At 43.3% G+C, this 71936-nt stretch overlaps 1 protein-coding gene across 3 annotated transcripts; it reads left to right on the forward strand.

Moving 5' to 3' along the window:
* Positions 1 to 596: 596 nt before the first annotated feature.
* Positions 597 to 54011, forward strand: SLC14A1 (solute carrier family 14 member 1 (Kidd blood group)). Of its 3 annotated transcripts, none has more exons than XM_061130836.1 (10): positions 597 to 725; positions 34026 to 34089; positions 39283 to 39436; positions 40015 to 40204; positions 41390 to 41518; positions 43171 to 43363; positions 45065 to 45212; positions 45417 to 45551; positions 50291 to 50340; positions 51978 to 54011. In XM_061130836.1, exons 3-10 carry the CDS (start codon positions 39301 to 39303, stop codon positions 52149 to 52151), a joined length of 1155 nt encoding a protein of 384 aa, XP_060986819.1. In that variant the 5' UTR covers positions 597 to 725; positions 34026 to 34089; positions 39283 to 39300; the 3' UTR covers positions 52152 to 54011. The 3 variants fall into 3 exon arrangements, with proteins under 3 accessions (XP_060986819.1, XP_060986818.1, XP_060986817.1); XM_061130835.1 differs by lacking the exon at positions 597 to 725 and adding an exon at positions 33308 to 33377; XM_061130834.1 differs by lacking the exons at positions 597 to 725; positions 34026 to 34089 and adding an exon at positions 35362 to 36158.
* Positions 54012 to 71936: the final 17925 nt, after the last annotated feature.

Raw genomic sequence — 71936 nt, forward strand, 5'->3', positions numbered from 1 at the left:
CCCTGGGCCTCAACTCCAGGATTTTGATTTAGTACATTGGGGTAGAGCCAAGAATCTGAGCTTCTAACAAACTCTTGGATTATAGGGATGCTGCTGGATCAAGATCCAGACTTTGAAATCACTGCTAGCAGTGTTTAATTCGGGATGCCCAGCCCCACCCCCAGACCAATTAAGTCAGCAGTGGGTCTGGGAACAGGTATTTCTCAAAGCTCCGGGTGTGGTTCCAACGGGCAGCCCAAGTTGAAGACAGCTGGGTGTCCATTTCCTGGGCCCTATTTTTCTGACTCCCAGCAGAGTCACTCCAGCACACTACAGGGCCCTGTTTCCCTTGGTCCCCCAGTGGATTCTGATGAGGAGCAGTGGGCCTGATTCCGCTACAGTGAAAAGCCTGAGGCGCCTGGAGGCAGGAGGGGCACATACAGGAGGCACAGAGGATCCTTGAAAAGGTTTGCCTCATTCTCAGGGTTGTTGGGTCCCAGCCCTGCGCCCCCAAGGAGACTAGATAAAGAAAAATGAAACCACTTAACAGGAAATAGCTGGCCGACAAGCAAGGTTTTGCACTGGTCCCGGAAGCCTGCCGAGTGGGCGGCCTTGGCCCTGAGGAGGAGGCATGAAGCAGCGGATTGTGGCCAGCACCTCCGCCCCCGCTGCCCTGGGCCCAGAGCCCGTCTCCCCAGCTCTGTGGGCACAGGCAGCGCTGGTCCGGCTGGGAAGAGTGACGAGAGGTGAGGAGCTGCAGGGGTGCTGTGCCAGCAGGTACAGGATGAGGTCGCAGGCTGCCGGGTGCAGGGTGGCCAGGGCGTGGAGGGCTGGGAGGGCAGTGATGGTAGTAGCTGCTGCCGCAGGCGGACAGAAATACTGGCAGGAAGGGAAGCTCCATCAAGACCCATGTGTAGGAAATCCTGACAAGGTAGACGCCTGCGATAAGAAATAAAGAAAGGGGCTTCCCTGGTGGCTCAGATGGTAAAGCGTCTGCCTGCAGTGCAGGAGACCTGGGTTCAATCCATGGATCAGGAAGATCCCCTGGAGAAGGAAATGGCAACCTACTCCAGCATTCTTGCCTGGAAAATTCTATGGTCGTAGGAGCCTGGGAATCTACAGTCTATGGGTTCGCAAAGAGTCGGACAGGACTAAGTGACTTCACTCACTTTTTTAAAACATTTAAAATTTGAAAAAAGAAATAAAGAAGACGGGGAAAAGCCCAACACAGAGAAATACAGGGAGCATGTGCTGGAGAGAGCAAACAGCAGGTGGGTTTTGGTGCCAAAGCGAGGTTCCACCCTTCATGGCAGAGCCAGGAATGGGATGGGGAAGGGGGTGGTTCTCACTCCTGTCCCCACTGGTTGCTTCTGCACCAGGAGGACCACCAGAATGCTAGAGAGAGACTGTCCTCCATGGTGTGGCCTCGGCAGATGTGATAAGGAGAGTCATGGGGGCAGGAAGAGAGCAGAGCAGTTTTTTCTTCCAGTTTAACAAGATACAAGTGACCCGCCACTCTGTGTAAGTTTAAGGGGTGTGGCGTAATGATCTGGCATGCACACTTCATGAAATGATGATCATAAGTTTAGTGAACATCCATTATCTCATATAAATACAATGTTAAAGAAATAGGAAAAAAAATTGTTTGCTCATGATGAGAACTTGGAGAATTTGCTCCCTTAACTTTCATATATAATGTGGAGCAGTGTTAATTATATTTGTTGTGTTGTACATCTCATCCCTAGTGCTTATTTATCTTATAACTGGGAGTTTGTACCTTTTAACCACCTTCATCCAGCCACCCACCCACTCCCCATCTCTGGCAACCATGAATCTGGTCTCTTTTTCTATGAGTGTTTGTCTGTTTTTGAAGTATAATTGCTCTATAACACTATTAGTTCCTGGTACACAGCACAGTGATTTGATGTTTCCATACATTTCAAAATGATTGCAAGTCTGGTTACAAGGGAGCAGAGCATTTAAAAACCCCAGTGGCCATAGCCCACAGTCCAGAGCAGCTCCATCAGAACCTCTAGGTTGGGCCAAGGAAGGAGCAGTTTTCATAGCTCCCGGGGAAAGCTGACATGCAGCCAAGTCTGGACCCCTGCAGTAGAAAGTGTGGAGGGTGCTCAGTGCTGTGAGTGCTGGGCTGCGGGCCGGTGCCCTTGAAGATGGGTACGAGGGAGGCTGCAGGGAGAAGGTTCTCCAGACAGTTATCAGGTGGGAGCTTCCCAGGTGGCACTAGTGGTAAAGAACCTGTCTGCCAATGCAGGAGAAGTAAGAGACGCAGGATTGATCCCTTGGTCAGGAAGATTCTCTGGAGGAGGACATGGCAACACACTCCAGTATTCTTGCCCGGAGAATCCCATGGACAGAGGAGCCTGGCGGGCTACAGTCCATAGTGTTTCACAGAGTTGGGCACGACTGAAGTGACTTAGCATCATGTGGGAGGAATCAAGGCAGCATTATTTTGTCAAGGGACAGTTGTCCTGGCTCTGGGGTCCAATTCTTAACCTCTGAACCTAGACATATTTTAGCTGTGCTCCTGGCCCCACCAAAGGCTCATCTGATGGTCCTTTTGTTTTTAAACTCCCCAAGAGGCACTGGTGCTCAACCAGTCTGTGGCTACTCTGGCACAGAGCAGGCAGAGAGCAGGGGGAAAGATTGATGTGAGGAACAGGAGGGCAGGACAGAGAGCCTGGGGCGGGGGTCAGAGTGTCCACCACCATTCCTGAGCCTAAGAATCCCGTTCCCCTGGGACCCCAGCTTGGCTCCTTGGCCTTGGTCCCAGGTTCTCAATAGGAGCAGGCTCTGAGGTCCCCGTGGATAGTGACCGGGATTCATATGCCCCAGAGCACCCCACCCTCTTCCCCAGGAGCAGTGAGAGAGAGTTATACTCAAGTAAACTCAGACACAGTTCTACTCAAGTAAATCCTCTAAGCCATGTCGAGAAAAATAGGGCATTGCCTCCTCTATCTTCTTCTTCCCCCAGTTCTCTCCTACACAGACCACCTTATCCCCTGAGAGGCAAGTCATTTGCAAGTTAAAGTGGTGTACAGTCTGTCTCGTTTCCTGGGCTGAGACTGGCCTCCTGGGCATGGGCCCTGCAGTCACGTGGGCTACCAGCTTGGTTTAATGCTATTGTATCACCATCTCAAAAGTCTTAATTTTTGGCTAAGTAGACCCACGTTTACATTTTGCCCTTGACCTGTGAATTACATAGCCGGTTCTGCACTGGGCCCTTACCGGAGGCTGAGCTCTCTCCCATGGCAACACCTTCAAAGTTCCCCTCTGCTTCCCAAACTCCTTCCTCATGGTGACAGCCTGAGACAGCAATGTGACTCAAGGGACCACCAAGGGACCACACAGAGAGAAAGGCAAGTAACCCGGGAAGAGGGATATGCAGAGAGAGGCGGCACCTGCCACTCTGAAGGCCAGGAAACCTGGGAAATGTCCATGGCTCTCCCAACTAGAGTCAAGGCAAGACTCAGGCGACCCTACTCATGGTCAACAAGCAAAACCCTTCACAGTAGAAAAGAGAAAAGAGCAGCCAACCTTCCCCCTACCAGTCTCATCCCCCTGGTATAGAGAAGTTTAGCAGGATTTCACCCGAACACAAGTGTGTATGAGCAGAGAGCACCTCCATGACTTGGCTTCCTGTGCATCTATCACACCATGACTTGTTCACTAAACTGTCTTCTCCATATGCTAAAAGCTCTCTGAGGGCCAGATCATGCATCTCTCAGGCCGCCCCCCGCCCCTCCCACCCACCCACCCACCCCACCCCCCACCCCGCTTCCAACTCCAGGTCCTGGCAGTGATAAGTGTTTGGTAAATATTTACCAACAAACCAACCCCTACTTTAGCAAATAATTCTGGAAGGTGCATCCTTAAACAAGGCGGTGTTGGCTCAAAAGCAGACCCTGCGGCCCCACCATCAGAGAAGGGACTCAACAGGTGAAGAGGACCAGGAAACAGCATTTCTACAAGCATCACCAAGTGACTTGAGAAGCCCAATCCTCCAGAGTATATGAAGGACTGAGGGAGGGGCATAAGAGAGGGGGCTCTGTATGGGGTGAGAGCAGGGTTCACAGAGAGGCCCAGGACAAAGCTACAGCAGAGGGTACACATTGGGGCCTGAACCACTGCAATTTACAGGTTCCCACGTGGTACTGAAGCTGCTGGTCTTCAGGCCAGATTTGAACGGAGACAGGTTGTGGTCCCCAGACCAAGAACATTAGAATCACCTAGGAACATGTTAGGAAGACAAATTCCCAGGCACTGCCCCAGATCTATTGAGTCAGAGACTCTGAGGGTGGGAACCAGCAATCCAAGTGATTCTGGTGCAGGTGGAGTTTGAGAACTAGTAAGCTGAGCATGGAATTGTCTCTTCAATCACAGAAGTACTGATGTTAAGCCCTGTTTAGGTGCCTAAATCTGTGCTAAATAATGTGGTAGGAACAAAGACCCTGTAACATCTCCTGGCTTCAAGAAGCTTAGAATTTATAGCTACTGTATACCAAGGGTGTAGGAGGGGGTATAATAATGGCAGGGCTTATGAAAAATGTTGTTTTGTGCTTTTCTACCAGTAGCACCCAAGTGGTGTGATTCAGAAGATCTGGATTGTTAAGATAGAGCTCCAGCTTTTTCTGACCCTTATTCCATGATTCAGTACCACACTTTGACAGTGATTTTCAAGGTGAGAGACGATTAAGACCAGAAAACTCACTGAAAAGTAGCCCAGCACCAAATAGTGTGATGTTGGCCCTTGTGTGCTCTGTATGGCTTTTGGAAAGGGAAGAGGTTTCCAAAGGACTGGCAAGCTAAGCAAAATACTTCAGATTTAATGCAAGGTCAGGGAGTAGGATCAGGTGAGACAGACATGGCCATAAAGCACTTTAAGTAAAATCTCAGTTCAATCTCATGTTTCTTATAGGGTTGATCATCTTATTCCCATTTTACAGATCAAATACCCAAGAATCCAGTAAGTTAAAAGTTGTATTCACAAATACCCAGCTAATAAATCTCTTATCCAGAATTCACACCCAAGCTTTCATGGTTGCCCTTGGAGTCTCTTGAGCAAGGATGGAACTTGAGGACTGTGTGAGAATGTTTGTTAAGTCAGGCATGATTGATTGGAGACCGATAAAAGTAGCCAGCCTGGACTAGGGATTCTGGCCAAGGAAATTAAACAAAGGAGGCTTTGAGCAATTGAACACCAGTAAGTGACACGGAGATCTGCGGAGGGGACAGTCATGACAACTGAAGGAAACCACACTGGTGGAACCAAAGCATTGGACGTGGAGTCCAAAGACCTCAGCCCATGTCCCGTTTCCTTCTGTGACCTGGAACAACGCATTTCCTGTCCTTAAACCTGTTTTCTCACCAATAAAGTGGAGATGATAATCCCCACTCTGCCTTATTAAAAGTTCCAGAAAGAGTAAAGTAAGATACTGCTAATACTCTCAGCTAAGCTTCCGTGAATGTCATTTGGCACATTGTTAGACTTAGTTCAAGCAGAATGTCTTCCCAGTCTTTTCTCCAGGAACATTTTTTTTTAAGTTTTTATTACATATTCGAATATAGTTGGCTTACAATGTTGGGTTAGTTTCAAGTGTACAGCAAAATGATTCAGTTATACATATACATACATCTATTCATTTTCAAATTCTTTTCCCATTTATGTTATTATATGATATTGAGTATACTTCCCTGTGCTATATATTAGGTCCTCGTTCATTATCTGCTGTATATATGGGAAGCCCATTGTATATATATATAGGGCTTCCCAGGTAACTGAGTGGTAAAGAATCTGCCTGCCAATGCAGGAGATGCAGGTTTGATCCCTAGGTTGGGAGGATCCCCTAGAGAAGGGAACGGCAACCCACTCCAATATAGTAGTGTGTATACATCAATCCCAGACTCCTAATTTATCTGTCTCCCCCATATTTCCCCTTTGGTAACCATAAATTTCTTTTCTAAGCCTGTGAGTCTATTCCAGTTTTGTAAATAAGTTCATCTGTATCATTTAGATTCTGCATATAAGTGATTTCCTATGATATTTGTCCTTCTCTGACTTACTTCGCTTAATATGATAATCTCCAGGCCCATCAGTGTTGCTGCAAATGACTTATTTCATTCTTTTTATAGCTGAGTAATATTCCTGTGCATGTGTCTATCACATCTTCTTTATCCATTCATCTGCTGATGGACATTTAGGTTGATTTCATATCCTAGCTATTGTAAACAGAACTGCAGTGAACATTGGGTGAATGTATCCTTTCAAACTATGATTTTCCCCAGATATACACCCAGAAGTGGGATTGCTGAATCATATGGTAGTTCTCTTTTTAGTTTTTTAAGGAACCTCCATAATGTTCTCCATAGTGTCTATACCAATTTACATTCCCACCAACAGTGTAGGAGGGTTCCTTTTTCTTCACATCCTCTCCAGCATATATTGTTTGTAGATTGTTTGATGAAGGTCATTCTGACTGGTGTGACGTGATACCTCATTGTAGTTTTGATTTGCATTTCTCTAATGATCCCCTGGAGAAGGGAAATGACTACCCACTCTAGTATTCTTGCCTGGAGAATTCCATGGACAGATGAGCCTGGCAGGCTACAGTGCATGGGGTCACAAAGAGTCAGACATGACTGAGCAACTAACACTTTTCTACTTTTCAATAATTAGCAATGTTGAGCACTTTTTCCTGTGACTCTTGGCCATATGTATATCTTCATTGAATAAATGTCTAGTTAAGCCTTCTGCCCACTTTTGGATTGGGTTGTTTGTTTGTTTCTATACTGAGCCATCAGTTGTTAGCCAAATTTTGGAGATTAATCCCCTGTCAGTCACATAGTTTGAAAATATTTTCTCCCATTCTGTTGGTTGTCTTTTCGTCTCATTTATGGTTTCCTCTGCTGTGCAAAAGTTTTTGGGTTTAATTAGATCCCATTTGTTTATTTGTATTTCCATCACTCTAGGAGATGCATTGAAAAAGATATTGATGCAATTTATATCAAAGAGTGTTCCACCTATGTTTTTTAAGAGTTTTATAGTATTCAGTCTTACATATAGGTTTTTAATCCATTTTAAGCTTATTTTTGTTTGTGGTATTAAAGAATGTTATTATTTCATTCTTTTACATGTAGTTGTCCAGTTTTCCCAGCACCATTTATTGAAGAGACTGTCTTTTCTCTGTCGTGTATTCTTGTCTTCTTTATCTTAGATTAATTGATCATAGGTGTGTGGGTTTATTTCTGGGTTTTCTACCCTGTTCCATTGACCTATATTTCTCTTTTTGTACCAGTACCATAACGTTTTGATGACTGTAGCTTTGTAGTACGCTCTGAAGCCAGGGAGCCTGATTCCTCCAGCTCTGTTTTTCTTTCTCAAGATTATTTTGGCTATTTGGGGTTTTTTCTGTTTCCATACAAATTGTAAACTTTTTTGTTCTAATTCTGTAAAAAAAAAAAAAAAAAATGCCAGTAGTAATTTGATAGGGATTGCACTGAATCTGTAGATTGCTTTGGGTGATATAGTCATTTTAACAGTATTGATTCTTCCAGTCCAAAGACATGGTATGTCTTTCCATCTGCCTGTGTCATCTTCAGTTTTTTCATCAGCATCTTATAGTTTTCAGAGTAAAGGTCTCTGGCTTCCTTAGGTAGGTTTATTCCTAGGTGTTTTATTCATTTTGATGCAGTAGTAAATGGAATTAGTTTCTTCAGTTTCTCTTTCTGATCTTTCATTGTTAATGTGTAGAAATGCAAGAGATTTCTGTGTACTAATTTTATATCCTGCAACCTCACCAAATTCATTGATAAGCTCTAGTAGTTTTCTAGTAGCACCTTTAGAATTTTCTGTGTGTAGTATTATGTCATCTGCAAACAGTGACAGTTTTAGTTCTTTTTAAACTTGGATTCCCTTTATTTCTTTTATTTCTCTGATTGCCATGGCTAGGACTTCCAAAACCATGTTGAATAAAAGTGGTGAGAGTGGACATCTTTCTCTTATTCCTGATCTAAAAGGAAATGTGTTTAGTATTTCACAGTTGAGTATGATGTTAGCTGTAGCTTTGTATATATGGCCTTTATAATGTTGAAATAGTCTCCCTCTACACCCTCTTTCTGGAGAGTTTGTGTCATAAATGGGTATTGAATTTTGTCAAAAGTTTTTTCTCCATCTATTGAAATCATTATATGGCTTTTATTCTTCAATTTGTTAATGTGGTGTATCACACTGATTGATTTGCAGATATTGAAGTACCCTTGCAATCTTGGGATAAATCCCACTTGATAATGGTGTACAACCCTCTTACTGTATTGTTGGACTCAGTTTGCTAGTATCTTTTTGAGAATTTTTGCATCTATGTTCATCAGTAATATTGGCCTGTAAATTTCTTTTTTGTGTGATATATTTTTCTAGTTTTGATATCTTGGTGATGGTGGCCTCATAGCATGAGTTTTGGAGTGTTCCTTTCTCTGCAATTTTTTGGAAGCATTTCAGAAGAATAGGTATTAACTCTCCTCTAAATGTTTTTGATAGGACTCACCTGTGAAGCCATCTGGTCCTGGACTTTTGTTTGTCAGAAGTTTCTTTATCATCATTTCAGTTTCAGTATTTGTGATAGGTCTATTTACATTTTCTATATCTTTCTGGTTCAGTCTTGTACCTTTCTAAGAATTTGTCCATTTCTTCTAGGTTGTCCATTTTATTGGCATATAATTGCTTGTAGTAATCCTTTGTATTGCTGTGATGTCCATTGTAACTTCTCCTTTTTCATTTTTAATTCTATTAATGTGAGCCCTCTCCCTTTTTTTCTTGATGAGTTTGGCTAAGGTTTTGCCCACTTTATCTTTACAAACAGTGTGTGTGCGTGCTCACTCAGTCGTGTCTGACTCTTTGTGATGCTGCAGACTGTATCCCACCAGGCTCCTCTGTCCATGGGATTCTCCAGGCAAGAATACTAAAGTGGGCTGCCATGTCCTCCTCCAGGGAATCTTCTTGACCCAGGGATCAAACCTGTGTCTCTTGCATCTCCTGCATTGGCAGGTGGATTCTTTAGTCCAGAGCCACCTGGGAAGCCCCATCTTTTCAAAGAACCAGCTTTTATTTTCATTTATCTTTTCAATTTTTTCATCTCTATTTCATTTATTTCTGTCTCATCTTTTTTTACTTTCCTTCTACTAACTTTGGGTTTTGTTCTTTCTCTAGTTGCTTTAGCTGTAAGTTTAGATTGTTTATTTGAGATTTTCCTTGTTTCCTGATGTGAGATTGCATTGCTGTAAACTTCCTTCTTAGAATGCTTTTGCTGCATCTCATAGGTTTTGGATCATCCTGCTTTTGTTTTCTTTTGTCTCTAGTGTTTGGTTTTTTATTTTCTCTTTGATTTCTTCAGTGATCCATTGGTTTTTTAGCAGCATATTGTTTAGCTTCCATGTGTTTGTGTTTTTTACAATTTTTCCTTACAGTTGATTTCTAATCTCATAGCATTGTAGTTGGAAAGGATGCTTGATATGATTTCAATGTTCTTAAAGTTGCCAAGACTCACTTTGTGGCCCAGTATGTGATCAATCCTGGAGAAGATTTCATCTGCATTTGAAATTTCATCTGCTGCTTTGGGATGGGATTCTGTATGAATATCAGCTAAGTCCATTGATCTCAATGTGTCATGTAAGGCCTGTGTCTCCTAACTGATTTTCTGTTTGACCTGTCTATTGAGGAAAGCAGGGTGTTAATTTCCCCCACTATTATTATGTTCCTGTCAATTTCTCCTTTTATGACTGTTACTATTTGCCTATGTTGGGTGCATATATATCTACAATTTCTATATCTTATTCTTAGATTGATCCCTTGATCACTATCTACTGTCCTTCTTTGTCTCTTGTAACAATCTTTATTTTAAAGTTCATTTTGTACCATATGAGTATTTTTACTCCAGTTTTCTTTCAATTTCTATTTGCTTGGAATAAGCTTTTTCTATCCACTCACTTTCCATCTGTATGTATCACTAGATTGAAATAGATCTCTTACAGGCAACATATATATATGTCTTGTTTTTGTATCCATTCAATCAGTCTAAGTCTTTTGGTTGAAGCATTTAATTTGTTTATGTTTAAAGTAATTATTGATATGTATGTTCTTATTGCCATTCTGTTAATTGCTTTGGGTTTGTTTTTGCTGGCCTTTTTGTGCCTATTCTTTGTTTTCTTCTCTTGTGATTTGATGACTAACTTTAGTGTTGTGTTTGGATTCCTTTTTCTTTGTGTGCATATGTGTATCTATCGTATATTTTTCCTTGCTGGTTACTGAGAGGTTTTGATACAGCAGTCTGTACGTAAACAAGATTGCTTGAAGTTGCTGGTCTTTTGATTTCAAATACGTTTGTAGTATCCTGCATTTGTACTCTCCTCTTCTCATGATTGCTGATTTGATATCATATTTGTGTAGATGATGCCCTACCTTTATTGTATGTTTACCTTTATTGGTGGACTTTTTCATTCATGATTCTCTTGTTTCTGGTTGTGGCCTTTTCCTTTCTGCCTAGAGAAGCTCCTTTACCACTTGTTGCAAAGCTGGTCTGATGGTGCTGAATCCCCTCAGCTTTGGTTTGTCTATAAAGCTTTTGATTTCTACATCAAATCTGAATGAGAGACTTGCTAGGTAGAGTCTTCTTGGTTGCAGGTTCTTCTTTTTCATCACTTTAAACGTATTGTGCCACTCCCTTCTGCCTGTCAAGTTTCTGCTGAAAAATCAGCTGATAACCTTATGGGAATTCCCTTGTAAGTTATTTATTGATATTCCCTTATAAAAAATATTTTCTCTGTGTCTTTAATTTTTGTCAGTTTGATTATTATGTGTCCCAGAATGTTCCTCCTTGAGTTTATCCTGCTTGGGATTCTCTCTTCTTCTTGGACTTGGGTAACTGTTTTCTTTCCCATGTTAGGGAAGTTTTCAGCTATTGCCTTTTCAAATATTACCTGAGGTCCTTTCTCTCTCTCTTCTCCTTCTGAGACCTCTGTAATACAAATGTTGGTCATTTAATGACCAACAGAGGTCTCTTAAATTATCATTTCCTTTCATTCTTTATTCTGTTCCACTGCAGTGATTTCCACCATTCTGTCTTTAAGCTCTCTTATTCATTCTTCCGCCTCATTTATTCTGCCATTGATTCCTTCTAGTGCATTTTTGCATTTCAGTTATTGCATTGCTTATCTCTGTTCGTTTGTTCTATAGATCTTCTAGCTCTAGCTCTAACTTCTAGCTCTAGTTAAACATTTTGAACCGTGCCTCCGTTCTTTTTCTGAAATCTTGGATCATCCTTACTATCATTTCTCTGAATTCTTTTCCAGGTCGATTGCATATCTCCACTTCACTTAGTTGTTTTTCTGGGGTTTTATTTTGTTCCTTCTAGAACAGATTCCTCTGCCATCTCCCTTTATCTAGCTTTCTGTAATTGCAGCTTCTGTTCTGTGGGCTTCAATTGTAGTTCTTTTTCTTCTGCTGTCTGATCCTTGGTGGATGAGTCTGGTCTAGGAGAGTTTTCCAGGCTTTCTGGTGGGAGGGACTGGTCCTTCACACTGGTGGATGGAGCTGGGTCCTGTCCCTCTGGTGGGCAGGGTCATGTCAAGAGATGTGTTTAGTGGGCAGCTGTGGGGTCAGCTGATTGATGGGACTGTGTTCCTGCCTTGTTGGCTGCTTGGCCTAAGGCATCCCATACTGGAGCATAGAGGCTGTTGGGTGGGGCCAGGTCTGGGTGAGAAATTGGCAGCCTCCAGGAGGGCTCATGCCAATGAGAACTTCCTAGAACTACTGCCAACAGAGTCTTTGTCCCCAGAGTGAGCCACAGCCACCCCTGCCTCCGCAGAAGACCCTCCAGTACCAGCGGGTAGGTCCGGCCCAGGCTTCTACGGGGTCACTGATTTCTCCCCTGATTCCTGGTATGCACAAGACCTTGTGTGCACTTTCTAAGAGTGGGATTTCTGTTCCTCCAATCCTATGAAATTCCTAGGATCAAATCCCACTGGCCTTCAAAGCCAGATGCTCCGGGGCCTTGTCTTCTCAATGCCAGGCCTCCAGGCTGAGGAATCTGACGTGGGGCTCAGAAGTTTTACTCCTGTGGGAGAACCTCTGCAATATAATTATTTTCCTGTTTGTGTGTCACTCACCCAGGATTTTATTTTATTACAAATGCACCCCTCCTATCATTTCATTGTGGCTTCCTCTTTGTCTTTGGACATAGCATATGCTTTTTGGTAGATTCTAGTGGGTTTTTTTGTTTTGTTTGTCAATGGGTCTTCAGCAGTTAGTTGTGATTTTGGTGTTTTCATGAGAGGTGAGCTCACATCCTTCTACTCTACCATCTTGTCTCCACCACCCTTAGGAACATGTATTTTTTAAACTTTGTGTCCTTGTTATCATTTTAGCTCAAGCAGGCAGTAGGTCTTGTTAAAGGAGGTCAAGATAGACTAAACATTTAATTGTTAAATAAATATTCATTTTCATACATAATTCTCAAGAACTTTCCACTGCCTCTATGGAAGAAAAAACTTGTAAATTATAACACTTTTATTAAGATACAATTTACATATAATCCAATTCACCCACTGAAGCATATAATACTCACAGAATTGTATAAAAAGCATCACCATCATCAATTTTAGAACATTTTCATCACCTGCAAAAGAAACTCTGTACTCATTGGCAGTCACTCCCCATTTTCCCCCAGCCTCTCCAAAGCCCTAGGTCAACATTAATAAGCTATCTCTATAGATTTGCATATTCTGGACATTTCACATATATGGAAATGTGACTTTTACTTAGCAGAAATAAGGCTTTCAAGATCATCACACTACAGCAGGAATTAGTATTTCCTCTCTTTTATGGCTGAATAGATTCCATTGTGTTCTTATACCACTTTTTGTTTATCCATTCATCAGTTAATGAATATTTGTGTTGTTTCTACTTTTGGCTGTTATGAATTATGCCACTATGAATGGTCATGTACAAATTTTTGTGTGATTTAATTTCATTTCAGTACATACATGGGAGAGGAATTACTTAGGTATATGGTAACTATTTGTTTAAACTTTTGAGGGGCTGTCAGACTGTTTTCTAAAATGGCTGCACCATTTTACGTTTTTACCAGCAGGAACGTATTAGAGTTCCAATTTCCTCCACTTCTTCACAGTCTTATTAGCTGTCTTTAATTATAGCTTTCCTAGTGGGTATGAAGTGATATCCCATTGTGGTTTTGGTTTGCATTTTCTTGATGATTAATGATGTTGAGCATCTTTTCATGTCCTTAATGGACATTTGTGTTATCTTCTTTGGAGATATATCATTTATATCTTTTGCCCATTTTTAAAATTAGGTTGTCTTTTTATTATTGAGTTGTAAGAGTTCCTTATATATTCTGAATACAAGTCCCTTATGAGATATATAACTTGCAAATATTTTTTACCATTCTATGAGTTGTCCTTTCACTTTCTTGATGGTGTCCTTTGAAATCCAAAAGCTTTTAATCATCATGAAGTCCAATTTATTTTTTCTTTTGTAGCTTGTACTTTTGGTGTCATATCTAAGAAATCATTGCCTAAGCCAAGATCATGAAAACTCTTCTTTTAAGAGTTTAACAGTTTTAGCTCTTACATTTAGGTCTCTGATCTATTTTGAGTTAATTTTTATATGTGGTGTGAGGTAGAATTCTCAGTCTTTTACGTATGAATATTTAGTTAGCATCATTTATATAAGACTATTTTTTCCCACGTATTGGACTTTTTTCCAGAACCCAGAAAAATCTTTAATTTACATCCTTATTATTCTAGGGTAGTATTTCCCAAGCTGGTCTATTGAGAACTTTAATAAACATGTTACAAAAAACAGGAAAAAATTCACATGACCCAGCAAGTTCTAGGTATATTAAGCTAAATAAAATTAAGCATCTTTCCATACTGTGGTCTTCTCAAAGACTTTCAGTACCAGCATGTTTGATGGATCTCCTACTTTATTAGTGAAGGCTTTTTATGTGGGCACATATTAACTTCTCTAGAAGTGTGCTTCCAAGAAACTCAAGTTTGGGACCCACTCTTTTAACAGACTTACTCATTTGAATGTTCTTAAAATGTTTTAACTTTCCTCTTTGAATTAAGCCGCCGGTATGGTTGGAGGTTGTTTGTTTTTCCTCTTTAGGGATTCCCTTGTAGCTCAGCTGGTAAAGAATCCACCTGCAATGCAGGAGACCCCCGTTCGATTCCCGGGTTGGGAAGATCCTCTGGAGAAGGGAATGGCTACCCACTCCAGTATTTTGGCTTGGAGAATTCCATGAACTATAGAGTCCATGAGGTTGCAAAGAGTTAGACATGATGGAGTAACTTTCACTTCATGTCTTCATCTTTAACCATGTGACAGCAGAAATAAGACAGTAACCTGTGAGTTCCTCTGGATCACTTTGCTAACTGGTTTAGGGTGCACAGTTTTGGTTTATAATGAAGCATCATTTTTTAAGGTAAATATTAAATAGCACTTCTCTCTTTCTTTTTTTGAAAGTGTGGTCCAAGAACCATCTGCATCAGAATAACCTGGATGTGGTTTTTAAGGGCAGATTGCTGGGGCCCTTTTAGACCTAATAATCAGAAACTCTCAAGCTGGAGCCCAGATGCTGTGCTGACAGGCTCTCTGTTGATTCCTGTTCACACCAGTTTAAGAACTGCTGCTCATCCTTGGATTAAGGAAGAGAGCCAAATAGTCTGTAGCAAGATGCAGGCGAGGGCAGGGGACAGACGCTGATAGGTAAGTGGGACCAGAATGACTCCTCCCCTCCTGTACTCTTTCTTTCCCGTCCCCATCTCCACTGCCCACTTTGTGCCCTTTTTCCTGTGTATGTGCATGCATCCTAAGCACATATATGATCACTGAACTCAGGCCCGCTAAGCACTCTTTGGTTCGTGATACCTTTATATTGCCACCAGAGGGCGCCAGAGCACCTCCGAAAGCCACGCGAGTTCTCTTTCTCCTCACTCCTTTTCCACTAGACCCTCCACCCAGGATATAATCTCCCCATCTCAGGCCTGTGCCCCACCTCACTGATTCCCAAAAGGACGTCAGATCACATGAGAGTACACAACTGTTTTCTAAAAACCTCTTATGAGTTGTGAAGCCCTGGGGAACTTGTCTGATGCCTCTGAGAGCAAGTTTCTCATTTTAACAAGGAAAAAAATGAACCTATTAGTGTAGTTCTTTTAAAAGTTAAATGAGATAGTAAAGGTAGTGCTCCTGGCTATTGTTTTTCTACCATAGACAGTGATTTGCATTGCTTGAAATCCTGAAACCTTGAAAAAAAAGAAAACTTCTAAAAACTGTATTATCAACAAATTATAAGCAAATCTAAGTTCCTTCTGGGCTGTCTTTCAAGCCTATATTCAGAAGCCTCTCTGTCTCCTTGATAATTTTTGGTCTGGACCTTATCATTTTGCACAAAGCACAGCTCATGACACCAACGATGAGCAAAAGAATGCAGATTAGCAAAGGGGAGGCTCCATTCCCACCAAGGGGCTCAGCTCCAGGCTCCACACTCTCCCAGTGTCCTTCCCCAGGCCATGCTAGGTAGTTAAATATAAGTGTCATCTAAGTGTTGTTCTCTAATTAATTGTGCTATAATTAACATTGTGATAATTCACTCTGTGGAGGCAGTGATTGCAGTAGATACTTTAGTGAAGGAGGTGGTAGTGGAAGGAAAGAAAGAAAGAAGAGAAGTTGCTCAGTCGTGTCCGACTCTTTGCAACCCCATGGACTATAGCGTATCAGGCTCCTCCACCCATGGGATTTTCCAGGCAAGAGTACTGGAGTGGGTTGCCATTTCCTTCTCCAGGGAATCTTCCCGACCCAGGGATCGAACCCAGGTCTCCCACATTGCAGGCAGACGCTTAGTGGGGAAGGAAGTAGTGGAAATGGAGGTTACGGTAAAGGGGTGGGGGGGGGGAGGTAGAGGTGATGGTGAGGCTGGTGGTTGTAGAGCTGCTGAGGTTGGTGATAGAGAGGGTGATGGTGGGGAAGCCGCAGTGGGCTCTCCTACTTAGCATCCTTCAGAGAGCCTACCACTGAAGGATAAATCCCAACTCCTGAGCTCGACAAAGTGCCTCCTGATCCAACTGCTGCTTACTTCTTTAGCCTTGCTTCCCACTAATCACACACACACACTTACACACTAAGCTCTTCCACATTAGAATATTTTATGAGCCTCAGACCCAATTTTGCACCTTAATGTTACTGTCTTTGTTCATACTATTCTCGCCATCTCTTTCTTCCCACCAGACACCCTCCTCTTCAGTCTTCAATACCCAGTTCAAATGTCACTGGCATTTTTTTAATGAGGAGTTTCCTGGCCCTCAAGGCAAAGTTAGTTTCCATTCTTGACACTCTCATGGTAGTTTGTGCACACCTCAGCTCTAACATTTTTGATCTGGCTGGCAACAAGCTGATGGGGTCTCCTTGCCTACCAGAGGTAGCCTTAAAGTGACCTCTCCAAGGTCCCCTTTAGAGTCTGGTGCAGACCTCTGACCTTCAGGCTGAGCCAGCAGTCACTCCGTAAGGGTCCTGAGTGCCTACTATGAATTCAAGTGACAGAGCTCAGAAAACCTATAGCAAATCCATTTTTTTAAACATATATCCAGAAGAGTGAACACTTCATAAATAAGTTTCTGGTAAATGAACATATTCCATGTAACTGATACCTGGTCAAGAAACAATATCACTCTAGCATCCAGAAGTTGTATGTTTAAAATGCAATTAACTATTGAAACTTAAGATTTTTTAAGTGAGCTGTCAAATTCAAATGTGCAAGTAGTCACTAGCTTTTCAAAGACATTTTAGAAATTACATAAGTGACTTCACTCAGAGGATGTGGAGACACCGTGTTCCTTTCCAGAGCAACACCCCAACCCTCAGCTAACCTGGGCCATGAGGTGGGTGCTCCCAAGCCTGGGAGCTGAGCCAGAATCAGGCGAGGCAGGTACACTATCTAATTAGTGAAACCACTTGAAAAACAAGGTCCTGTTGACTATTAGGACATTCCAGGCAGAGGTTAATGGAAGTGAGATGGAGAACAACTACTGTGTGTTGTCTCTCTGCTAGGGTCTCCATGCCACCGGGGCAATGCCATTGCTAGTGCCGTTCCCATCTTACAGATGGAAAGACTGAGGAGAGCGCCCAGAACTTGCCCCACATCTTCATATTATCATGCTCAGAAGCCCAGAATCAGAAACTCCATCCCTCAGACTCTCAAGGACATCTTTCTAGGGGGACAAAAACATAACAAATGCTCTGGAGTGGAAATGAGAACCATTGGTCCTGGGACACTTCTACCCTGGGGACTGACACACCCTTCCGACATCCCACTGAGGAGGAGTGTTAGTCGGTGGTGGAGGAGGAGCACCCCACTCCAGTGGGAGGGTCCTGAAGACGGATAGAGGAGCTTCCATGCAGGACTTCTCCCACTCAGCCCAGCCAGCTACTCTGCCACTCCTGCCATTCCGCGTGTAATGCTTAAGAGCTCATGGTGGGGACGTTGGGACATGTATGTGCTTGTGAGAGAGAGAGAGAAGTATCTTGATAAGTATTTTCCTTCTGCATTTCTGCAGATGCCTCCATGTTTTATGTGGGTATGTTTGGTAGTCCCTGCTGCCCTGGTATTTTCCATTAGAGGAAATGTACTGGCTCTGTTATGGACATATCACCTTGGCCGCCAGCATCACACAGGTGTTTGCGACGGCACCCTGACCTCCTGACCCGCCGTGCTTACAGGGAAAGCACCAGCCTAGCAGCCCACACGAGGCCGTGTGACAACAAGCCTGTGTCACCGCTGTGTGTGTGCACGGATTCCAGCACATTCCTCCCGTGTCTCGAGAGGCCCCTGTATTCCAAGGAGAAGCAGGTAGCACATTGTCTACTCCCCCTCTGGTTGACCTTCCAGGCCCTTCCGTGGGGCCTGCCCTCCTGCCCAGGGGCCCATCTGCCCTGTTGGCAGCTACACGGTCAAAGGCATCACATGCCTTCCAAGTGGACGGCTGGACTGGTGCCTCAGGCCACTCTTAACCAGCCTGGACCGTTCACCTCACCAGCCCCCTGTTTCCTCAGCTTTTCGGGGAAGATGATGCCACCGAAAGGGATAAAGGAATACTTTTCCTCCACCCCACCAAAATATAAGGCCCAAAGGACAGAAATCAAGGCTAACAGAATAAAGCAGGGGGTCCTAGTGGAGGGAAGTGCTGAACGGGCTTCTGATAAATGGCTCTGCTCATTTCTCATCTGCCTTCAGCCTTCTAACAGGACCTACTACTGCCCTAACTGCTCCCCTACCGTCCCAAAGACACGCCCACCCTCCCATCTTCCTGTCTCTTCAGATTAAACAGCACCCCACCACCACCACCAAATTAAATGTCTCCAGATCTGGATTCTTGTGCAGACCAGAGTCCCCCATCTCCAAATGCATCCTGAGGATTTCCAGCTGCCTGTCCAGACATCTCAAACTCAATGTCATGGGCTTTCAATTGCCTTTACCTTACACTGTCATTAAACTTTTATTAAAGTGCGATGATGGACATTAAACGGTACATATTGTAAGCATATGATATGTACTTTTCACAGACTAACACACCCAGGTAGCCAGCGGAAGATTGTCAGCATTCCAGAAGTCCCCCTGACCCCCTTCCAGTGGTGACTGGTACCCTGACTTCTCTCAGTTTAGCCTTTTTTGAACTCCGCATAAATGGAATCACACAGTCTGTACTGTTTTGTGCCTGGCTTCTTTTTGCTCAATATTACAAGATGTATTCATAGCACTGCGGGGAGTTGTAGGTCATTCCCTCACTTTCTCTGCAAATGAATCATTATCCACTCTACCCGTGATGGGCAATTGACTTGGTTCCCATTTTTGGCTGTTAGTAGCGCTGCGTTAAACTCTGCGGCACTTGTCCTTCAGTGTGGCCGTGTGTCCACATTTATTTTGTGCACGTTCCTAAGAAGGAATTTTTGGACACACACTTTGAGTAGGCAGTTATCCACTCCTGTAGATGCTGCAGGGCAGTTTCCTTTTTCTAACATGGTTGTATCCATGTGCGTTGCCCACCCGCATCATGAGTTCTGGCTCCTCCACTCTCTAACTCGTAATGCCACTTTTGATTCAGCCATCCTCCACCCCAAGCCTATCTCTTTTTTCTTCCCCAATTATCTCACATTTGTGGCCTTTCTCCTTCGGCGCTGTTCTGCAGCAGGCACCGTGAGCTTGTGCGGAGCCTTCCCGGGATCCGTACCTGTGCGGTCTCCCTGCAAGTCTCTCTCTTCATCTCACCCTGTGGTGCACAAAAGCACAGTCACTCCTGATCTCCTTACTTTAGAGCTTATCTGGTTATTGACACCCTGCAGACCTCGCCAATGACCAAGCAGACCCCATCTTTCCTTTAGGCCACGGTGCTGCCTCCCTCGTGTCATTCTCCAATGCCTCTGTCCTTAGCTTGTTTGGCTGGAAAACTATCTTCTCTGTTAGCAGTTCTACAACAAACCCCCAAGTCGGAGAGTTACTGCCGGCAGAGACTTAGAGAGATTGTCCCAACACCCTTGTTTCCAAAGAATCCCCAAGAAACTTAAGAAAAAGAACTGAAGGCAAAAGTCCTAGTGACTCATCACAACTTTCTTGAAGTGACAAGTATCACTTCTTATTTGCTGGTAACTTTTATTTGATCTGAAAGCCGGCAGAGCTTTGGAAATTAACTGGGTGGGGAGGAGAGGGAATAACAGATAGAAATTGCAAGCTGGCTCTGATTTTAAAACTGCTTCTCAGTGAGAGAAACATTCTCATCAGCTACCGTTCTCAAACATCAGCCATGTTTAAAGAGGTTTTGACCAGTAGAAAGTTTCATTACAGAGAAGCACAGAAATACATGCATGGGAAATAGAAAGCAGGCAAATTTGGCTTAGTCCTCCCAAATTTTAAGAAAACAAATAAAACTGAGTGTTTAATGTTTGCTTACAGTTTGCTATAGTTATTACTTGAGTGTATATTTTACACAAGGGACCCCAATACAGTCTAATACTGCCCATATTTAAAGCTTTGAGCATAATTTTGCTGTTTTATATGGTTATATGTTTATATGTTTGCTGTTTATATGGTTAATAGGTTCATAATTCTATCTTTTCTTTCATAATGTAGTATTTTCTTATACTTTCTTTGATGCTGGGTCCTTCGGTAGGGACCCGTTGCCGAGTTAGTGTATTGTATCCCAAAGAAACAAATGTCGGAGTGCCTGTCAATATAGATGCCTAATGCAAACGTGAAGGAGCACTGCTTTCTCTGTGGACCCGAGTGGGGTGGACTCATGGCCTGTGATTCACAGCACACACCCTCCGGTGCAATCATGAGGCTATTCACAGCCCACAAGCAGACTGAGCCTCTCTTGACTGACACTCAAGTTTCTTCCTAAAAGGCTGTTCCCTCTTTTCCAGCCTTCACTAATGCCACTCAAACTTGTGAAGGGCCTTATGAGGCCCATATCTACAGTAAAACTCCCTCTGCCTACTCCAGACACCACTGATATTACCCAAATTTTTTTAGGCCTAAATTTTGTCCACTCAGTTTGGCACTTAATTGCACAGCATCTCACATCATGTTAGTGTTACTCGCTCAATCGTGTGCAGCTCTTTGCAACTCCATAGACTGTTAGGCCCTCCAGGCTCCTCTGTCCATGGAATTCTCCAGGCAAGAATACTGGAGTGGGTTACCATGCCCTTCTCCAGGGGATCTTCCTGACCCAGGGATCGAACCCAGGTCTCCTGCATTGCAGGCAAATTCTTTAACCATTTGAGCTACCCAGAAAACACCCATCATGTTAGAGGGCCTTAAAATCTGCCAGTTCTTGGTTAAACTTGACAGGTATTCTGACCCTCCCTGGAGGATCACAAGATAGGCTCCCTCGTAGGCCAATGATATTACAAATCCTTTCTTGCTAAGGAAAATGCTATTCTACCCATAGCATGACCAGTGATCAGACACAGCCTTGACCCTGACACTAATGTTCCCTTGTGTCTTATTGCTGCACCGGGATGCGAGAACCACACTTCACACTATGCCCGAGAGTCCCGAGGGCTGACCTTGATCCATAGTATGATGGGAAACCAGGAACAAACAAATGGTGGTTGGAGGCGGGAGGCTCAGAGCATGGCCTATAGCTTGAGAGAAGATGCTGAGTCCAGGACAGCTGGAAGGAAGTGAATTGGCCAAGACATCATGAATTTACAGCCTATGACCTGGGGTGCAGAGGAAGGAGGAGCCAGCCGTACCCCACAGCCAGTCTTTGGAGAGCCCAGGCTTCCTGGGTTTGGGTTGAACCAGGTTTTCCCAACTGGGGTTGGGACTGTCCTATCCCATCCATACTGATCTCCAAAGGAGGCGCTGAAGACACAGCTTCCTGCCTGTTTACCCACAGTCAGGATGACTCAGGTGCTCCAAGAACTGGCCAGCCTACACACCTGGAGTGCGAGCTCGTCCTCTCCCACTGTGGGAAAGTCTTAGAGGAAAAGCAAAGCCTCTAGTCACGGAGGTTGACCTGCAAGCTGGAGTGTTAGGGGTGCGGGTGCCTTAGGCTGATGGGTTTGTGGCAGGAGCCCCCGAGCAAGGGCCGCCCGCATGTGTCCAGAGGTCAGGGGCTCTGCCACATGAGCTCCGTGTCCCAGCCACAGTGCTGCACCCAGCTCTGAGGACGTAACTGGGGCAGGTCTACCCCGACTCCTTTGCCACACCAAAGACACCCACACCCATCTCAGTACAGTGCTGTGCAAGAGCTCGCCTTGGCCCTTGAAGGCCCCAGAGTCCCAGATCGTTCACCCACTCATTCATCTACACACTCAACAAAGAGCTTGTGAGGATCTCTGTGAGCCAGGCTCCGAGCCTGGAACTGGGAGCATGGCGTGAACAAGACCAGCTCAACTCTGCCCAGGAAGATTGCAGTCCAGTGGGCAAACTCGATGAAGCAAATACCCACAAAACCATGTAATTTCAAACAGTCGACACTGTAAGAGAAAACAGAAACCCTCTGGGAGGTGTATCCAGTGGTTCTAGCCTTGGCCTGACAGGCACCTTCCCTTAGACCGTGAGTCTTCACGGGGCGACAAGTGTTGTGTGAAAGGGGTATTTAACATGCCTACTGTTGGAACGTAAAAAAATATGATTCCACACAGGACTTTTGCCTTTGGGCCAAAGCAGTTGTAAACCCGAGGGGGATGAGGGGAAATCACCACAGGGGCCCTGGTGTAAAAGGCCAAGAAATCCAAGATGGAGGGTGGGGAAATGGTGGCCACCAAGGAAAATGCCAGGGGAAACCCCCGAGACCCAGGGCATTCTAGTCCTTTCCCCAGGGTGTCATAGCTGATACCACAGGCGTATCAGTCCTATGAGTGGGCAGGGGGCAGAGGTCCCCGACTAGACATAGGAGCCAGAGGAGGCCGGTCCCTGTGCATGTAGGCGTCACCCTTGCATGACCTGTGGTAATCTGTCACAGTGACTGGGGGGTGAGGCTCTCACCGAGCCCATGTGAAGCAACCAGCAGCAGACAGAGGGTGGGACCTGATGGGGTGGCTTGATGGAGTCTAATGGGATGAATAGGCTTCGCCTAGAGCCCTGCCTTCTACCGGCGTGGCCCAGCGTGTGACAGCGTGCTCCCCGCCACCAGCTGGAATGCAATCATGACTCATTTGGGCTCACCATGGCGTCTCCAACAAGACCTTGGACTCTGTAAACTGGTCTCCACTCCAGAAGCTTGAGTCCTTCCCTTTTCACTCAGTTCCAAGGACAGGGAGGCTTGAGAGTGGTGCTTCCCAAACTTTTTACAATGCATGCAGATCCTTGGGGATCTGGTTAAAATGCTGACTCTGATTCTGAAGTTCTGAGTGAGGCTGAGATTCCTTGATTCTAAACAAGTTCCCAAGGAATCACACTTTGAAGACTTGGGAACCTTAACCAGAGTGAATAAAAGTGAGCCTTCCCCTTTCCTTCATGAGAGAGTAAAATCAGATCAACCATCTATTACTCACTCTGAGAACTGGAATACTGATGGCACCATGGGCAGAAATAAGAAAGTCAGAGGTAGGACCTATTTTAGAGGGAAATAAGAAAGGTTACCTTTGGTTGAATGCCTATTGTGTACCATGATCCTATTTAATCTGTTTGTTTGGCAAGGTAGGTATTAGTAATCTCCATTAATTTAATAATAGAATTAAGGCTTGGAAAGGTGAAGTAATTTTCCCCCGGGTGTTATAGCTGGCTGGAATTTGGACCTGGTCTGTCAAACTCCAAAACCCATCTAATCCTACAGTGACATGCTTCCTTGTTTTGGTGGGTAAGGAATTAGGATTGGATTCAGTTCAGTGGTTCCCAACGTTGCCTTCATGTTAAATCATCAAGAGGACTTTTAAAACTCCCCCACCCCACACCAATGAGATCAGAGTCTCTAGCTACTATCAACACTTTTTAGAAGCCCCTCAGGTAATTCCAATGTGCAGACAAGACTGAGAATCACTGAGGAATCATCCAATTCCTCTTTGAGTAAGTGAGGCAGGTGAAAAGGGATGGATGAAGTGCCAATCTTGTCAGAAGTAGCACCTCTCGGTTCCTGCTCTAGGACTCTTTCTAATAAGGCAGCTAAACAAAAATTATGTAGTGGGATGGAGTAGGACAGGAGTGGAAGTAGGATGGAGGTTCTTGCCAAGGGAAAATACATAGAAAAGAGAGGAAAGTTTCAGTGGACAGGAGACATTTCACATTTAAGAGCTGAGGAAAAGATTCAGAAAGCTAGAAAAGCTCACCAAAAAAAAAAAAAAATCCTTGAAATTAGAACATCTAATTCATCTATGAATCCTCCCGTACTTAGCATACATTGGGCAATTGGATGGATGAGTGAATGGATGCAACAAGAAGGACAAGGTGGGTCCAATGGACAAGAAAGTCTAGAAGTCCAGTGGAGTAGAGAAATGGGAGTCTCAATGGAGTTGAGGAAAGGGAGAGCTTCGCTGGTGGCTCAATCGGTAAAGAAACTGCCTGCAGTGCAGGAGACCTGGGTTCAGATCCCTGGGTTGGGAAGATCCCTTGGAGGAGGGCATGGCAACCCATGCCAGTATTCTTGCCTGGAGAATCCCATGGACAGAGGAACCTGGTGGTTTACAGTCCATGGGGTCGCAAAGAGTCAGACACAACTGAGTGACTAAGCATATAATGATGGGAGAAAGGACTTCAGCTGGGATGAACTACCAACATCAGGGTGAATGGTCACCATCAGGAAACCTTGTTTGGGGATTTTATTTTTATAACTGGGATTATTTTTTAATGATAAGATGAAATACATCAAGTGGAAAAATAAATGAAGTAATGTGTTTGAAGCAAAAGGGGTTTGAGGGTTTCAGTGCTTCATCTCTTGCCGTACTCAAGACAAAAGGCTGAGGCTGCCCACGAGCTCCACAAATAAGAAACCTCAGATTCTACACTGAGAAAAGCTCTGGGTCCACCACCAGACCCCAGGGCTGCCTTTGGGTAACTCTTCTCCCTTCAAGATGGTAATGGATATTGATTTTTAATTTATTTATTTGGCTGTGCCAGGTCTCAATCATGGCATGTGGGATCTAGTTCCCTGACCAGGGATTGAACCCAGGGCCCCCTGCATTGGGAGAGTGTAGTCTTAGCTCCTGGATCACCAGGGAAGTCCCATGTAATGGATATCAATTTAAAACTAGTTTCTCCTTGTAAGTTATGGGGCATGAGAAACTTGAGAAATTGGTTGTCAGGTTTACATGGCAGTAGACTCTGAGATTCTGTAAACCCCAGATTCTACAAAACCATGAGCCATGAGGAGCCAAAACTCAGAATGATGTTGGGTATTAAGAGCTGGGAGGATATTGTTTTGCTCATCACTTACCCATATGTTTGATTAAATTTCTTATTGGATGTTCCCCCCTCATCATCAACGTCATATGTGGATTCAATCATGAGCCCATGGACCCTAGTCTTCAAAAATGGCATCCCTTGAGCTGTGTCCTAGGCACTCTTCTGTAACGAAGGACTATTTCTAATCCACACACTTTCCACTGGCCCACCCTGTGACCTCAGCTGATAGCTGGGTATAACTGGCCAGTGCATTTGGGGGCCAGGGAGCTTAATCCACCTACTCAGGCCTCTCTTAAACCTACTTATAAATTCTGTGACTTCACTCACATCAGCATATCCCAACCACCTAGGCCATATGACATAATTAAATATTAATAGCGCTCTATTCAAATACGTCCCTTGATCCAGGTGTTTGGAGAAAATAAACAACAACTTGGGCTGGGAGGGAAAAGGACTGTCGACAAGGGAAGTGGATAAAACAGTGGAAAATCAGTCCTTCCCTGTCTGTACCATACTTCTTCCCTCATCAGTATTTCTCCCAAACTCAGAGTTGCCCCTTACTTGGGAGAAGGTACCACCAGCTCCTAGAAGCTGAGCTCTACCCTGGTTTCTTTCATTTAGAATCAAAGTGAAACAAAGTAATTTCTCCAACTAAGTATAACAACAAGGAATTCCCTGGCAGTCCAGTGGTTGGGGGGCTTCCCAGGTGGTGCTAATGGTAAAGAACCCACTCACCAAAGCAGGTAGAACAGATGTGGGTTTGATCCTTGGGTTGGGAAGATCACCGGGAGGAGGGCACGGCAACCCACTCCACTGTTCTTGCCTGGAGAATCCCATGGACAGAGGAGCCTGGTGGACTGTGGTCCATAGTGTTGCAAAGAGTCAGACACAACTGAAGTGACTTAGCACTCACATATGCCAGTGATTAGGACTCCATGCTTTCATTGCTGAGGGCACAGATTCAATCCTGGTCAGGGAAACAAAAAAAGGAAAACCACAGTGTTGAGAATTGCCATATTTTATTTTAAAAACAAGGATTTGTGATTAATTGTGAATCCTTGTAGTTCTATCACTACTTTTGCATCTTAATGTTAAATACTCAGATAATTTTTTAATTCAAATAGCTTTCTGCAGAGGATAATGGTGCTATAAACCTAGACAGCATATTAAAAAGCAGAGACATTACTTTGCCGACAAAGGTTCATATAGTCAGAGCTATGGTTTTTCCAGTAGTCATGTATGGATGTGAGAGTTGGACTATAAAGAAAGCTGAGCACCAAAGAATTGATGCTTTTGGACTGTGGTGTTGGAGAAGACTCTTGAGAATCCCTTGAACTGCAAGGAGATCCAACCAGTCCATCCTAAAGGAAACCAGTCCTGAATATTCATTGGAAGGACTGATGCTGAGGCTGAAACTCCAATACTTTGGCCACCTGATGCAAAGAATTGAGTCATTGGAAAAGACCCTGATGCTGGGGAAGATTGAAGGCAGGAGGAGAAGGGGACTACAGAGGGTGAAATTGTTGGATGGCATCACCAACTCGACGGACATGAGTTTGAGCAAGCTCTGGGATTTGGTGATAGACAGGGAAGCCTGGCGTGCTGCAGTCCATAGGGTTGCAAAGAGTCAGCCATGACTGAGTGACTGAACTTAACTGACTGAAGGCTTAGTTGATTTTTTTAAGTTCTATAAAAGATGTGGTTCAAAAATATATAAGTATTTCTCCACCGGGTTTAATTTTGGTTTCGAATAAAACATGGACTCAAGTTTCTTCTTTAACAACAGGACAATCTCAGAGGTGCATGAAAATTCTCCCCATGTCTGTCATACTATCCCAGCACAACTGCATTTCTTATGCCAACGTTATTATAGGATTACTGAGGCTCTGATACAAATCTGTGACCAGTGGAATATGACTTATGCTATGACAGCTCAATTTACCAATTCAAGAGATTGAGGATGCAGTGTGGTCCAACTTTAAGCCAACTGATCAGCAGGTAGTTGAATAGTGTGCCCTCAAGATCCCTCTGCCTTTGGCCCCCACCCCAGCCTTGGCAGGTGCCAACAGCAGGGATAGAAGAGACAAGAGGAATGGGAGGAGGGATGAGGGCTAAGAGACTTGGAGTCCTTCTCTAAATCTTGGCAGTCAGTGGGTGAGAGGCAGTGGATAATAATAGGAAGCATTTCTGATCTTTAAATCAGGCTGAGTTGCAACACCGTGCAGCCAGCAGACACTAAGCCTCCAGTTAGGGCAACTGTGAGGAGCCTGAGCCAGCTGCCACCTCCTCGGCTCCAGAGAGCAGCCTTACTTTAGCATATCTACCCAGTCTTTGCAACTTCTTGACTACATGAGTGCCAGCTCTCTCCACAAGGCTCCCTAGGGAGTAGCCCCAATCCTGGTGCCTGGCTGGGAGTAGACCTCAGTCCATCCTACCCACCCCCAGTGGCTGATGTCTTTGCCAAGAGCCCACTAGCTCAGAGAGCCTCACTGGCAATGCTGGGGGCCAGGCCATTCCCCTTCTCTTCTTGGCCAATATCTTTAATAGTCAGGAGGCAATCTGATGATTATAAATCACTCTCAAGAGACGGTCAGGGAGAAAGGGCCATGCCAGTCCCCAACCTTCATTTTCCTCAACACTCCAGTCCCTTCTTTCAACCTGGTCTAAAGAGATTGAAAATACTGTCCTCCTACCCTTTTCCCTATTGTCCCTCTTTGGGAAAGTATTATTTTTTTAATTCTGAAGAAAAAAAAAAAAAACAACAGCAGGGTCACTACTCACCAGTAAGACCGCTACATGCAAAGGCACCCCAGCATTCCTTTCATCCGAACACTTTACTGCCATCTATAGGAGTTTTGTTGCAGAAAATACATAGAGGTCTTGAATGTTAATGGTGCCCCTTTTGAAACGGTGCCTTTGTGCAGTGCACAACCCTAGGTGCTGGCTGAGGATATCAGAGGATCTACATGATGATCCTGACACTAGCCTGAGTTTAAGAGCTGGAAAGAAAGTGATGCATGGACAGACGGGATCTGATAAAAGTCATAGGTAGATCCCCATGAGGCTTTCTCATGCTTCTGCTGCATGCAGGACAACCATATACTTGCTGGAGCTGAATAATTGCACAACAGCATTGTTTAAGAGCAAAAATGTAGGCGCCTCGGTGCCTCCTGCCATCACCCATCCCCAAGCTCCCCTGGCCAGGACAGGCAGTGCAGCGGGTAGAAACTGTGCACTTTACGCCCACTTGGCTCCACGTCTCGGGAATTCTTACCACAAAGGGTCCCCTTGAATGGTGTTCTGGGTCAGTGGGGGGTCTGGCTCTTGTCTGGAGCCTATTTGTCTGACTGTTTACCAAACCAAACACTGTGGTCCCACAACACAGTGCAGAAGAACTTTCTGTAAGCAGTCTGGGGTCTTTGCTTCTCTGTGGGGGGAGGCGGGGCAGGGGGCGGGGGTGGCGGTGTTGGTCGGGAGGATAGGAAGAGAAGTCTGTCTGCTTTTTCTTTAGCACTCTCTCTCCCATCTAGAAAGGCCCTGCTCAGGATTCAGAAGAGCCCTCTGCCAGTTCCTCTCCTGCAGAATTCCTGTGTGGACCCTGCCCCGTGATACCGGTGGTGCAAGTTATTTGTAATGTCAAATTGCTTGTAGATAAATCAACATCCAGCAGCAACCAAAATGACGTCATGCTGGGATCATTTCTAAGTCAAAAAATACTTATTTTAAAATACCTAGAAATGCAAGACATGGTAGGAAAATATCCAAATTGTGTCATTATCCATAGTTTTGTTCTTCCTTCTTCCCCGTTTCCTCATCTAGCTCTTATTTCCTCTCATGTCTATTTTTATGAATTTCCTCAAAACCCTTTCTGGAAAGAAAGAGATCTGATATCAATAAAAAAAAAAAAAGAATTACTAGTATTCTCCAGCCCAGGTGGGGCCGCCCACCATAGAATATATTTTTTTATATTATTTTTTTTTCCAGTGGGTTTTGTCATACATTGACATGAATCAGCAATAGATTTACACGTATCCCGATCCCCCCTCCCACCTCCCTCTCCACCCGATTCTTCTGGGTCTTCCCAGTGCACCAGGCTCGAGCACTTGTCTCATGCATCCTACCTGGGCTGGTGATCTGTTTCACCATGGACAACAGACATGCTATTCTTTCGCAACATCCCACCCTCACCTTCTCCCAAAGAGTTCAAAAGTCTGTTCTGTACTTCTGTGTCTCTTTTTCTGTTTTGCATATAGGGTTGTCGTTACCATCTTTCTAAATTCCATATATATGTGTTAGTATGCTGTAATGATCTTTATCTTTCTGGCTTACTTCACTCTGTATAATGGGCTCCAGTTTCCTCCATCTCATTAGAACTGGTTCAAATAAATTCTTTTTAACGGCTGAGTAATATTCCATGGTGTATATGTACCACAGCTTCCTTATCCATTCATCTGCTGATGGGCATCTAGATTGCTTCCATGTCCTGGCTATTATAAACAGTGCTGCGATGAACATTGGGGTGCACGTGTCTCTTTCAGATCTGGTTTCCTCAGTGTGAATGCCCAGAAGTGGGATTGCTGGGTCATATGGCAGTTCTATTTCCAGTTTTTTAAGAAATCTCCACACTGTTCTCCATAGTGGCTGTACTAGTTTGCATTCCCACCAACAGTGTAAGAGGGTTCCCTTTTCTCCACACCCTCTCCAACATTGATTGCTTGTAGACTTTTGGATAGCAGCCATCCTGACTGGCATGTAATGGTACCTCATTGTGGTTTTGATTTGCATTTCTCTGATAATGAGTGATGTTGAGCATCTTTTCATGTGTTTGTTAGCCATCTGTATGTCTTCTTTGGAGAAATGTCTGTTTAGTTCTTTGGCCCATTTTTTGATTGGGTCTTTTATTTTTCTGGAATTGAGCTTCAAGAGTTGCTTGTATATTTTTGAGATTAATCCTTTGTCTGTTTCTTCATTTGCTATTATTTTCTCCCAATCTGAGGGCTGTCTTTTCACTTTACTTATAGTTTCCTTTGTTGTGCAAAAGCTTTTAAGTTTCATTAGGTCCCATTTGTTTAGTTTTGCTTTTATTTCCAACATTCTGGGAGGTGGGTCATAGAGGATCTTGCTGTGGTTAGAATATATTTTTAAAATAAAAGACAATAGCAGAGCTGTCACAGGGCTGGGGGGAGGGGGTGACCACTGTGAGAGAAACATGGACTTGTTTTCAGCTCCCAGGAGCACAGTGTGGATGGGCAGAGGGAAGAAAACTGGGCGTGGACACTTGCACAAAGTGGGCGGGGAGAGAGAGAACTTTCTAGGGGCAAAAACTCAATGGAGAAAGTCAAAGAGGAGGGAAACCTCCTCTTGTGTTCAATTGTGATTGAGGCAGGCAGAGAGTTACAGAACCAGGAGAGGCCTAGGTGGGACTTGGGAAGGGAAGCAACGTCGGTGCCCAAACACTCAATAAATGATGCCAGGAGGGGCTGAGAAGAAGTCATGAAATTGTGAAATTAGGGCTGTGTGAAAGTACCTGGGGCCTCCCAAGTAGCTCAGTGGTAAAGAATCCACCTGCCAATGCAGGAGACGTGGGTTCAACCCCTAGGTCGTGAAGAGCTTCTGGAGAAGGAAATGGCAACCCACTCCAGTATTCTTGCCTGGAGAATTCCATGGACAGAGGAGCCTGGCGGGCTACAGTCCATGGAGTCACAAAGACTCAGACATGACGGAGCAAGTGAGCACACATGCAGAAGCACTGAGGAACCTTTGTTTGCACTTGTTGTTGGGCGCCCGGTTATCCCTCTAACATCCAGTTCAGGATTCTCTCCAAAGCCACAGCCACCCGGCAAGACCCTAGCATCTCGGGGGTCTTGCAGTGAGAGAACGTGGCTGCCGCCTGCCCACCTCATGGTTCTTGCTGAACAGTTGTCTCCGCGCTCATAACTACACCCTTTCGTATGTCAGAATTAAGAAGCCTTTTCTCCTGGTTCAGGTTTGGAACAGGGACCCTTTCAGGAATCCTCAGGGATAAACCAACCCAGACTGAGAAGGGCAGATCCTGGAATGGTGCCATTTCCATGTGTCAGGTACAGAGATTTACATACGCGGTTGCAAAACTTCATCACGACGCTACAAAGGAGTCAACTGACTCAATTTTACAGTGAGAAATCTGAGGGCCAGAGATGGTGACGTACCTCAGGGCACACAGGGACAAGGCCAGGATTCAAACTCAGGTCTGCCTGGCTGGGAATCCCACATGCTTTGTTCTACCCAGTCAGACCACGCGGCACGGCTAGTTTTGTAACCAGCATTTAAGGTGTGCCTTTGCAAGGACCAGGGGAGAGGGCAGGGAGGAAGGGTGGGGAGGAGTTGGTTCCACAGGAAGACTTCAGACTTAGTAAACACCCTCCACCCCTGACCAGCCCACTCAGGCCACTGAGGCAGCAGGTGACCTAGGTGCTAAGTGGAGGTGGCTTCAGGCTGAGGTCTAGAGATTCATGTTGATGCTTGAGTTCATTGAGTTAATTAGCGAACTGAAGAAAAGCAAACAATGGGCAGAAGCTGGAAATGCTGGATGATGCTAGAGTACATCAAATTATGAACCTTGATGTTATTTTTTTTAAGTCAGTCAATTTTTTTTTCATTTATTTTTATTATTTGGAGGCTAATTACTTTACAATATTGTAGTGGTTTTTGCCATGCACTGACATGAATCAGCCATGGATTTACATGTGTTCCCCATCCTGAATCCCCCTCCCACCTCTCTCCCCATCCCACAAACCTTGATGTTAAACTCAGGACAAGTGATTTAAATTCTGTGAGCCTGTGTGTGTTAGCCACTCAGTCACGTCTGACCCTTTGTGATGCCATAGACTGTGTGTGGCCCACCAGGCTCCTCTGTCCGTGGAATTCTCCAGGCAAGAATACTGGAGTGGATAAGCCATTCCCTTCTCCAGGGGACCTTCCCAACCCAGGGTTGGAACCCAGGTCTCCTGCATTGCAGGCAGATTCTGCTTGCTTCTCTGCAAAATGGGAATAATGGCATTAACCTCATAGGACTTTTGTGATGGTTAAATGACTGACACGGATCCAGGGCTCAGCGCAGTGCCCAGCACACAGGGTGAATGCCCAGCCATTCGTCCAATTCCAATAATTATCATAACTATCACTATTACTGTTATTACCACCATCAGGGATTGTAGCCCATTTGCATAAAGAGCTCACAGATACACTAGTGTGATTCCTTTCGCTCTGTACCAGGCTCTCAGTCTACCCTCTTATGATTCATTTTTCCCCTTCAGCGTAACCCGAGGAATTTTTACCAGGAAGAAAATGTTGGTGGCACATTTGCCTGAACCTCAAAACTCTGGCCATGAACCTGGGCTTGTAGTTTTCCTCCAGCCCCCAGATACACACACTGAGCCGCAGGGGACACTGGGAAGGAGGGAATCCCCGGGGAGCGAGGAGATGGTGCTGCGGTTTGGCTGGTGTCCAGTGGGTGGAGCCAGAGAGTTACTGGCGTCCTCCCTGACAAGGGCTATCAGCTCGTCCAGGCAGGCAGGAGGCCCCACTGACGTCTGCACAGCTTTCTGTGGGGTTTTCATTTTTCAAAATTGCGTGCTCCTAGAAGCACACCACAGTTCATGTCACTTCTGTTCGTGATCTCAGAAAAGGCCACAAGATTGAAATTTAAGGGAAAAAATGAAGAGAGGGATTTTTCACTTGAATTTTAGATACCTCTGCTATAGAAAGTTTGCCTCCTGAATTTTAAAGGCAGCAGAGTTTGTCCTGGGATTCTCACCTGGAAAGAGGGGCATTCCAGGCCAACATTTATATTTTTATTTCCCTCCTCAATGGGGAAAAGGGCAGGTTGGCCTCCAGAAAATTATTGTGGACCCTAGTTCTCCCCACGCTCATCCCACACTCATCCCACACTCCACGGGACTTTTCTGGTTTCCGACACCTGTGCAGAAACCACGTCAAGTCTAAGGGAACATTCCACCCAGGAGCTACCACTTAACTCCCAAGTCTGCAGCGCAGCAACCTATCTGTAGGTTTTCAGTTGAAGTGACACTCTGTTGATCCTTGTCAGTTACACGTCTTCCCCAGAACATCCCAGGGTGAGGGCAGGCTCCAGAGGAAACTGCAAGGGGAAGACAACCACGAGCTCGAGCAGGATTGTTGCTGGACAAAGACCTGGGAAGCCCCAGAAACGATGGCAAAGTTGCTGGCACCAAGTCAAGAACAGAGACAGACAGACAGACGGTCCAGGGCAGGGGGCGCGCTCCTCGGCAGTGCTTTGGCCCTGGGCCTGAAGTGGGAGGAGACAGCCAGATGCACAGATATGCAGAGTGGGTCCTGAGTATAAAAGCACTGGGTCCCTCCCCCAGCACCCTCCTCCGAAGCACCTCCCTTTTAATAGAGCCCAGCAGGCTTTATCAGCCAGTGCCTTCTGCCGGGGAAGCCAGCTGCTATGTGAGTACTCCCCATGTCTGTTCATTTGCAACTGTTCATGGTGGGAGGGCTGTCTCCTTAGACCTCTCTAATTTTTCTCTTTTTAACGGAGATCTATGTTTCAGATGATTGGAACTGAGTAAAAGCACAAAATTAGAGTTCTGGTAGACTAGCAAGCCATTTACCCAACTCACAGGCTTCTTCCTGGATGCTTGAGAGCAGTGTCTTGGTTCATGATTTCTGCAGCAGGGAGGATCGGCCCCAGAGCTCTGAGTGCAAGAGGGTTTCAGCGAGGAGTCCACTTGAGGTGCTAAAGGACCCTGAGCTCACTGAGGCTGCATAGGAGTTTGAGGCTGTGTCCTTGAAATAAGTAAAATTGGAGATCTATCAGTACGACTCAAAAAAAAAAAGTGGGTATTGGGAATGGCCCTTTCCAAGTATGGTTTTCCAGATCATCCTGCATGTACCGTCACGCTGGACGGAGGACACTGGAACACCCTTTGGGAGGACAAGTCACACTGCAAGCACAAATTTGGCAACTTCTTTTCAGCTACACTTTCTGTCGTGGAATTCAGACCTCAAGGCTTCAAAGGGAGGGTGTTCCGAGCAGAAAGTGTTTTAATCAGGAGACAGGATACCTGACAGCATTTTCTTTGTTTCCCATTACAGTTTTAGAGAAGGCTGAGCACTTCCCACAGCTTAGATTCAAAAACTGCCTAACCTAACGAGTTCTGTAAGTATCACATAAATGTCAATGCTGAAGTCTCATAATTATGATAGAGCATGAATGTTTATATGCTTTCTTCCATGTCTATGTCCTAAACTTTGTATTATTTTTAAAAGTGATACTTGAGGCATAGAAATTAAAGACTCTCCGAGCTCTCTACTTATACAAATTTCTAATATATGCTGACAATAGAATGAGTTGTATTTCCTGTAAGAAACGTTGCTGAACTGAAATCTTGATATTTCAGAATGATGAGTCCTGCTTTGTGGCGCTAAGTGATCTGGGCTACAAAAAGTACTTTCTGACTTATATTGTAAGCTCACTGGGTGTAGCTTCTAGAATATTCTCAGGATGTTAACTTCAACACACACAGGCCTTGTTGTGGATATGTCCGTGATACAAGGGAGTGAGACTTACACTTTGGGGCATGGTGAGAGGTTTGTTTGTCAGAAGAGTCACTGCTTCTGGCAAGGACATGGGGTGAAATAACCTTTGCTGTTGTTCAACACCCCCCTCCCCAGGGTTACCTCAGGGAGGCCATGAAGACAGGCTGTGTCCACTATGTCACAGCCCTAACACCCCCTTGGGGACTTCAGAGTGTATGGTTCCAGCCTGGAAGACAGAGAACCACCGGGGCTTACCTCTTCCATAAGGCTGATCTGCGGAGTGAACGTGGATGGTCCAAACTTTGGACTCCAGTTTTCTCCTCTATGAAATGAAGGCTTGAACGATATGCTCTCCCAACTTCTTCTCTCTCTTGGCTCTTAGAAAATATCAATGTTGAGCTCAAGGATGTCATTCTCCGAGACATGTTTGATATTGGTGATGGGGAAACATGACTGGGGAATGTGACAGTCCTGCCTGTCTCTTCTCTCTTTCTTTCATTCTTTCTTTCTTTTTGTCTTTTAAACTAAATATGAGAGCCCTATTATTGGGTTTCTTAATGTTGCTCTTTGTCAAGCAAAAGTATGCATAATGCAACCCACCTGTTTGGTGTTAGCCAGATTGTTTAACCATGGATAAACATACACACACACACACACACACACACACACACGCACGCACGCACAACTTTTTCCAAAGACATGTCAGTAAAGTTGTCCACAATTATGAATTTTTCTGAAACACTCTAGCAGACTGTTAAGTTTTCAGATTTCAAACCAAGACAATGGAAGAAAATAATTAAAGAGGAAGAAAAAAATAAATACCAAACATATGACTTTTCTGGAACTTCTATAGGAAAAATGCTATCCTTGGACGTAATGGAAGTTTTTTTCTATTTTTTTTTTTAAGGGAAACAAAAAGTTGCCACACCTGTTGAATATAACTATGAATTGTTTATTATTAACAAGCTGATGTCCAATTTCTAACAATTCTTATTCAGATAGAAGGAAAATAATGCCATTTAGCAATCTCTTAGACTGGGCTTTTGCTATGCAAGTGTGGCTAGCATCTTTTTACAGAAAATAGAACCTGGACCAGGTCTTCCCCTTCTCACATTTGTAAAGATCAAGGTTGAAGGAAATTGTGGCTCCATCCCCCGAGATGGAGCCCTAACAGTTCACCTGAAGTGTTTCAGAGCCTGAAGCCCACCACTCCCTCTGGAGCAGGCTTCAGACCTGTCAGCTTCCTGCCAGTGGAGAAAGACAGCAGCACAAGACCCGTACATGGGTCGCTGTGCGGGATGGTTTGCCAGTTTTTTCTTCTGTTTTAAGCAAAGTAAAATGAACGTTCAGTGTCTGCAGTCAGCTCATCGTCTCTGCTGATGGAGCCCTAACTGATGGAGAAGTCTGCCTTCTTTCTTGAGGTCTCCTATCCCCAGGAACCCCCTAGGAGAGCTCAACCCTGCATTTTACATCACAGGCAGGGCACGATTTCTGCTGATTCACGTATTTTTGCCCTTTGTCGTGTATGGAAAGAAAGGAAGGATGAATGGACGGTCTTTGATTGGCGCTGCTGATGATGCCTATCCTGGTCCTCTTTGGAGGGGCCCTTTTGGAAAAAAAACTGGTGAGGCAGCATACAGAGGCTCCCCCTGGCTAACCTTGGCCCTGGTCCAGGGGCCGGCAGAACAGGTATGCTACCTTTGTACAGCTTCTGTCTCTGTGACTCTGCTGTGTCTTTTCTGAACCGAGCCTGGGAAGTGGGATCCTCGTGCTCTGCTGAGCGGTGCAGCTTGGGCTGAGCCTGATGCACAGGGGTCTTGGTCCAGAAACTCACACGACACTCGTCTTGCTTTAGATGTTGGACCTTTGTGCTGCAGATTTTTGACAACCATAGAAAAGCTAAGAAAAAGTATTTTGGGGATTTTTATTTATCTTGCTTCTATTTTATAGAGTTCGTTCCTTACATTTTCTTGTCCTGTCTTTTCAGTTGTAATTTAATGACCCACTTAGATTCAAGAAGTTTGAACTTAGTTCCTGCTTCATCATTTTGTGTTGCCTACCCAATTAGGATACGTAGACTTTTAAAATTCCCTAAAGAAATACAAAGAGTGTAGCATGATTAAATCCTAGGGTGAACCACAACTGTTAACTTACTGGTTTCTCATGACCAGTTCTCATGCCTGAGTTCTGGAACGAGTAATCAGGCTTCCCAGAGTTCTATAGTGTTCAGTCCAGAATAAATGATTCCCGGGGGAATCAACTCATGAGAAGGTCTGTCCCTCTATTACATGGTAGCCCTACCACCCACCCCAATATATGGATGCTAGAAAGATAAAGCATAGCAAGTCTTCTGCATGCTGGGCTGAAGATTCAGATCAATGGTTCAATATTTATCCAACTTCAGGTGGCTGGGCAGGGAACTCTGGCCAGTCCGGTTCTCAGTCGTGCCTGGCCAGTTAGAATATCAGGTTTCGTATCCGTATCTCCAAAATCTCTGAGATGATGATGATGTATTGAAAACCCTCTAAAATAAATAAATAAATGCTGGGAATTTTGAGAACACGAATTTGTCCACCCTGGGATAACCCATGTACCTAATTGCTTCCGTACTTGATGGAAAATGCCCACTTTAATGTTTTCGTTCAGGGCTGCCTCTGTAGAGCTGCATCTACCCAGTTACAGAAACTCAAGGCAGTTTCTTGTCATTGCCTGGACTGGAGCCTGATGCCTCTCATAGGATGTGTGGCTTTGAGAATGTGGTCACGATAGCTAAGGAAAGGGCTTACCAAGCCATATCTTCAGTTACAATATTTAAAGAGAGATAAATGAAAATCAATGATAGCTATCAGTTAGATTATGAAATAAAACCCAAATTTTTTATAATTTCTTAATAATTCAAAAGGTTTTCATTGCTTTAACTTCAGGCCAGCTGAGCTCCACATAGATGTAGTTTTGGTTCCTGACCTCCAGCAGTTTTCATTTTAAGAATCTCTTAATGCAAAGGTTCATTGGAAGTCTCACAAATGCAGGTTTCTATCACTATTTCGCCAAACCAAAATGACCTTGGTCTAGAATGCATTGCAGAAACAGCTTCTACTTTATGGAATTACTGACCATCGTTTAAAAGCAGAATGGTTATTTGGCAGTGAAATAATACAATTGAAGTATAACTGTGACTCAATAAAAAATGAGTTACATTGACTTTTGTACTGGGATTAATAGAAGCCAAAACTGAAATCAGAAATGCAAAAAATATAAACTTTAAAAGTCATAGATTTTATTGTCTGTTAATTGGGCTTTAATAGCTTTTCATTGGGTATGGTAAACAGAAGAACAGTGGCACCCAAAATAGGCGTGAGAAACCCTTATTCACAGCCTGGTTGCAGGGAGAAGACGAGTTGGTTTAACTGCATGGGTTTTGGGTATTTCCCTGGTCATGTCTTATGTGCCTGTGGCTTCAACATTCCACACTTGTGCCTCCTGGGGTCTGATGGTTTGGGTGTTCCCCTCCTGTCACTGGCCTGGCTGGGCTCTTTGCTTTTCTTGCAGACTCAAAGTGGTTTTGCCATGGTCTCTCTCCTTTTGCCTACCTCTGGGATGACGTCGTTGGTACTCTTTTATACTACCATCAGCACCATGAAACCTTCACTTTTGTCTACAGGGTATAATATTCTGATGATGCTGATTCTTTGTTATTGCACATGCAACATGAGAAGTGAAGAGTCTTGTGAAGCACAAGTCACGGTCATGCTGTTAGTACTTCCCTGAGGCGTGCTTACCATGAGTATGCCCTGTACAGTCTTACAGTGTACCGTTCTTAACATGTAATCCTTTGGTTTTCAGCAGCTAGCCCACTTCCACTTTTCCCGTTTTCTACATCCTTGTGGAAGATTATTTTGCTAGTCTTTTTTTTCTAGTTTAGATTTAGTAAATTATATTTTTAAATGATATAGCCCAAATTCTCAATATTTTAGTGAACATACTAAATATATAATGTATATATTATGTATATAAATATATAGTCCCATATTTATGTTGATTTGCATATTTCATTTATTTAATGATTTTGCTTAAACACTTAAATAAACACTTAAGTGATATTTAAACACTTAAATAACAAATTTCAAAAATAAAAAAATATATGAGGCAGCTGCCTGATGTGAGGACGTAGTCTCTGAGCTGGAGAGTGAACACTGTGGTGGCAGGGCAGGGTGCAGTTCTTAGGCTATGTCAATACACACACAAACATTTCTTCTCTTTCAAACTTTTAAAACAAAGCCTGTTTTTGTAAAATAAAAGTTGCATCTAAAATGGCTGCTTGTCTTAGAAAGTAGCTGGTTGGTCTGTATTAGCGAGCATCATTTTGTAACCTGACATCTGGCTCCTTTCATTGGAGCAAAAAGCTTAAGTACTTGATTGTGGCTATTTCTGTATCATTTTCTGACTCATTATGTTGAAATTAACTATTTTTCATTCTTTCCCACTAGACTGAGCTCTTTGAGTGTAGGATATAGATACTCAATAAATATTCATTGAGCTAGAAACTGAACCTTATGAAATTAAAGACCAGAACCTTCTCATGGTGACATTAAAAACAGCGATGACAAAAGTAGTATGGGGCTTGGGTTTTGATAATAATCTTCCTGACAATATTTCAAGAGGAAAATGGTGCTTTCTTAGTTTCGTGGGATTGTCATGATCTAGATGAAGTGCCTTCAAACTCATCCTGTGTGGCTACTGTGGTCAGGTCCCACACTGGCCAGTCCAAAGGGTTCTACATTAAGATGTTCATGAGCTCCATCCTTTCCTCAAGGAGCCAGAAGAGACATCCATGGATGACAACCCCACTGCAGTTAAATTGGACCAGGGTGGAAATCAGGCTCCACAAGGTCGAGGCAGAAGACGCTTCCCCAAGGCACTTGGCTATATCACTGGTGACATGAAAGAATTTGCCAACTGGCTTAAAGGTATTTACGTCACCTTGGAGAAGTGGCATTGGGGGAAATGGTCTGCTGGTTCTTCTAGTCAAATCTTTAGTTATATTCCCCTATCTTCTATCACGTTACTCTCCATTTTTTTAAACTTTTTATCTTCTAACCTGAGAACTTCTTCCATTTTTTTCTTTTTAATGGAGACAGTGATCCTGTTCATGTCAGAGGATGGCACCTAGTTCCACCTTGTAATTTTGGTACTTAAAAACTGAAATTTTACTCTTAGTAATTCATTCCTTTGGCTTACGGGTCTAAACATCTAAGCACACTAAATAAGTCCATTCAGTGCTTTCTGGAACTGGGGTTCTAGTATGGACATTGTGGACTGAGCAGAAAGAGGATCTGGGGGTCACTAAAGCAGATCTGGATGTTTTCAGGGATCTGGGGCTCACTAAAGGGGAAAGAGTTCAGGGAAGAAGTTTCAAGGAATATCCAAAGTTAGCCTCACCTTGTTCAGAAGGGATTTTGCTCAGGATAGGCTTGGGAAGGAGACTCAGGAAGGAGCCCCATTTGCCCCACCATTTCCTTGCATCTGCTCATCTCATCTCTTCCAGATAAACCCCAGGCTCTCCAGTTCGTCGACTGGGTTCTTCGGGGGATATCCCAAGTTGTGTTTGTCAGCAACCCCATCAGTGGAATCCTGATTCTGGTGGGACTCCTGGTCCAGAATCCCTGGTGTGCCCTCAATGGCTGTGTGGGAACAGTGGTCTCCACCCTGACAGCACTGTTACTTAGTCAGGACAGGTAAGCATGTCCCTCCAAGCCTCTGCTTCTTGCTTCAGAGAACACAGGAGCCAACTGGTGACTCTGGGCAATAGTGATAAAGCCCCACCCTCGCCTGGAGAATCAACCTTTATTCCACAGAATGCTTTATATTTGCCTTTAGTCAGCAGTCAGGAAATCATTTATAGCCTCTTATTCACAGTACCCGAATAAGCAGCCAGATCCTTTTGGGCAATACTTGCTACCAGAACTAAGCTATAAGTAATTCTTATAAATAATAACTAAGCTATAAGACCCTACAGTCCAAAGGGAGTCTACTTTAATGATCGATCAGTTATTTATTATCAGCATTTTATTTATTTGGGCAAAAAAATGCATATGAATTCAGGAAAAGTTTTAGTGGCTTAATAATTCCACTAAACCCATTATATCTTAGTTCCATGCTTAGTTTAGCAAATTTATTCTTCCTAGACAGTGAAAAGCTTAGTTCAACTTCCAGAGAGATAAATTTTAGTCCCCAGTTATGAAAAGGTACCGTTTTGACCAGGAGTAGAAACTTAACCCATAGGACAACATTTGGAAGTGATGTTAAATGCTGGGAAGAAAGGGACCCAAGAAAAAATTAGATGCTAAAGATGCATATAGTTAAACGGAATAGTTTGCCAAGTAAAAGGGACTTTTTTTTTTTAATAATTTGGAAATGTATATCTGGAAACAACAAAAGGGAAGAACAAGAAGATGAAAATATATTCTAAGTTGGAAGACTTGTGTTGATAAAATCAAGGACACTGTGGAACTGAATTTACATTTCAAGAATCTTACACCTCTCAGCAAGAAAATCAGACTTAGGGAAGAGTTTCAAATAAAAGCTCTATTCAAGTCAAAGACCCTAATGATTCAAAAGAAATAATAACTTTGGGAAGGAAAGGCTAAAAGGAAACAGACTGTTGGCTTGCTGATTTCCTTTTCTCTACTCCTTAGCTATGATGCCTCTGTAGGGGTTGTTCTATATGCACATTTGTATTTTATCCATGTATATTTTACTGTTTCATGCTTTTATTAGTATTTGGTTTCTAGAGACTTTGCAATAAAACCCTAAATACAATCTCTTTTTCAAATGTAAATATTACCTGGAAGTTACAAGTGGTATTTATGGGCACGTTCAGCCAACCCAGGAGGTGTCTAAGCTGTGCCTCTTGCCCACAGGTCCGCCATTGCAGCAGGGCTCCAGGGCTACAACGCTACCCTGGTGGGGATCCTCATGACTATCTATTCAGACAAGGGAAACTATTTCTGGTGGCTGTTATTCCCTGTATCTGCTATGTCCATGACTTGGTAAGTTGTACCTGGTTTTCAAAATGCCTTTTTGGAAAAAAATGTATAAGGGACAGGAGGGAATGGGGGAAGTTATTATTTAGTGAGTACAGGGTTTCTGTTTTGTAAGATGAGAAATATTCCGTGAATGGATGGTGGTGATGGTTGTATAACAGTGTGAACATACTTCATACCATTAAACTGAATGCTTTAAAATGGTTTAAGTGGTAAATTTTATGTTATATATAAGGCAATTTCTAGAAAATTATCTTTTTTATTTAGATTCAGGATATATCTATTGCAAACAGGAAGCTTTCAAACATACTGATGCATGTGGCTTCCCCTCACACCTCATCACCCTCCTCCTACAGCAACATTCTGATGTAATTGGTTTGGGGAGTTTCCAGGACACTGGGAGTTTTGAAGGCTCCCGGGGGATTCTAAAGTACAACCAAAGTTGAGAACCACTCCCCAGCATCAGGAGTCCTCGAACAGGCACACTATAAAGACCACCTGCAGGGCTGGTTAAAACATGGACTGCTGCTCCCTCCCTGAGGCTTCCTGATTCAGTCCGTCTGGGATGGGGCCTGAGAATCTGCATCTCAACAAGTTCCCAGGTGGTGCTGACGTGGCTGATCCAGGGACCACACTCTGAGAACCACTGTCCCTATGTAACCCCCCCTTACCCACCTGCCCCTGTCCCCCTCAAAGCAATTCTTTACTAAATTCTATTCCTTTTTTAACCCTAAACCCTTCAAACTAGTTTCTATATTGACACTGTCTTAAAGCATTTTTTTTAAGCAAGCACTTCCTTCTTACTATGATATAGTCCAAATATAAAATGCTAGCATCCACACACATGAGACGTCTGGCTACATAGACGCAGCCAACCATGGACAGTGTGCCCCCCGCCCGGCTGCAGCCACAGGTGTGTGAAGGAGAACCCGCTGGCACAGCCAACCCCTCAGGAGAAACTTCCCACCCATTCTGAAGACCAGGGTCAAGGGCCGGAGGTATCACTGCACAGGGTCACCCATACCCCCTCCCCCGAGTTCAGGAAACCTGGGGTTCTAACTTCAAAGTGATGGCTCCTTGACTGGGTCCACAAGTGAGGGAACAAAAAGGACCCAGAGACCATCTAATCCAATATCCCAGTTTACAGGCAAGGAAGCTGAGGGTACCTCCTTGCCCAAGGTCACACAGTTCAACTTCTCAAGGACTTAAAACTCTGCCCTCCTGAGTTTACACTTTTTCCTTCAGGACTAAGTTCGAGATTGAGGTTGCCTCTGGTGAGGATGGAAGGGCACGTGGTCAAGTAGTTTACACAAGGGGCTTTAACTCTTTAGACAATATTCTTTTCATATGTCTTAAATGCTTCAAAAATATTTTTAAACCTAGATTTATAACTCATTGTGAGCAACCCCAGAGCATAATTTTCCACAAGCCAAATAAGCTGAGAGTTGACTTTTTACTTTAGGTAAGAATTATTCTATGATAGGATTTATACCAGGTGTGTTTGGGGTTGGGTTTTGTTTTTTTTTCCCTGTCAAAAGTTTGCCAACTCAACACTTTAGGGACTTATTTGCTAATGAAAAAAGCCTCTCTATAGTATAGATATTCAATTTGTCAGTATGGCTTATTACATGCCTATTCTTCCATTCTATTGTTTTTAGTCCAATTTTCTCAAGTGCATTGAGCTCCGTGTTCAGCAAATGGGACCTCCCTGTCTTCACTCTGCCCTTCAATATGGCATTGTCAATGTACCTTTCTGCCACGGGACATTACAATCCATTTTTCCCAAGCACCTTGATCACACCTGTCACCTCAGTTCCCAATGTCACCTGGCCTGACCTCAGTGCCCTGCAGGTAAAATACACTATCTTCTTATATCCCATTTCCACCTCCCCTGGGCTCTGGAAGACACCTCCTGGTTAATTGTTGATGGACATCAGACCTTACAGAGGCTCAGCTCTGGAGTAGCCTTGCCACTTTCTCTTGCCATCTAAAAGCCTATTTGTTCTACTCCAAATCTTTGGGTTCTAAGGGATTTTTTTTAAAGGACTACATGGTCAAAACTAACTTTTCCTCCTCTTTTCCTAACACCTGCAGTGCTAACTCCAGAGTATAGCTCCACTGGAATCCAGACACTTTGTTCCAAACTTTGCCCTTATTTCGGGGGAGCGGGTGTGTCCAATGGGGGCCAGCCCTTGAAGCAGGGGCCTGCAGGCTGGGGTTCTGTCCTCCCTGACCTACCTTCCCCAATCAAAAGAACTGGTTGCTCACTGTTAGATCCCATCGCAGAACCTCTCTATTTTGCTTTTTCTGATGGTGGATCTCCTAGAATATGTATGGTAATTCAGATTTCTTGAGCTTTAGGGGCATCAGAATCATTGTTTTTTAAATATTAATACAAGTTCCATCTCAGACTCCCTAAATCATAATCATTGGGGTGGAGTCTAGGAATCTGTTTTAACAAGTTCCCCAAATAGTGATGTGGGTGAGAGTTTGAGAACCACTCTCCTGGGATGTATGCTGTTTATCTCACTATAAATATGTATAAGGATAGCACTATTTTGAAAAGCCTGGTTGACCCAGATCAAATTCCAGCTCTTTGTATTGGTGTTTATTTAATAAATTTGTCTAAGTTTTCTCAAGTATTAAAAAATAAAGACAACACTTGAAATCAGAAAAAGACCAACCTTACATTTTTTAGTGTCAAGAGACTGTCTTTCCTGCTATCAGGTTATTAAACCCCTTTTTGCTGTCCTCTTTGCTGGGCAGTCAAAGCATGAGGAGTTCAAATAGCCTTTTCTTTAGTTTTTTGTACAGAAAATTAATGGCAGTATTTGGGAATAACTCAGAAGGAAAATTAAAAATTTATCAGGACTACCCATGGAAAAAATATGATCAGTTGAACTATCCAAAACTGCCCAATACAGAAGCTATTAACCTTACGTAGATATTTTAATTTAAACCATTTGTTAGCTTGATTCAAACCTTGTGCCTTCTTCCTAAGCACTCCCATTCTGTGAACACATATCTGAGTTCAGAACTCAGCCAGAAAGCTATAATTATGACATTTAAATATATTTTTGAGTTCTAAGGACTAACAGTTGATGAAAACTGGAACAAGCTATCTTGGTTTCAATTAATACATGCTCTCTAAAAAAAAAAAAAAAAATTAAAAAAAAATAAAAGAATTTTAATTAGTTTTTAAAATACAATAGAAATAAATAAATTTTTAAAAATAAAAACTTTAATTAATGAATGTTCTCATTAGCAACAGAAATGTAAATGTTGTCCTGATTCATGAACCTGCCAATAATTGCTTCTGAGCTGTTGATGAAATAATCTGACTTTGGGTCAGCAGGGAGGGCTGGTGTATCTCTGGGGATAAAGCGACTGAGATTTTTCTGTAGAGCAAGAGAGAATTATAAATGTTAGTAATTCTGATCTTGAAAGATAAGATATGCTAAATCTAAAATGACATTGCATTGTATTTGTGGGTGTCCTATGGGTTTCTGTCCAGTCGTTTTTATGGCCATGTTTTCTAAATCGTTTCTGCAGTTGCTGAAGTCCCTGCCTGTGGGTGTGGGTCAGATATATGGCTGTGATAATCCATGGACAGGGGCCATCTTCCTAGGTGCCATCCTCCTCTCCTCCCCACTCATGTGCCTGCACGCTGCGATCGGGTCCTTGCTGGGGATAATAGCAGGTGAGTGTAAGACTTGCTCCCAGATACTGAGCATTGCCTCTGCCACGTTACTGTCTCAGGCATCTTCTACATTCCAGACCTTTCTTGAAGGTCTGCTTCCAAGGGACCAATGGGAGTTCTCAGATGTCTTTCCCACCCCCAGGCTCCTTCCAAAACATCCTGTCTTTAGTCCAAAGCTCTGACCCCTCCTGTCTTCCCTAATAGGACTCAGTCTTTCAGCTCCATTTGAGAACATCTACGCTGGACTCTGGGGTTTCAACAGCTCTCTAGCTTGCATTGCAATTGGAGGAACGTTCATGGCACTCACCTGGCAAACCCACCTCCTGGCTCTTGCCTGTGGTGAGTATTCCCTGAACTTGTGAAAAGTTGCTCGTGACTGTGGTATCAAAATCCAGGACAAACAATAAGAAAGGACTCTGTGAGAAACTAGAGCTGGAGTTCTAGTTTGAGCCCCTGATACCTGCTGAGTATGTGTGACCAGGGCAACTGGCCTCCCCTCTCAGGGAGGACCCGGGTCTGCTCTGCCTACCTCATTGCTCATGTTGAAGACTGGAGAGCCTGCTGAGTCATATTAACCATTTTACAATATGTATTTGGTGGGGGATAGAAACAACTTGTCCTGTGTTCTTCATACTAATGGTTTGACCCAAGAAACTGAAAGGCAACAAGCTAAATATAGTCAGTTCTCCTGGTAAGTCAGGTGGTATTAATGGGCCCTTAGAGAATCACATTAATATGGCTGTTCTCAAACTGGAGCAAACATCAGAATTTCTTGGAAGCCTGGTTAAAACCCAGATTGCTGGGGCCCAGCCCCGGTCCCGGACTCATTGTTTGTTAGAGCTGGCCGAGGAGGCAGGGGAGGAGCTTGCATTTTTAACAAGGTGCCAGGTGGTGCTGAAGCTATTCCTCTGGGGACCACATTTTGCGACCTGTAATATTAATCCCTTCTGAGCTCCAGGCCAGACTCAGCCTGTCAGAGCTAGAAGGGGTTCTGGAGAGTTCCATAGCATCCTCCTCGTTTTACTGTTGGAGTTCTAAGGGCAGAGAAAGGGATACACTGACAGGCATCCATTAGGGTAGATGTAAACCCAGAGTCCATACTTGCTAACAACTTCCAGAGTTACTCCCACTACACTACTCTCCCTCTCTTCAGTATCATTCAAACCGTTAGGTAAAAGCAGACCTCAAGTGCTTTAGATTTGAAAAGCTAATGCATTTCCCAGGCCATTGCAAGGAGAGGCTTATTCACCCCATAGCTTCCACCATCCCTAATTCAACACAAGTTAAAAGTATGTAAGATAATATGCTAGAATGAAAGGAATGATGCTTCCTGGAGGACAAAGGGGTGGAGGGATATTGGAACAGGCAAGAATTTCTGTAATCTCATGGAAATACTTGACAAGATTTAGTTTATCACCAAACTAATCAATCATTAGTTGGATGAATGATGACTTATCACCATTTATCCAATAATGGCTGGATTTATCACCATTAATCAATCCAGCCGTTAACGTGGTGGGCCGTGTGTCAGGCAGGATTTGGAGTGAGTTCTTGCATTGGGCAGGATGTGGGATAGGACCAAGGATTTCTAAGGCTTTATTCAATTTTGATTATCTGATGCTGTAGAGCAAGATTAACAAAACTCAGGTAGCTCTGGAGTTGCCATTCACATGTTATTTTGTAAATTTCTTTATAGTTTCACGACTGTAACTATATGTTACAGTTCACCTACAAGCCCTGTCAAAACCTTTTGCTCACTTGTTTACAAGCTTAGGGCAAAGGAGAAAAGTAGAGACAGATTATGTGACTTCCTGAGCTCACCTGGGATAAACTCTTTATTCTGAGATGGGTCTGAGGTTTCAAACCTTTATCTCAGGGGCAAACTGTTATTTTTTCTCTATTGGTAGTAGTGGAAAATATGTACTAAACATTCATAGTACAATCCAGACAGTACTAGGAAGAGCTAGGGGTTCTGAAGCTTTAGATCCTAGGTGGTTCCTGGGTACAGACAGCAGAAGCCAGGCAAGTAAGAAAGAGAAGCCCATGGGGACCACATGATGCAGAACCAAGAGACTCAAAGGCCAGGAGTCCCTGGGGGAAACAATACAATTCAGAATCATCCAAAAGCACCTCCTAGAAAGGGTGGCTTTTCTGTAAGTCCTAAAAAGTAAGAGGAGGAATTCTAGTTGTTGCAAAGCATGGTCTGGGCCAGTGTATGGACAGCCTGAGCACATCCTTAAAGATCAAGCAAAAACTGTCTTGGTCACAGAAGTTGCTGATAAGGTCTATGAAGGTCTTTTCACAGATCATGGAAAAGGAGAAGACAAAGATGTTTACAAATGTGTTTCCCCAAAGCTGAGATATTGTCATTGTTTTCTCTCTGTAATTTTATAGTAGTATAGGACTGTTGTACAAAACAAACAAAATTCAATCAATACAGAAGAGTATAAAGCAGAAGGTGAAAACACTTCATCCTACTCCCTAGATAGAAATTTCCTGCCTCCTTCTTATAAGGACCTCATGATTACATTGTATCTACTTGGCTAAGGATAATCCCCTATCTCAAAATCTTTAACTTAATCATAGCCACAAAGTCTCTTTTGCCATGTAAGGTAACATATCATAAGTTCTGGAGATCAGGACGTAGACATCTTTGAGGGCCTTTATTTTATCTGTTATACTTACCTTCCTTTGGATAGATCTGGATTTTCCCTATTAGTACAGTGGTTAAGTCAGTATACAATTAGTTAAGAGCCCAGACACTGGTGCCAAAATCCTAGCTCCCCTTATTTTCAGTAGATGCCAAATGCACCCCACAGAGGCCGTATGAATTTCCCGTGCCACTGACAGTGTGTGGGAGTGCTGTTTCATCCACACGGGGCACAGTCATCAGTCTTTTTTATCTTTGGACATAAACTTTTGAGACAGACCTCCAGTCCCTCTTGTAAAGCAGATCTCACACTAAAATGCACAGCAAGTTTCTGCCTGCCCGTATCACCAAACAAAAGATCAAGCTTGTCAGCCAAGGTAAATAAATAAAGACATTTATTATAGAGCTCCTCTTTTATTAACTCCTGTGGCTTTATCAGGAAGCAGACATAGGAGTCTCTGACAGGGGCCTGGTATAGTTGCCTTCCCTGTGCCTCTAAGCCAGAAATTGCACAGCCAGAGAACTCCTCAATTTTGTTATTTTATCACTGCAAACTGTAAACACATATTGGATCTCTTCTTACAGGTTGGGTTATCATAGTAGGACTTTCATATGGAGGTCTGTGGGGAGGGATGTTGTCTGTGAAGAACTGGGATTCAGTCTTCCCTTCCACTCTGGAGGGCATTTTCTCTCCCTCAGCTACTCAACACACTATTTGGGGCATCACCTCCAAACCATGATGTCCAGAACTTCACCTCTACTGTAAGGCTTTCCCAGCCCAACTCAGCTCATCTTAATGATGGGCAACAACTATTAGCTAGTCTGATACTCTTACTATAGAAAGAAAAGCAACATGGAATTGAAAGAGCATAACGGTATGAGACTTGAGCACCAAAATTGTGCTAATAGGTATTAAGCTACTGTACTCCTAGGAGAGAAATGCAATAAGGACTCGTGTGTTCGGGGAGTGTCATAAAAGAGCCGGTGCTCAGGAGAGCAGGGACAGAGTATCTCCATACTTAGCCAGTGGCTAGAGAATATTTCTTGAATGAGTGAATGAATGAATGAACTAAATGGGGAGGGTAGGGATGAAATTATCCAAGCCAAGCAGAGAAAATCTTCCAACCCTTCTGCTCAGAGCAGTACCTCCTTCCTATGATGACAGAGATGAGTTTATAGCTGCTGCTTGTGAAAATACATAATTTCATTTGAGATTTATTACTCCCTGTAAAGAACCTCTTCCAGCTGCCTTTTTACAGACAATGAAACTAGATTCCTAGTTCAGTGATTTGTTTTACAGCAAACAAAATGGCAGAGCTGGGATTTGAAGCCCAGACCATTTCCAAAGATGAGCCTTTCCTGTTAGCATGAGACAATTCATATGTGAAAGAACGAGGCATAATATTGAACAAAAAATATCAGGATAGAAAGATAAAATATCAATAAAAGGATGGAAATCTATAGTAAAGTAAAAGAAGATCATAGAGTCTCTCCCACCACCCCACCCAACTCCCCAAAGTAGCAGATGTGTTTCTTGATGGACATAGGACCAGATGGTGAGTGTGTTCAACAGTGAGTGTTGGTGGCCCAGTTGGCCATGTGGCCATTATAAGAAGGTCATTCTTCAGGTGGTGTCTGGGAAACATACAGGCTTCCCTGAGTCTCCTTGGGCCCAAGAATTGAGAGTTAGCTAGCTGAGATCTTTGTTTCTGTTATTTTACGTTGAAGGTCATACATATACTCAAGTTACCTACTTTTAAAAATTAATGCTCAAAGGAAATAAAAACACAGGATGTTAACTCATTGACATGTATGCCGACCTTAACAGTTTTAGGGAAAATGTTAATACAAAGAGGAATCCTAGGTCTGTGTTCAGTTTCTGCTGATTTCTGAGTTATCATCTCCTTCTATACACATATACCATGGTTTTTTTTAAACTGTGATTTCTAACCATTGATCTGAGAATCCCAGATGCCGTGAGATTATGTGTTATCTCAAGGAACATTCGTAAGTTTCATTTTAATTATGCTTGGGTAAAATACGGGGAAATGTATTTACTGTGGAAGGCCTTTTCCTTAAGTATTATATTAGCAATAACAGCAAAAAAATAAATAGTACCACAGAAAAGCTACCTTTATTGAGTGCTTTCTGTGTACTAAGCCCAAGCATTACCCTCTTTCACACTTACACCAACCCTTGAGAGCGAGATTTCCATTACCTCCTTGTACAGGTGAGGAAATGGGGGCTTTGAGTGGAGGCTCCAAGCTCCTAATGGGTGGAGACTGGATGTGAACCCAGAGCTGCTGACTCTAAGCTCAGACTTGTAACCAGGGTGCTGGGCTCACTGGTGAAATGCACAAGTTTACATTCCAGGGATTTATATTGAAAGGAGTCCAAGCACTCTTTCTTTCCCTTTTTTTCCTCATAGCCCTGTTCACTGCCTACCTAGGAGCCAGCATGTCACACCTCATGGCTGTGGTAAGTTTGCTTTAATCTCACTTTCTCATCAGCATGATTGGTCAGTTTTCAATGATACAGAAACCCTCCTGAAGTCCACCTCAATGGCATCCCAGGGCAGGATGCATCACAGATAGTCACTGTAGTCCATCTTCTGGACCCACCTGTCCTCATTTACCCTCGAGCATCACAGTAAACCTTAGCCCAAACTATAATCTCCAGGCTTGCTAAAAATATCAGATGGTTTGTCTTAAAGAAGTGAAACTTAGCATGTATATTATCAAGTCCATACTTTAACTCTGAGGGTCAAGAAGTTGACTTTAGAATATCTTTTACTTAAACAGAAAACTGGGACTATGTAGAAGTTGAGAAATCAGAAAAGGAAGGAAAAGGATAATTGGCTAAAGATCCAGATTTCTTTTTAATTAAGCCGAGTTTTTCATACCCATAATCTTTTTTTAAAAAAATCCCCAGTCAGTCATCAGTGAGACTTTTTCAGACCCCTGTCCTAAATTATTTAATAGGCAAAATCATCACCTATTAAGTGCTTCTGGCCACTTCTTCCTTTTCAGTACTATCCAGCCCTTTGACTTTCTCCTTCCCCTCCCGTGAGGAGCCCAGTACCCCCAGCTGCTCTGGGGCCCCCCACCTCTCAGTTCTCTTCCTCACCCACTACTGCAGGTGATGCCGGGCCAGTCCCTGATAACTCCATCCATACAGTTGTGGTCATGGCTGCCAGCGGGGCAGGACCACATCTAGTCCTCTTCACAGCAACACAGAGAGCTGACCTGGGAGGGTCCTTCTGGAGACACAGTTATCTTTATGGTGAAATGTCAAAGCCCTATTACAGGCATGATGGGATGGCTTAGAGCTTGGGGGACCCTTCACACCCCAGCAAAAGTTTACAGACCTTGGCCTGTGAGCCAGAATTGGGCAGGCTACAGAACAGAGTCAGCTAGGGAGATTTTGAAAAATCCTGATCCTCGGGCCCTGTACCTTGGCATTTCTGATAGAGATCTTATATGATGCTTGGTTATCTGTGTTTTGTTAAGCTCTTCCAGATAATTCTGATATGCAGTGAAGTTTGGGTACCATCACACCCAGGGTAGGGTGGGGAGGGAGTTTATAGGGCCAAATCTAACCAAGTACATGGTGTGTGCTCAGAATTGCTTGAGTTGTAATGGATGCACAGAAGGAGGAGCTACCCTCAAGGGGTTTAGAGTCTGTTTGAGAGATGAAACAAAAAGAAGTAAAGCAAGTAGAGTCCAAGACCTAGTCTGGGCAGAGGCCAAGGGGAGAGAGGGCTGGACTCATCAAAGATGGCCTCATGGACATGATGAGTGGTCAGAAGCTATTGGTGGTTGCTAAGTATCATCTCTAGGAGCTAAGTGCCATCTTTACACATCCGCTGTAGGAAGTCTGACTGTGTAAGAGGGAGGGCAGGGCATGCATCATCCCTAAGGAGTGCATGCTGACATTTCGGGGGTCGAATGTCCTGAGATCTTAAACTCAGTCTCCCCGGGGACAAGTGGAGTCCACAGGTGTGCCCCAGAGAGTTGTCTCCTGAGCTGAAGGACAGTGGTGTGAATTCTGCGCTTTGTGCTAGTTAGCCTTCCAACAGGATCTTAAAGGAACGTGTGGCTTGTCTCTCTCTCCAGGTCGGATTGCCATCTTGCACCTGGCCCTTCTGTTTGGCCACACTACTGTTCCTCCTGCTGACCACAAAAAACCCCGACATCTACAAGATGCCCATCAGTAAAGTCACTTATCCTGAGGAAAACCGCATCTTCTACCTACAATCCAGGAAAAGGACGGTTCAAGGCTCTTTGTGAACGCAACCCCCATCCACAGCCATGGTCACAAGTCATTTCTGATGAGCTGCCCCAGTGGACTTCCAGAGCTTCAAAACTGTTGTTTTCACTAGTAACAAATTTCATACTACACCATCAGTGATGTGTTCTTATGCTCATTTTGTATCTCTTTCAGACTCCAGAACATCCCTAAACAAGTCACAAGACTCACCAAGGTGATGTGCTCTGGCTGTGGAATTTTAAAGCCTAGTGGGGCACTGGCGCTAAGACTGTACTATATTTATAGAGTCAGAATGTTCCAAAAGAAAGAGGAAGGAAGACCAAAGCTAGTTATTGATATTTATTGATATTCTTGGTATTTGATTGTACATGATGTTAACAGTATTAATTAAAAATTCATCTCTATAAAACCAATCTTTTACAATCTCTATAAGCCTTAAGTGAATGGAATTCACAGTCACAAAATCAAAGTCAGCCTAGGATTCTCAGATAAGCCTTTGGGCATATTTAAAATCAGTGCAAGTTACTCATTACGGCTGTGGTCCACATCACAGGGCCCATCACTGAACTCCTTCCCCAGCTCCTCAACAGAACGGCCTCCACGCTGTCCAATATGTGTGTGACATCCTCTTACAGGAGATGGTGGGTTTATTTCAGGCTGGCAGAGCTGCAGGAGAGAGAATGGGATCCCGTCCATCAAAATTACTCTGTATTGTCACTTTTCTTGGTTATTGCAAAGGATTTTTTTAGGTAGCTTATTATCTTTTTATTGTGAGAATGGATTTGTTTTCAGTGAGGTAAAATAAAAGAAGTCCTGGCTTTATCAGTTCCTAGATATTAAAGAAAAGTTAAATTTTTCTAAAATATTCAGCATAGCTATTTTCACTTTATTCCCTAAATTGATTCTGTAAAGGCCACAAAAGCAGGGGATCAAATATCAAATCATCAACATCCAAGGGCCCTTTAAAGCCACATTTTCTATTCATCTAAGGGTGTCATGTATTGCAAAGACTGAAAGTTAGTGTCAGATTGCTTCTGAGTGCTTAGAAGTTGCTTAATTCTTACTTTAAAAAAAATTCACTATTTTCTAAACACTCACAATATTCTGACTCAAAAACCAATGGTATTTGAACCACCAGAAAGAAATACAGATAAAAAAGTCTCCAGTTTTACTTCGTTTGTGTAAGCTATCAGTCCTGTAAAGATTCTATAACTGAACACGCTGAATACAGCAGTGGGAAGCTTCGGAATTTTAGAGGATTGGAAAGTGAAATTGGAATCATAAAGGTTTTTTCTTCTTTGAGTTTGAAATAGTCAGTGCAAACTATAGGAACAGAAGGGAAGTAAACCTACAATTATTTTAGGGAAAAGTTCACTTCTTCATTTTCTCAGGAAAACACTGTTTCAACTTAAAAACCCTGTGACCTTTGGAAACTATGACTTTGCAACTGTCATAGAGTCATGTATATTTTTGTGGAAAAACTAAATTTTCAGTGTTTGAAAAATCTCTTTTGTTAGGGAATTTGAGAAATAAGAGTTAGGAAGGGACGGACAAAAAGGCAAGCAAACCAAAGATCACCAGCCCTGGAGACCCTGTGCATGTCTAAGTTAGCCAGAGACTCCTACTGTCTCCAAGTCCATCTTCACATGAAAGCCCTTGTGGGCTGACTTTCTTCCCATGCCCTCACACAGACTTGTAAATAGGAACAGTTTCAAACCTTGCAAGTTGTCTAAATAGTATTCATTTTCTCAAGCTATTTTTGTTACTAAGTATTATCCTAATAATTTTAGCAAATATTTTATTGATTTTCTTAGGGGGCATTTATATTCTTTTCTATTGCCTGCATAGTAAATTTCTATGTAAGAATATGAATAAATTATACTCACAGCTCAGTTTTGTGTAAATTTTGTTTAAGTCATATGTCTTTTATAGCTATTGTACATATTAACAATCACATGCATAGGTATGTATGTATGTATTAATACTAGAATCCTTCTTCCTTTCTTTATACTTCACAATAGCACCAGATGCATGGTTGAGAAAACCCTGTTCAATTTCTGATTTATGAGCTCTTCTCCCTTGATAGCCCCTCAATTACCCATTGAATTAGAATGCATTCCTGAGAACAGTCACAGATGTTCAGGGCACGCTCTTAACACTTTGAGAAGAAGATCCTGGGAGCCAGACAGGCCCTGGGTACCCAACAGGACTGACCATGGGCCATGACCTGCCTCAAGGGTCAGTGTTCCAGGATAAACTGCTGTTTAGAATGTTTTATCCTGTTTAGAATGATAAATGTCAGTGCTTATCTCTGCCTCCTTTCACCCAAGCTTAGCATGTGTGAAAGAAAATATGGTAAAAATGGAAATCCAGTCCAACCAGTTTCAAACGTTGCCCAAACAGGAAACAAAAAGAGGCTACAGTGGGCTGGTCCCTTGGAGTGCCCTCTGTCAAAACAAAACCACTCCCACATTTGGTTTCAAGATAGTAAATCTATAAGAGTGATCTGCCCCCTTTGGTATGAGGTAGAAAACAGAGAAATCACTTCCCAGGTGGCTCAGTGGTGAAGAATCTTCCTGCCAACGCAGGAGATGCAGGAGACAAGGATTCGATCCCTGGGTCGGGAAGATCCCCTGGAGGAGGAAATGGCAACCCACTCCAGTACTATTGCCTGGAAAATCCCACAGACAGAGGAGCCTGGTGGGCTACAGACCATGAGGTCGCAAAGAGTCAGACACCACTGAGCAACTGAGCACTCAGCACAGAAAACAGACAGAAGGTTTGGAGGCTCTTTTGCTAAAGACTCCAGATACTATATTCCTTTAGGAGTTACAGGTCCCAATCTTCTTGTTACCCAGACCCCTGATAACTGTGGAATACACTGACATGGAAGGTTAAGTTCCAGGAGATCAGGAATTTCCAAGGGGGGCCTCTTACAAAGAAGCTTGCAAGAGTATTTTTGAGGTTGTTAAGTATTAATACCCCCTGGAGAAGGAAATGGCAGCCCACTCCTGTATTCTTGCCTGGAGAATCCCCATGGACAGAGGAGCCTGGTGGGTTACAGTCCCTGGGGTCGCAAAGAGTAAGACACGACTAAGCAACTAAGCACAAGTGTTAATACAGAAAGAGGTTTTATACATGCGAATGTTGTCAGCCTCCCCTTTATCTAACACCTTTCTTCCAAAAGGCTTTAATCTTTAGAGTTAAATATCCTTCTTAAACCTGCATTGACAACCTCCCCAGACCATTAGAAGGCTTGTAGCTTCACAGAGTTCCATATGATAAAACAATTCTAAAAGTAGGAAGTTCTGTTCCAAGTTCCACATAGTTGTTCAATGATGTCATCAAAGATGTGATCTCTTTCCATCATCAGTCTCAGCATCCTCAGACAGCTTCACTTACATCCCCAGGTTTTTTACCTCATGGTTCCAAAGTAGCTGCCTTATTTGCAAATGTCACAAACTCATCAAAAAGAAGAAGGCAACCAGGGCTGCAAGAGAGTCATTCTTTCATGTTTCTCTCTTATCAGGGAGAAAAATCTTTTCCAGGAGCTCTCCAAAAATACTTTCACTAGAGTCCTTCTGGCAGAACTGGGTCATATGGCCAGTCCTGGTTACAAAGGAGTCTGAGAAAGTAGCCATCTGGCATGCCTCTTCTATATGCAGGACACTTGTCAGCCTCTATTACTGCAGAGGTGGTGCGCTCCGCCATATTGCAGCAAAAGCAAGAGGAATGACTATTTGACAGGTGCCAACATTCCTGCCTTGGTTGGTACACGGCACCACCATACAGCACACAGTGCCTATGTGTCCAGAGCACACTGGAGAGAATCCATGATGACAGACAAGACTGTGTACTGTGGAGTTCACGGAGATGTGGGACAAAGACCTCAACTAAAGCCTTTTAATACGGTGATTCTTTGTTGAATACTCACTGAAATATTCCAGAGTGCTTTAGATACCCCAGCCTCATACAAGGTTTTATAGCCTCTGACTAATAGGATTCTAAACAAAGGGTGAGACAGCCAGTGATAATGATCAAAGTGAGGAAAGTTGAGGGTACATTCATGTTCCAATCAGCCCTCTTAATCTAACAGTTGAATCCTCTAAATCATTCCATGTTGGAAGGCCCCTTTGGAAATGGTAGAGTTTAAATTCAGTTCTGGAGCATTGAAAACAAGTGTTTTAACATTTTCTGCTTCATGGTTCCAAATAAACAATGAAAAACCCAGTTTCCTGTTTGGGTTGGGTCCATGGAAACCTAGCCCATAGTAGCTTTGAATTATAGCACGGTGGCATGCAAGGACTTGAAGCGGAAGAAATGAAGCTCAGAGGAAAGCACTGGCACAATATCAGGAAATCTGGCTGAAGTTAAGTCCATTAGACCAAGGAAACAATAAAAGCCAAGACACGAGTTACTGGCCCAAGAGCAAATGCATCTTAGTGCAAGAAGAGCACACAGGGGCCAGGCCCGGGAAAAGCCAATCTAACAAGGAGGGCTTTCTACACTGTGAGACCCCAGGTTGGCTTCTCATCAAGAGGCCAGATCTGTGAAAGCAACTAGCCACACACAGCACTTGAAATAGTGAAAGTGTTAGTCGCTCAGCCATGTCCTGCTTTTTGCAACCTCATGGACTGTATAGCCTCTGTCCATGGAATTCTCCAGGCAAGAACAGTGGAATGGATTGCCATTCCCTTCTCCATGGGATCTTCCCAACCCAGGAGATGAACCCAGGTCTCCTGCATTGCAGGCAGATTCTTTGCCTGAGCCATCAGGAAAGCCAGCCTAAATAGATGTGGGCTTTAAGGATACACACGAGATTCAAGCATGAAGGGCAAAAAAACCTTGTAAAATTTCTTGATAACTTTTTGATTGAAAGATGAGATGACAACACTTTGAATACACTGAGTTAAATGAAATATTAGTATATCATTAAGCTAATTTTACCTTTAAAAAATGTTTAGTGTGGCCACTAGAAAAATTTAAATTATCTATAAGACTTGCATTTGTGAATCACACTGTATTTCTGTTTGGCAGTGCTGGGCTAGACAATACCCAGAGCCTCCGTGGCAACTCAGACAGTACCGAGTTGTTGGTTGGAACTCACTTTCAGAGAATCCGTCCTTCCCTTAAAAGAATGAATGGATAAAAAGCCTTTTCTTTATTACGCTGCTTGCTAATTCTTGAGTCTTTATCTCAAACCTATGAGTTCAATGTTCATTTCAGGCAAAATTTTACACCTTTCCAGACTACTCTGTGCATATTTTAAAAAGGTGTCATTTAAAAAAAAAATAATTATCATACAGCTACAGAATAAGGAGACTGATTTTCTTGTGTGTGGTATGAAGTTGTTCTGAAGTTAGAACCTGAAAAGCATCCTCAGAAGCACTCAGAGCTAAGGCAGCACCACTGGAATAAGGGGTGCCTCCCAGTGTGTCCATGTGATAGATGCCATCACCCAGATGTGCCAGGGCCCATCAGTCACAGACAACGAAGAATGGACCACCAGAGTATAAGGCATCAGGGAATGGTGGGGGATTGTGGCAAACTGAAGATCGCATACCATTAAATGCTAAATTTCCTCCATGGGCTCCCTTTTGCAAATTCTATTCCCCGGCACCTCTTCTAAACTCTCTACAAAACTTACCGACCAAGTGTATTTATCAGAATTATGCGTTAAAAGCCTTTGAAAAAATGCTATTGCTCCCATCCCATCCTGGACCCCCTGAATCTTTATTGACTCCACAGATGATTCCAATGTGCCCTCCTATGTAAAAGTGACTGCAAGTTCAGAAAACTCAGAGATCCTTGGAAACTGGAGTAACTAAGAATGGCTTCCTGGAGATGTGACTCCACCCTTGTTCTGACATGTTTCCTCCCTGGCTCACCTGGACTTGACCCTGGAAACTCATTTGGATTCCTCCTGGATTCCCTGACTACCACCCTTTACAGAAAAACTGCTAAGTTCCAAAGACATGATGCTTTTACCAAGGGGCCATATTTCGATGGGCCCTGATATTGACAGTGCAGACATATATACAGAAAGTGGTCAGGGAATAAAGGAAGTCCCTATAGAGGAGAATCTATCTCCTTTAAGTGTGCAAAGCTCACATACGTTGTGTCAACTGGGATTGACCATCATTCCTGTCACACTCTCACCCTTAACCAAGGCAATGGCACAGAGCTCATCTTGCCCACCCTCATGGGCTACTCCCTTTCATCTATAAGAATGACCTAGAAAGCCAAGCAGATTTTACATAGATGCAAGAACATCAAAGAGAAGAAGACTGATACTGTGATTCCCCAGGCCCTGCCCCTTCCCCTGCCTTTACCCCTCTATTCATCGTGTAAGGAAGACTTGAGCTTCTCTTTCCTTCTACTTGAGACCTCCCTCAATATCCACACCTGTCCCACTGTTCATTCCCCAACAAATCACTCACAGCCCTGTGCATCACTGATCATCACAGGACCTTCAAAGGCTTTAAGACACAGGCTCATTACGGCATGAGGATCAGATCCCCTTTCTCAGCATCCTGGATCTAATTGGCTGGTACCCTGACCAGACCAGTTGATAACGTTTTTGAATATCAATCCAGAATACATTTGGTCAAGTGATCCAATGCAGACAGACTTCGTGTGCCTAATGCTGGTTACAATTTAATGCAAAGCATTATTTCTTTCCAGGCTGTGAGGTGGGGTCTGAGGACTCAGGATTCAACATTAGGTGTTAGAGGGACATGCGATCACACCTGGATCTGATCAGGCCAACACTACCATAATCTAAGTAAGAGGTGCCAAGACCCCAAGATGCTTCTACCAGTAGGCTTTCACCTGCCCTTAGAGCCTGAAATCTCTCCACTGAAGTCTCAATGAAAGAACATTAAATTGTGGCAACAGCCATTTATTAGGATCTCAATTGGAGAAGGAAATGGCAACCCACTCCAGCATTCTTGCCTGGGGAATCCCAGGGATGGAGGAGCCTGATGGGCTACCGTCTGTGGGGTCGCAGAGTCAGACACGACTTAGTTGGAAGAGGCTTAGCAGCAGCAGCAGCAGCAGATATTAAAGCCCTAGTGAAATTAATTTATCTGGTCTCTTCCCAGCTATTAGCTGGCAAGAGCAAATCCTACAAGCAAGAGACTCTAGAAGGATTAGTTTTGATGGGCAAATCCAAGGAAGATGGTTATCTAGAACTGAGAAAGTGATCATACAAAGGAAAGAGGAGGGGAGACAAATAAAAAGAAAGCAAGAACAAGGCATGATTAAAACACAATCCCCACTGAGCACAGCACCATGGAGAGAAAAGGCAGTAGGCAAGGACCAGGGCGTGCAGTCAGGCGTGTGTCTATGCCAGCAGGGCAGTGTATGGGATCCGCATGGGTTAAGAAGCAGTTTTCCTCCTCAAGCCACTTAGAATATGATTACTTCTTCTTCTGGTAATCTTGAAATCCCAGCTTGCCTGACATAAAGGCCATTTGTTGTTTTTATCTCCCAGGCGTAACTTCCCACCTTCTTCTAGTAACAGCACCTCCCTTTCCTCAGGAAATGTTTCTTCCCCATCCATGGGATTCTCTCTACCAGCCTCAATACCCTACTCTCAGGAACAGAGGAGTCAAAGGACTCAGACTTGGTTTATCAAATACTCTAATCCCCTGGCCACAGGGATTGGTGCAGGGGAGAGCCACCTGACCCAAGCAGGAATTCTTGATTCAGATTCTACCCTGCAGGAATTTGCAATCTGAGCAGACATCCCAGAATAGAGAGAAATTGGAGCTAGTTCTGACAACAGTGATCTAGAGGAAGCCTCTGAAATACTCAAGTCAGCATGACTTCTTCCCTCAGCCCATCCCCTGAGGCCAGATTACTATTACTTTCATGTAGTGAACTATCTCATCGGTTCAGTTCAGTTCAGTCGCTCAGTCGTATCCCACTCTTTGAGACTCCATGAACTGCAGCACGCCAGGCCTCCCTGTCCATCACCAATTCCTGGAGTTTAACTGAACTCATGTCCATTGAGTCGGTGATGCCATCCAACCATCTCATCCTCTGTCATCCCCTTCTCCTCCCGCCTTCAATCTTTCCCAGCATCAGGGTCTTTTCCAGTGAGTCAGCTCTTTGCATCAGGTGGCCAAAGTATTGGAGTTTCAGCTTCAACATCAGTCCTTCCAATGAATATTCAGGACTGATCTCCTTTAGGATGGACTGGTAGGATCTCCTTACAGTCCAAGGGACTCTCAAAAGTCTTCTCCAACACCACAGTTCAAAAGCATCAGTTCTTCAGCACTCAGCTTTCTTTATAGTACAACTTTCACATCCATACATGACCACTGGAAAAGCCATAGCCTTAACTAGATGGACCTTTGTTGACAAAGTAATGCCTCTGCTTTTTTTTTTTTTTTTTTTTTCCATTTATTTTTATTAGTTGGAGGCCAACCATTTCACAACATTGCAGTGGGTTTTGTCATACATTGACATGAATCAGCCATGGAGTTATATGTATTCCCCATCCCGATCCCACCTCCCACCTCCCTCTCCACCCGATTCCTCTGGGTCTTCCCAGTGGCCTCTGCTTTTTAATATGCTGTCTAGCTTGGTCATAACTTTTCTTCCAAGGAGTAAGCATCTTTTAATTTCATGGCTGCAATCACCATCTGCGGTGATTTTGGAGCCCCAAAAAATAAAGTCTGACACTGTTTCCACTGTGTCTCCATCTATTTGCCATGAAGTGATGGGACCAGATGACATGATCTTTTGTTTTCTGAATGTTGAGCTTTAAGCCAACTTTTCACTCTCCTCTTTCACTTTCATCAAGAGACTCTTTAGTTCTTCTTCACGTTCTGCCATAAGGGTGGTGTCATCTGTATATCTGAGGTTATTGATATTTCTCTCGGCAATCTTGATTCCAGCTTGTGCTTCCTCCAGCCCAGCATTTCTCATGATGTACTCTGCATATAAGTTAAATAAGCAGAGTGACAACATACAGCCTTGATGTACTCCTTTTCTTATTTGGAACCAGTCTGTTGTTCCATGTCCAGTTCTAACTGTTGCTTCCTGACCTGCATAAAGATTTCTCAAGAGGCAGGTCAGGTGGTCTGGTATTCCCAACTCTTGAAGAATTTTCCACAGTTTGTTGTGATCCACACAGTCAAAGGCTTTGGCGTAGTCAACAAAGCAGAAGTAGGTGTTTTTTTGGAATTCTCTTGCTTTTCTGATGATCCAGCACATGTTGGCAATTTGATCTCTGGTTTCTCTGCCTTTTCTAAAACCAGCTTGAACATCTGGAAGTTCATGGTTCACATATTGCTGAAGCCTGGCTTGGAGAATTTTAAGCATTACTTTACTAGCGTGTAAGATGAGTGCAATTGTGCAGTAGTCTGAGCATTCTTTGGCATTGACTTTCTTAGGGATTGGAATGAAAACTTACCTTTTCCAGTCCTGTGGCCACTACTGAGTTTTCCAAATTTGCTGACATATTGAGTGCAGCACTTTCACAGCATCCTCCTTTAGGATTTGAAATAGCTCAACTGGAATTCCATCACTTCCACTAGTTTTGTTCATAAGGCCCACTTGACTTCACATTCCAAGATGTCTGGCTCTAAGTGAGTGATCACACCATCATGATTATCTGGGTCATGAAGATCTTTTTTGTACAGTTCTTCTGTGTATTCTTGCCACCTCTTCTTAATATCTTCTGTTTCTGTTAGGTCCATACAATTTCTGTCCTTTATGGAGCCCATCTTTGCATGAAATGTTCCGTTGGTATCTCCAATATTCTTGAAGAGATCTCTAGTCTTTCCCATTCTGTTGTTTCCCTCTGTTTCTTTGCACTGATCGCTGAGGAAGGCTTTCTTATCTCTCCTGGCTATTCTTTGGAACTCTGCATTCAGATGGGTATATCTTTCCTTTACTCCTTTGCTTTTTGCTTCTCTTCTTTTCACAGCTATTTGTAAGGCCTCCTCAGACAGCCACTTTGCTTTTTTGCATTTCTTTTTCTTGGGGATGGTCTTGCTCCCTGTCTCCTGTACAGTGTCACATACCTCAGTCCATAGTTCATCAGGCACTCTGTCCATCAGATCTCATCCCTTAAATCTATTTCTCACTTCCATTGTATAATCTTTAGGGATTTGTTTCAGGTCATAGCTGAGTGGTCTAGTGGTTTTCCCTACTTTCTTCAATTTAAGTCTGAATTTGGCAATAAGGAATTATTGATCTGAGCCACAGTCAGCTCCCGGTCTTGTTTTTGCTGACTGTATAGAGCTTCTCCATCTTTGGCTGCGAGGAATATAATTAATCTGATTTCAGTGTTGACCATCTGGTGATGTCCATGTGAACTATCTCATACCTTTCCATTAAACCTACTTGGTACTTAGACAAGTCAGTTTGGTTGTTTGCAACCAACAACCAAAACTGGTACAGAATATTGCAAATGACATATCTAGAAGATGAAAGCTAAGTCAAGATGAGGTGGGGAGCTGAGGGAGGACTCTCACCCCCATAGATCCCCATCCAAGGCAGGGAATATGATAATTCCTGCTACAAGGTTAAACTATTAACCATGTATGATGTATATGGTGACCCAAACCATGTGTTTCCATGGTTAAAGCTTTAGAAAACACTTGGCAGAAAAATGCTGGCACACTGGAGTACTCTGGCTACTTTAGTGTGCTTACATTAAAGAAGGATGCATGGGCCTGTTGAGATTGTCTTTCTGCCTTCAGCAGATGCAACAGAGCCCTGGGGTTGAATAACTGTGCACTCTCCTGTACGCGTTTTCAAGCTATTGTCTCCCAGTTCCTAATGCATCCTTCTGCACTCTGCTCTGTGATGCCAGGCTGGGACCCTGCAACCCCTATTTCTCCTTTGCCTGTTGTTTTCTGCTGATGAGGTGGGTCAGAGGGAGGCTAGGAGGCAAGATGAGGAAGAGGGATTTGCCGTTTTCAGCAGCAGTCTACAGTTTTTTTGGTCACTCCCCAAAATCTGACCTAGCAGGCTCCCTGAGAGGTCCCTTCCTCAGCTGAGTTCTGTCCTTGTGCTGAAATTAATGTCCTGACTAGGAAACAATTATCTGGAAACATGAAGAGAAATAGGGAAATCCGATCCCCAGACTAAATACCTTCTATTAAAAAATTCACCCCAGTTTCTAGCCATGATTGTGTCAACTGCTAGGGAGCAGCCTGGGGACAGCTCAGGCCTGGCTTTAGACCTGAGCAAAAAAGGCCCTGTCCTGACCACACCCTCATGCTTTAAAGCGTCCTACTCTGGCCTTCTCTCTGGCCATGCCCTTCCCCATGGGAATAACAGCCCAGACCCAGGGGACACATCCACCTGGAGCCTGGTACCTCCTTCAAGACATGCTTTAAGCACCTCAGGTCACAGAATGTCCTTCCCAAGTGTCCTGCAGCTGCTTCCAGGGACTGTGAAGGCCACTGCCCTACAGCATTCTTCTGAATGGACCATGTGCTTCCAGGTTACATATCCCTTGACCTGTTGCTGCTGAGAGATGCCTGATGGAGGGCAGGGCAAACAGAACTTGGATGTACCCACTGAGTTGACTACATGCAGGCATGAGGCGTGTAGTTGAGCAGAGTTGAGTGGAAAGAAAAAGTGGGAGACCATGGACCTCTTTTTGGGCTCTTGCTGCAGCCCCACAAATGTTAGGGGAGGACGTGACAGGAAGCCGATGGTCCCTGGATCCAAGGCTAAGGCAGACAAAGCCATTAAAATTAAACTGAGGACAGGGGGAACGAGCTAGGAGACAGAAATGCAAGGCTTGGGTTCAGACTTAAACACCATGACTCATCAGTCAATGAAGCTCCCTCAGACGTAACTAGTTAGAGTTTTACTAAGATTTACTGCCAGACACTGCAGGCTGGACATGCAGGAGCTTATGATTTTCAACCTTAAGGCAAACTTGGGCCCCAGAGCCAATGCCAGGAGGGAGTAGGCCTCAAGGCAGGCTGGTCCCAACAGCAAAACCTGCCCGGTTGCCCCCCAGGTGTGGCTGGGGTGAGCCCTGGGAGGAGAGCCAGCCTGTAGAGCACAGGAAGGCCACACTGGCTGACCGAGGACTCACCCGTGGCCGGGGCGATGAGCCGACAACCACATCTGAGTGCTTAACTCACCATGCCTTACCGGCCAGGGGCTGTCATCTCCTCTTCCCTTTCCCCTGTTTTAAGTGGAAGCTTTCATTGTTCTCCTGCCCCTCCCCCATCAAGGCTACATATTGGCTATGCTGTGGGAGGCACATTTATCCCTTCTTGAGATCATGAGGAATACATATACCCAGACCTGAGGGGAAGGGTATTCAACAGACTTCTGATTTCTCCTGTGGGAAAGAGATCTGAGCAGCATGGTTTTCTCTCAAGCAGGGACACTTCTGAAGTTGTGTATATGGGAAGAAGAGGGTGTGTGAGCTGAGCAGCAAAGTGACTGTGGTCTTTGTCCAGTGTATGCCTACTTCCCACTCCTGACCCTCTGGTCACAGCCTTGAACCCCTGACCGCGGAGGGAGGCCCAGGAGCCAGGTTAGAAAAATCGCTGCACGTAATCACAGTCATAGATTCAGAAGGTCATAGGACAGCAGCTGCTGGAGCTGGTGGGGAAAGGACTCCTTTCTTTCTTGCTGATGCAAGCTGCTGTTGGCCGCCACATTCCCCAATGTCAGAAAGTTCCCCCAGGAATAGGCGAGAAGGAGGAACAGGTAGAGAGAGAAAATGTGTTCTAGAAGGCTCAACTTTCTGATTCCAGCCCCCGAGGCCCCATAATTCCCTGATTCCTATGCATCTTCCTCACCTTTTGATTCTGTGAGCTTCCTCACCTTCTCTGCTTAAGCTCATGTCGAAAGAATAACTGTCTCTTTCACCTAAGACTGCCAACTAATCAATCAATGCTGAACATTTGAGTTGAACTTTCTTAAGCCATGGCCTTTTACCAAGTTATTCATTCTGTGTGTATGTCTTTGACAACCAAATAAATTTTATTGAGCTTTAATTTCACTAGCTTGCTTTTCAAAAAAAAATAGATAATTGTATTAATTAAAATTAAGTATGATTGCAAGTGATGGAAACTGAAAATAACAGTGACTTAAATTTGGAAGGATATTTCTCTCTCCTCACTGGAGATGTCTAGACGTAGGCTGTCCATGACTGTTGCCCCTAGCTGCTCAAGAAACCAGGCCCCCCCCCCCCCTTCCATTATTCCCAAGGGAACCAATGGCTTTGCCATTCCTGGTCTCAGGTTGGTTGCTCTAGATCAGCAGTTCTCAATCAAGGGCATCCACCCCACTCCAGAGGACAATAGGCAGTGTGGAGACATGTTTGACTGCCACAATGCAGAGTGGGGGAGAGGGGAGGGTTGCTACTGGCATCTAGAGATAGAGCCACACATCCCAGAGAATCACCCACGTCCAGAATGTGAATGGTGTCAGGGTTGAGAAACCGTGTTCCCAATCTGGCTATATAGCACCAGTGATCCAAGAAGCAGGGAAGCAGTCAGAAGAACAGGACAAAAGGCATATGCCAGTTTTTTTTTAATGGGATGTTTCTAGAAGCTGCCACACAATCCAATTTATATCCCATTCACCAGAACTCAGTCATAGCCACACATAGTTGCAAGAGAGCTGCAAGAAAATGCAGCCCTTATTTTCAGCAGTGTGTGCTGAAAACATACATGAGCTGCTGAGAATGAAAAATCGGGGGCCAGCAATCAGCCTGTGATGCAGTAATTACATTGGTCATGATATTTTTCAAATCACATTTGCCTTCCAGAAAATGTGTTAGTCACAAAAGAGTTGGAGGAGTTGGAGGACACTGGTCAGGGGAACCAACACACGCTAAGGCCTGGAAGTAAAGTATCCAATGTGCGAACTGTAGGCAGTCAGTTCATCTGGAACCAGGTAGGAAGCTGTGAGGTGTAACTCCAAATATGTGTAGAGAATGGCCTGGAGCAAAGCAATTCTCCAACTAGGGAGAGTAGTCAGAAAGCCCGCTGGTAAGAGATGATAGAGGTCTGACCCAAGGGTATGGCATTGGAATAGATAAAACACTGGACCCACACACCTACAATTGATTAACCTTCGGCAAAGGGGGCAAGAATATATGTCAGAGAAAATACAGACTCTTTGGCAAGTGGTGCTGAGAAAGCTGAACAGTTATATGCAAATCAATGAAATCAGAACACACCCACACACCATACACAAAAATAAGCTCAACATGACTTAGAGACTTAAATATAAGACACAATACCATAAAACCCCCAGAAGACAACATGGGCAAAACATTCTCTGACATAAATTGTACCAAAGTTTTCTTAGGTCAGTCTCCCAAGGCAATAGGAACAAAAGCAAAACTAAACAAATGGAACCAAATCAAATTTATATGCTTTTGCACAGCAAATGAAACCATAAACAAAGCAAAAACACAACCTATGGGATGGGAGAAAATATTTGCAAACAATGTGACCAACAGGAGTTTGACGTCCAAAATATACAAAAAGCTCAAATAACTCAATAACAAATAAAAACAAACAACCCAATCAAAAAATGCACAGAAGACCTACATAGATATTTCTCCAAAGAAGATATACAGATGGTTAACAGGCACAAGAAAAGATGCTCAACACTAATTATTAAAGAAATGCAAATCAAAACTACAGTGAGGTACCACCTCACACCAGTCAGAATGGCTATCATTAAAAAGTCTACACTCTTGATCAGATTTGATGGAGAAATCAAAAGCCTTACAGACAAGCAAGAATTAAGACAACTCAGCACCACTAAACCAGATTTACAACAAATGCTAGCAGTACTATGTCTCAGCTGACTGTGCTCTGATCATGAACTTCCTACTGCAAAATTCAGACTTAAATTGAAGAAAGTAGGGGAAACCACTAGGCCACTCAGGTATGGCCTAAATCAAATCCCTTATGATTATACAGTAGAAGTGACTCAAGGGATTCAAGGGATTATATCTGATAGACAGAGTGCCTGAAGAGTTATGGACGGAGGTTTGTAATGCTGTAGAGGAGGCAGTGATCAAAACCATCCCCAAGAAAAAGAAATGCCAAGGGGCAAAATGGCTGTCTGAGGAGGCCTTACAATAGCTAAGAAAAGAAGAGAAGTGAAAGGCAAAGGAGAAAAGAAAAGACATACCCATCTGAATGCAGAGTTCCAAAGAATAGCAAGGAGAGATAAGAAAGCCTTCCTCAGTGATCAGTGCAAAGAAATAGAGGAAAGTAATAGAATGGGAAAGACTAGAGAGCTCTTCAAGAAAATTAGAGATACCAAGGGAACATTTCATGAAAAGATGGGCACAGAAAAGGACAGAAATGGTATGGACCTAACAGAAGCAGAAGATATTAAGAAGAGGTGGCAAGCATACATAGAAGAACTGTACAAAAAAGGTATTAATGACCCAGATAACCGTGATGGTGTGATCACTCACCTAGAGCCAGACATCCTGGAGTGTGAAGTCAAGTGAGCCTTAGGAAGCATTACTAAGAACAAAGCTAGTGGAAATGATGCAATTCCAGTTGAGGTATTTAAAATGCTAAAAGATGCCAGCAAATTTGGAAAACTAAGCACTGGTACAGGATTGGGAAGGGTCAGTTTTCATTCCAATTCCAAAGAAGGGCAATGCCAAAGAATGTTCAAACTATCAAACAATTGCACTCATTTCACATGCTAGCAAGGTAATGCTCAAAATCCTTCAAGCTAGGCTTCTACAGTGTGTAAACCAAGAATTTCCAGATGTACAAGCTGGATTTAGAAAAGGCAGAGGAACCGGAGATCAAATTGCCAACATCCACTGGATCATAGAAAAAGCAAGGGAATTTCAGAAAAACACCTACTTTTGTTTCATTAACTATGCTAAAGCTTTTGTGTAGATCACAACAAACTGGAAAATTCATCAAGAAATGGGAATATCAGACCACTTTCCTGACACCTGAAAACCTGTATGTAGGTCAAGAAGCAACAGTTAGAACCCAACATGAAGCAATAGACTGATTCCAAATTGGGAAAGTAGTACGCCAAGGATGTACATTGTCACCCTGCTTACTCAACTTAAATGCAGAGTACATCATGCGAAACGCTGGACTGGATGAAGCTTAAGCTAGAATCAAGACTGCCGGGAGGAATATCAAAAACCTCAGATTTGGAGATGACACCACCCTAATGGCAGAAAGTGAAGAGGAACTAAAGAGACTCCTGATGAAGGTGAAAGAGGAGAGTGAAAAACCTGACTTAAAATTCAACATTCAGAAAACTAAGATCATGGCCTCCGGTCCCATCACTTCATGGCAAACAGATGAGGAAGAAATGGAAACAGTGACAGACTTTATTTTCTTGGGCTCCAAAATCACTGCAGACAGTGACTGCAGCCATGCCATTAAAAGATGTTTGCTCCTTGGAAGAAAAGCTATGATAAACCTAGGCAACATATTAAAAAAGCAGAGACATCATTTTGCTGACAAAGTCCGTATAGTCAAAGCTATGTTTTTTTCAGTAGTCATGTACAGATGTGAGAGTTGGACCATAAAGAAGGCTGGGCACCGAAGAATCAATGCTTTTTTTCCCCCATTTATTTTTATTAGTTGGAAGCTAATTACTTTACATAATTGTAGTGGTTTTTGTCATACATTGACATGAATCAGCCATGGATTTACATGTATTCCCCATCCCGATCCCCCCTCCCACTCCCTCTCTACCCAATCCCTCTGGGTCTTCCCAGTGCACCAGGTCCGAGCACTTGTCTCATGCATCCAGCCTGGGCTGGTGATCTGTTTCACCCTAGATAATATACATGTTTTGATGCTGTTCTCTTGAAACATCCCACCCTTGCCTTCTCCCACAGAGTCCAAAAGTCTGTTCTGTACATCTGTGTCTCTTTTTCTGTTTTGCATATAGGGTTATCGTTACCATCTTTCTAAATTCTATATATATGCACTAGTATACTGTATTGGTCTTTATCTTTCTGGCTTACTTCACTCTGTATAATGGGCTCCAGTTTCATCCATCTCATTAGAACTGATTCAAATGAATTCTTTTTAATGGCTGAGTAATATTCCATAGTGTATACGTACCACAGCTTCCTTATCCATTCGTCTGCTGATGGACATCTAGGTTGCTTCCATGTCCTGGCTAATATAAACAGTGCTGTGATGAACATTGGGGTGCACGTGTCTCTTTCAGATCTGATTTCCTCAGTGTGCATGCCCAGAAGTGGGATTGCTGGGTCATATGGCAGTTCTATTTCCAGTTTTTTAAGAAATCTCCACACTGTTCTCCATAGTGGCTGTACTAGTTTGCACTCCCACCAACAGTGTAAGAGGGTTCCCTTTTCTCCACACCCTCTCCAGCATTTATTGCTTGTAGACTTTTGGATAGCAGCCATCCTGACTGGCGTGTAATGGTACTTCATTGTGGTTTTGATTTGCATTTCTCTGATAATGAGTGATGTTGAGCATCTTTTCATGTGTTTGTTAGCCATCTGTATGTCTTGTTTGGAGAAATGTCTGTTTAGTTCTTTGGCCCATTTTTTGATTGGGTCTTTTATTTTTCTGGAATTGAGATGCAGGAGTTGTTTGTATATTTTTGAGATTAACCATTTGTCTGTTGCTTCGTTTGCTATTATTTCTCCCAATCTGAGGGCTGTCTTTTCATCTTGCTTATAGTTTCCTTTGTTGTGCAAAAGCTTTTAAGTTTCATTAGGTCCCATTTGTTTATTTTTGCTTTTATTTCCAATATTCTGGGAGGTGGGTCATAGAGGATCCTGCTGTGATTTATGTCGGAGAGTGTTTTGCCTATGTTCTCCTCTAGGAGTTTTATAGTTTCTGGTCTTACATTTAGATCTTTAATCCATTTTGAGTTTATTTTTGTGTATGGTGTTAGAAAGTGTTCTAGTTTCATTCTTTTACAAGTGGTTGACCAGTTTTCCCAGTACCACTTGTTAAAGAGGTTGTCTTTTTCCCATTGTATATTTTTGCCTCCTTTGTCGAAGATAAGGTGTCCATAGATTCGTGGATTTATCTCTGGGCTTTCTGTTCTGTTCCATTGATCTATATTTCTGTCTTTGTGCCAGTACCATACTGTCTTGATGACTGTGGCTTTGTAGTATAGTCTGAAGTCAGGCAGGTTGATTCTTCCAGTTCCATTCTTCTTTCTCAAGATTACTTTGGCTATTTGAGGTTTTTTGTATTTCCATACAAATTGTGAAATTATTTGTTCTAGTTCTGTGAAAAATACCGTTGGTAACTTGATAGGGATTGCATTGAATCTACAGATTGCTTTGGGTAGTATAGCCATTTTGATAATATTGATTCTTCCAATCCATGAACACGGTATATTTCTCCATCTGCTTGTGTTCTCTTTGATTTCTTTCATCAGTGTTTTATAGTTTTCTATGTATAGGTCTTTTGTTTCTTTAGGTAGATATACTCCTAAGTATTTTATTCTTTTTGTTGCAATGGTGAATGGTATTGTTTCCTTAATTTCTCTTTCTGTTTTCTCATTGTTAGTGTATAGGAATGCAAGGGATTTCTGTGTGTTAATTTTATATCCTGCAACTTTACTGTATTCATTGATTAGCTCTAGTAATTTTCTGGTAGAGTTTTTAGGGTTTTCTATGTAGAGGATCATGTCATCTGCAAACAGCGAGAGTTTCACTTCTTCTTTTCCTATCTGGATTCTTTTTACTTCTTTCTCTGCTCTGATTGCTGTGGCCAAAACTTCCAAAACTATGTTGAATAGTAGTGGTGAGAGTGTGCACCCTTGTCTTGTTCCTGATTTCAGGGGAAATGCTTTCAATTTTTCACCATTGAGGGTAATGTTTGCTGTGGGTTTGTCATATATAGCTTTTATTATGTTGAGGAATGTTCCTTCTATTCCTGCTTTCTAGAGAGTTTTAATCATAAAAGGATGTTGAATTTTGTCAAAGGCTTTCTCTGCATCTATTGAGATAATCATATGGTTTTTATCTTTCAATTTGTTAATGTGGTGTATTACATTGATTGATTTGTGGATTTTTGGATATTAAAGAACCCTTGCATTTCTGGGATAAAGCCCACTTGGTCATGATGTATGATTTTTTTAATATGTTGTTGGATTCTGTTTGCTAGAATTTTGTTAAGGATTTTTGCATCTATGTTCATCAGTGATATTGGCCTGTAGTTTTCTTTTCTTGTGGCATCTTTGTCTGGTTTTGAAATTAGGGTGATGGTGGCCTCATAGAATGAGTTTGGAAGTTTATCTTCTTCTTCAATTTTTTGGAAGAGTTTGAGTAAGATAGGTGTTAGCTCTTTAAATTTTTGGTAGAATTCAGCTGTGAAGCCATCTGGTCCTGGGCTTTTGTTTCCTGGAAGATTTCTGATTACAGTTTCGATTTCCTTGCTTGTGATGGGTCTGTTAAGATCTTCTATTTCTTTCTGGTTCAGTTTTGGAAAGTTATACTTTCCTAAGAATTTGTCCATTTCTTCCAAGTTGTCCATTTTATTGGCATAGAGCTGCTGGTAGTAGTCTCTTATGATTCTTTGTATTTCAGTGTTGTCTGTTGTGATCTCTCCATTTTATTTCTAATTTTGTTAATTTGGTTCTTCTCCCTTTGTTTCTTAATGAGTCTTGCTAACGGTTTGTCAATTTTGTTATTTTTTCAAAAAACCAGCTTTTAGATTTGTTGATTTTTGCTATGGTCTCTTTAGTTTCTTTTGCATTTATTTCTGCCCTAATTTTTAAGATTTCTTCCTTCTACTAACCCTGGGGTTCTTCATTTCTTCCTTCTCTAGTTGTTTTAGGTGTAGAGTTAGGTTATTTAT

The sequence above is a fragment of the Dama dama genome, chromosome 27 (assembly GCF_033118175.1).
Source record: "Dama dama isolate Ldn47 chromosome 27, ASM3311817v1, whole genome shotgun sequence".
Taxonomy (NCBI): domain Eukaryota; kingdom Metazoa; phylum Chordata; class Mammalia; order Artiodactyla; family Cervidae; genus Dama; species Dama dama.

What these genes read in the sequence shown, in the direction of transcription:
- SLC14A1 (XM_061130834.1), top strand. Translation starts at nt 36,012, where the DNA reads ATGAATGGACGGTCTTTGATTGGCGCTGCTGATGATGCCTATCCTGGT. An exon ending in CTGTTACTTAGTCAGGACAG is followed by an intron (nt 40,205 to 41,389) that starts GTAAGCATGTCC and finishes TCTTGCCCACAG; the next exon opens with GTCCGCCATTGCAGCAGGGC. An exon ending in CTTGCTGGGGATAATAGCAG is followed by an intron (nt 45,213 to 45,416) that starts GTGAGTGTAAGA and finishes CTTCCCTAATAG; the next exon opens with GACTCAGTCTTTCAGCTCCA.